We start from the raw sequence: 72,089 nt of genomic DNA, 5'->3' as shown, positions 1-72,089 counted from the left end.
GACGAATGGCCCCTCTGTTATCCCTGTCTAATTGCAGTGTTGATGATCTCTGAAGCCTTGATGTGCATGTCCAAGCATTGAAAGCTCCATGAGCAATGTGATCTTTATTGTGGCTTCTGATTTTATTTGTGAACTTTATGGTAGCAAGTTTCCGTTTGTTCTCGAGGGAAACAAGACGACTTTTGAATTCATCCTTGGTGTTATTAGCAGAGAACACTGCACCAATGATAATTTTGGGTGCTGTATATTGGACTGAGTACAAATTGTCTTTGGCAGATTCGGACTTATGTGCCCAAATAGGGGAGCAGTACTCAAGTACCGGCCTGATGACAGTGCAGTAGGTACTTATTAATGTTGATGATCTTGAGCACCAGTTTGTGCCAGAGTTAGCGGAGGATGTTCAATTTCTTTAGACCTTTATTTGCTGTGGTTTTCATATATTTTGTAAACCTCAGTTCTGGATCTAGAATCACTCCCAGTTATTTGGGATTTTCGACGCGCTTAATAATGGTGTTTTCAATTCTTAAAACAGGTTGGTAATTTGTTTTATTAAAATGCCTTTGGAAAACAAAATTCTCTCCCTTGTGGTTGGAAAAAGCAGACAGGAATGGATGGTAGATCAGCACATGGTGCCAGGCAGAAAGGATGAATTTAAAGCATTTTGTTCTGTTTGTACATATCTTTTCAATATTGATAATGATTTTCAAAAGTATTGTCTCATGCTGATGCAGCAAGACAAGAGGTTGACAAGTAGCTTGAAAAGTCTAGCTGTATTTTAAATTCCATGTTCTTCGTCTTTTACTGAAAACAAATTGGTTATGATGAAGCAATCCAAATCCAAAGCTTTTGCTCTGAAATTCACTCCAAGATAAAATTTCGAAAGCAGAGGTTTTCTTAGTTTTATTTGCCGTAAAAAATATTTATTCATTTCCATCTTTGAACGATTTATCTGTAATTTACAGGGATATTTTTTGATGATTCTGAGATAGCAAAAAGTATCAAATTATCCGATACTGTACATAATAAATTTTGGACTTGCACCCTACTTCAAATCCCTCCTTATTAAGGATATTTCTTCATCATTCTTTGTAATTCACTTTGATGAAACAACAACAAGGTAAATAAAGAAGCAATTGGACATACATTTATTCTACTAATGTGTGGTACATACTATTACTTCATAATGTGTTACTGTTTTAAAGAATAAAAGATTGAATGTATTCCAATGTAGTTTTCAAAATTGAATTTGAAACGTTTGATCAACCACTACAAAAATCAAGCTTATAAATTTTATTTAAGTTAAAAAAAAAACTTGATATTTTTGTCCTAAAATTTTATCAAAATTGTGTTCTAAATTTTTTGAAATCACCACTCCGACCCCTGCACTTGCATCTATTTAAATTATAGTTAAATCAATATTAGTGTATGTAAAAACTAGAAAAAGGATCGCTCATTATTGCAAATCGTGCAAACAGAATAATTGCAACAGATCAATCTAGGTTATCCCAAACACACAAAAGGAGAGAGGAAAGTAATTCTTTCAAGAATTTCAGAAAAAAGGAGGAAAAATCTGGAAATGTATCTTTGAAGTTTTGCTAATAAGTGCATAAATAGATGTTTCCTGAACGTGATTTTACCCCTGCCCCCTTTCCTGTTTTTTAATGTGAATAAATGCTGACGATTTTAACCATGTTTCTCTTAATAAATATTAAAAACAATGAGCTAGACTTATCCTCGTCATGGCAATCTGAAAAATCATAGAAACATTCTGGCATGCCAGGAAAAATAGGTTTAAAAAATCCATTTAAGTCAATTAATGAACATATGTTTAACTTTAAATGCAAGTTCTGTATATTTTTAATATTTTCAACAGCTTAATGTCATTAAAATATTATTAATTCCATTTTTATTATTCTGAAAAATTGATTAAAATGAAGCAGACAGTTGTAGTTCTAAAACTGACATATTTTAAGATTACATAAAGAATTTAATATAGAAACATAGATAGAAAAAAAAATACCCTTTTTAAAATTAATTTTTGAAATGTAATTGAATCACTCGAAAGTCTGTCCTAGTTCCTTCAAGAAATAAATACCATAATTTTATGTAAATAAAATGTATTTTGCTACAAACTCATTTTTCTATTATTTTAGGGTCCTAGTCAACCACCACCAGGTGACTCTGTACAGTAACAGAAGAATGCCTGCAATTATATATTTTTTCTTGAATGATATTGAAAATTAGATTATCTTTATGGAATTGTTTGTATTATATACATTCCAGCATTGTTGTAAAATGCACTAAATTCTTTTATGATTGTTTGTTTTAAATATGTTATTACAAATTTTGTGAAAAGCTGAACTGATTACATACTAACATTGTTATAAAATGCACAAAATTATTTCTATGCTTGTTTCTTTTAAAGTGTAATTTAACATTTATGTGAATATTTCCCTTTTTTAAATCTTGATCAGATACATTTTACCATTGTCCTAAGAAAGCACAAATGTGTTCACTAAATTCTTCTGAAAATAATTTCTTATCTAAATAGAAATTATGATTAAAATTTTTATAAAACACTAATTCAAAATACAAGTAAAATCGTAAAATTTCAAACTAACTTTTTTGCAAGATTTTTTTTTTTAATTTATAAGTGCAAAGCTTTTAGAACAAAATCAGAGTTTATACTTAATTTCTTCCCTATTAAAAATCAAAAAGAGAAAAAACTAGAACTTCTAACAGAAGTAAGCATTTACTTAACGATCTATTTTAGCATTTAATATGTTACTGCTATTTTTCTCAAAAAAATTGTACTGCAAATGAAAAGAGAGAAATTGTCTCCCTCCTTGATAAGAGATACTTCTTGTAAAGTTCTTCCTTGAAATATGTGTTTCTTTGAACATAATTTTCATGGAATCAACGTTTGGTTTTTAATACGTTATCAAAAAACGTGTAACAACAGTCCTAGTCCTAATTACTATCTTGAATATGTCCAATATCAATATGTAAATACTGCATTTTGAGATTTTGTGATATATATATACAATATCTTTTAAACTTTCTTTGTAATATTTATTATCCCAATAAAAAACAAAGTTTGATCTGAAATTCTCATATGTGAACCTAGTATAAAATATCACTATAATTTTAATGAACAATTTTCATTCACAGAACAGTAACCTACTACTGAAAATTATTCCATGAGTAACAGTTTCCAAAGAACTAAGTACCGCAAGATATTTTGAATTTTTGATATCTTAGTAGCAATTTTTTCTTTAAAAAATTTCTTCTCAACCTAGTCATGAAACAGCTTTCTGGATTACAGTATTGAACCTCATATTTGTAGAAAGTAGCAGTTAAATACATCTATTTTATTAGCAAATACAGTATAACTTCGATTTAATGATTTCTTCAATTTAATGATACATTTCACTGGTACAGATTTGACTGCATTGAATGACTATGCTCCTCGATTTCACTATAAATTTTTCCAGTCCCTTGACAATCATTAAATCAGGGTTATACTGTACAAAAATGAATAATTAAACATTGCGATATCTTTACATTAAAATAAAATATTGGCTGTTTGTGATAGGATGTCTAAAAAATACCCAGGTCTAAGTACAAACTAATTTTTTTCTTTTTTGCTTTTGTAGTTTCATATACTTAATATTTTCTTAGCAATCTTTAATTTTCTGTTATAGTGATATATTTTTCTCACTAAGATGTTGTAGACATAAAATTATTACTTAAATGTAAGAAAATGGATTTTACTATAATTCCAGTGATAAGAAAATTCATCATCAAGTAATTAAAACAAAATATATAAACTTACCTTGTCATTAACCTTTCATCATTGAAAAAAAAAAGAAAAGCGAAAATTTGTGCCTTTAATCATTAAAACTAAGCAATAAATTAGTGAAATATAAGATTTTAATCACCCCAGCAAGTTTCTCTTTTAATCATAAAACAAACTTTTTTATTGCCAACATCAGTAAATGTTTTGTAATTGGAGAAAACAGATTCTTAATTAAAAGAAATACTATTAAACTTCTATTCCAATTGGTTCAATTTGAAATAATGACGACCTTTGAAAGAAAGTATAGTTGAGCCAAAGGGTCCTGGTAGCATTGTGAAGGCTACGCAGATCCTAATCACAGCATTGCGACACTGCCAGGTTAGGTTTGCCCCAACTATAGTTAAATATAGGCATTTTAAACCATTGCAAAGTTAATATATTAGGATTTTCGAGAATTTAAAAAGCTTGATTTCCGATATAACAGTCTGGATGTTTTTTAACATGCTTTATCATTCCAGGGTTCGTACTCAATTTCAGAAATAAAATGAAGGAGTTTTGAAGGAGTTATGAAGGAGTAAAATGAGGTTTTGAAGGAGTACTAATGGGCTGTCATTAAATGATGTCGCAATTTTTTTCAACATATTTGACCCCCTTCTCCCTTTATCACAAAGTGTCACACTTCACCTAACTTGTCCTCTTGTTACATATCATATTTTTTAACATATAGTTACAATAAACTGTGTGATGTCACTTTTTGTCACATTCTCTCTTCCCCTTGTCTCAACTTCATGAGCCCGTCTCCACCTCAAGGCATGACATCACTTGTGGATGACCCTTTTTACAACATCTAACTGCAATTTACTAAACAATTGTTTTTTGCCACAATCACTTAATATTGTCCATCTACTTACGTAGTTTTAAATATTTAAATAATAATTAGACAACCTGACTCTAGCTGCTGAAAGTGTGGTGGAGAAAAAAAAACAATAATCATGAAACTTGAAAAAATAGCAAAGCACCAGTTAAGTATGTTTTATTTCACTTATGAAATGTTTTAGTCTTCTAATAAAATTTTCACCTTCAACTTTTATGACTTAACTATGATCAATTTGTAAATCACATCTTTATGAAAATAAAATAAAAGCACAAAATGACTACATTAAAATGGCTCTTGTGACGAAGTTAGTTGTCAATCAAAGTATTATAAGTTACTGTCATAGAAGAAGATTATGTAGTCTTGAACTAAAAAAGAAGGAGTTTTGAAGGAGTTACAACCAAAATGAAGGAGTTTGAAGGGCCCTTCAAGAAAATTTCCCAAATGAAGGAGTATTGGAGGAGTTTTGAAGGAGCGTACGAACCCTGCATTCGCCTTTGGTTCTCTAATCACTAAAATTAATAACATTTATTATTATAGTAAAACTTACATAAAATTCACTACCTTAATTTGTTAGCAATCGTGATACAGCTAATTTCTGATATTGAAACTTGTAGTAATGCCCCTTTTGAACAATGGTAATTTGTAAAAAATGACCGCTTTGAATGACTGATTTATAAAATGATGTTGTTTCTGACAAAAACCGAAAATTTCCCTTTCCAATCTTGCTTTATCTTAAAAAGCTTATTCTTTTGGTTAAAAAAAAAGCATAAAAATAAGTCAAACTCATATCGTAGGATTAAATTTTTTGTACATGCATTTTGCATTGTAACAAACCATAGCTGTTGACTTTTCTACACTGGAAACCCAATCTTTAGTTTTCCCCCTCTCGCTTTAGAATAAATTTTGAGTGGCTTCTAAAACCTACATGGTATTGATATCATAGCAAAAATAAGTTTATCTGTGACATCATGAGTTCTTCTTTCTTTGATTCAGTCACATAGGGTTTCATTTGGGAAAAGTCATGTATGTTTCTCTCTGTGTGCATTTTACTAGTTTTCAATCTAATATACAGTTTTTGGTGATATACAGTCGAATATCGATAACTCGAAGTTTATAACTTGAATATCCCTTTATCTCCTAGTTTTCATTGAGTTCCAAACTCTTCAGACTGTTGTGGAAACTTCCCTTAGCTCAAACGTTTTAGACGGTCCCTGGTATTTCGAGTTATCGAGAGTTGACTGTATTTATTCATTGAAAACTGCTGAGATTGTAAATAAATCGTAAGAGAGTTATTCTGAGGAATTTCAATACATAATTCTCATGTTTATATTAAAAAAAACTCTGAAGAATACTTTGCAATGGTTTTTAAAACTAAAAACTTTATTTTAAAACAATGTACTATGAAGAAACAGAAATAACTAAATTTACAAAGAAAATATTTTTTAAATGAACAATTAAAAAAGCACAGTAACTGTCAGCTGAATTTTGGCTTTGGAATCCAATTCATTTTCATGCCCCCCCCCCAAAAAAAAAATCAGTGAAATAATATAACCAATATTTACCAAGATACTCAAGGTTCAAAATTCTAAGGGACTGTACTGAACATGAGTTGAAAACATTGTCACCCAACCAAAAAAACACCGATTACAGTAGTTAATGAAGCAAAAAAACAATATACTCATTTTTTTTTCATTGCTATTAAAAAAAAAAGAAAGAAATGTTGTACTATGATGCATAAAAAACAACTATAAAAGTTCCTACAACTTGAGGTAAAAATAAATTACAGTTATCAGTCCGCTATATGGTACCTAAAATTCACAAGTAGTATCAAGTGGTTATTAGTCACAAAATGCTGCATTCATATCTGGGTGAATAGTAATCTGTGGGTCATAGTTGCACTGATGTCAAATTTTTTGTTTCAATTGTTTCTGGATGCTTGAGATTTCCCTAAACATGAATTAGAGGACATAGGGACCATATAAAAAGTTTTCATATTTTCTTCACTAAATTCTTTTTTGCTTCAAACTTTTCATACCTTTAACTCTGTATTTCTTTTCGACCATTTTTGCAATTTTAACAATTGTGAAAATAGAGGTTTTGCAAGTTGAATGGGGGCACGCGGTATTTGCTTTAATTTGTTTTAAGTGCCAACTTTTGTATAGGTTTATCAAATTCGTTTATTTTTACAGATTGATGGACTTAAACTAATTAAATTTTAAAAATGCTAAAGTGTTGCCGGAGAGAGAGAGACAGAGTAATTTTTTACTTACTTCATACTAATCCATCAAAATGATGAAACACAAGAAGAATGTATCTGAAACAAATAACTAACAGATATTAAAAATAACTTAATGATAACAAATAAATAAATACCTTGGTGCTAAAAAGTAAATAATAATAGGTGTTTAAAAATTTTTTTTTTTCCTTTTTCAACTTGTAACATATATTGTAACATACTTTTTACTTCACATGTAATGTTGAAAAGAATATACCTATGCTGGCGAGCTAACTTGCAAAAATTAGGAGGAGCATACATTGTAGTGGTTTGAAATCCTCCTTCCCCTTTAAGTGTGAAGGGGGATAATGGTAATTTTTGGATTTTTGCAGCTTGAAAATGCCATTTTACATATTTTCTGGAGTGTATAATTTATACAAACCTGCAATGTGTGACAAGGTGTTTTCAAGCTGAAAGAATCTAAAAATTGTCATACAAATTTTCTGGTTCAATTAGACTAAGTCACTTGTCTTAAGGCAGGGGTTCTCAAACTTTTCCAACTTGCGGCACCCTTTGAAGAATTAAAATTTTCCCACGGCAACCCAGTCCCTCTCGGATTTTTGAGAGTGCATGAGTGTGCCAAATTAGGCTATCCTAAAATTCAAAACCTAATATCTAGCCCCTTAAGGATTCAATTTTTCCGGTTTGTACATATCCATCGGATGACTCATAAAAATTAAGGAAAAAAATCAAACTAAATGAAAATTTAAAAGGTCAATTATGTTTTTCAGCAGTTTTAGCAAAGAAAAGCGATTTGGCATTATTAGGAACGTGGACCTTAATGAGGAAAACTCTGGGCAAAGTAACTTCACATAGAATTGAAGACAGAACACTCAAAAAGTACTTTGAAACAAACACAATTTGAAAAAGTCTTTATTTATTAAACCACATATAAAACATTTTTATACCACATTTGTGGCAGTGAGAAGCAAAGGAATGTAATTGAACTATTTAAAATTTCAAGGAAAACAAATCTGAAGTTCAGTTCAATTCATTGAAATATTTTTCTAAATCAGGATGTACAGCCAAACATACCAGGGTCACTATTACTATCCCTTGTACCAATGCAGAGGGGAGGTTCTTTTACCATTTGTACATGTTATCTCGAAAATTTTTAAATTTTGGCACTTACATCCACATCCCTTTGTTTTTCACTGCCTCCTTTGATAACCTCAAGAACATCACCAAAAATTTCATGGAAAGGAGAAATGTCAATCGTCATATTCGGGGCCACTGATAATTGGTTATTTTCTGTTTTTCTATTCGTGCAGCACATCATCATATTCTCAACCCGATAATCCTGTGTCATATTATAAGGACACAGAACTATTTAAAAGGCAAACAATGACTTTAACGGCCAACAATCTACTTTAGCAGGTTATCAAATCACAGGAAAAAAATTACTATACACAACAACATTTATCCTTGTTTCTTCAACTGCATAAAGTAGGCTACAAGAGCCATATAGAACTTTTTTTACACTAGCAACCTACAGTGAAGCACATTTACTTGTGCATAGTTATTTTTTTTAGTTCCAAAAAGTATCGACTTGGCCATAATTATTCGCCCCCCCCCCTTTTTTTCTTCAACTATTTGTGTATTGAGTTGAAAAAAGAACTTTGGACAGTGTTTCTTTCAGATATTAAATTCAATGCCTTTTTAAGGATTCCGTAATTTAGAATTTTTTCTAAACTCACAAGTTTTTGTTTTAGATTTTAAGGTGGAATATCCTCTGCAATATTATCCTTCAATTTATGAATATGATTTGTACCCTCCTGTTCCATGGCGCAACTAGAGAGGGAGGGGGGAGGTTCACAGGGCACACCTTTGGTTGCCCCATCCCTCCAGAATGCTGAATTGAATGTTCTTCAAAAATATTCTTTATTATTGAAGAGAAAAAAAAAAGACGCTCCTTTAGAAAAACATGTGATTTTAATAAGAAAAAAATAATAATGTTGGGGTAAAACTTCAATTTTATTAAAAAAGAAGTCTTTGAAACAAAAATTTTCAATAAGTACAGCTAATTAGTCAGCTACTCTTGTCCCCCTCCATCCTATTTCTTTTCTTTATTCTTTTTTCTAGTTCGTCTGAAAATAAGAAAGTCTTAAACTGCCACTCCTCTGAATCTTCCACTCTTCCTCTGCAAAAGCATTATGCATCTCAAATTTCGTATCCAGATCTTCAATTTTGCAAAATTTCCAGGGAAAATCCCCCCTTGGGGACCAGAGGAATCCCAGGGGGGGGTTCCCCAGAATACCAAACATCACTTGAAACCCATCGGGTGAAACCCCCAAAGTCTATTCCTTGTTCTAACGTCAAAATATAGGGTCTACAATCGTGTTTTGAGGTCTCAACTTCTACAAATTTCTGCAGAGCCCCTTGTACCTTTTTCTCCCATAACACCACCAAAGACTGTCTAAAATTGCGTTTTTAAAACAACAAGTTTCAAAATTTTCTGGGGAGAGCCTCTGGACCCCTCTTTTTAAAAGACTTTTTTTTTCTCAATGTGCTCCCTAAAACTATTTTCTAGTTGTACCACTGCTCCTGTTGTCATGTTTTGGCAAGCATAAAAGTTTTATTAATTGTATTTCACTTAAAGATTAGATACTCGTAGATATTCAAAGTGGCATTAGCTTTGATATTTAAATCATTTTCCTTCTCCAAAATGCATTATTGGCACATCAAAAAGGAGCTGCTGAACTCGAAATAATTTTGAGATGTTAAGTAAAAATGTACACCCTATTCCAAAATTAATATTCACTCATTTTTTTGCATAAATTAAATGCCAAACATTTTTTTTTTAAATATTTGTCTACAAAACCTCCCTCTAGGTGTTAACTATATTTTCCCAGAACGCGCTCACCCACAGAGGCGCTCACGAGACATTTGCACAATGGCGCCAATCAGGTTTGTCGCGGCCCTGACTCTGACCCATCTTAAATTAGTTTTCAACTATTTTTAGCAATGCACATGTTCACAGCTCTGCTATCTCAATAATTCCAATGAAAATTAACTAATACTGTTTTTCACCTTTCATTATCATAGCCCTATTCTTCATTAGTTAATTCGTCGACATTTAGCAGCTAACTAGTAATTTTCTTTAGAAAATAAACCTTCCAAAAGGCTCCAGTTTTGTAAATTTTTCTTTAAAGCATAGTGGAACAATCAGGTTAAGGAAATCAAAAGATGTTTCACAAACGTCCAGAGTCATGTATAGACAATTTGGGTCATCATAATTTCTGGTTGGTGCCATTTTTTTGTTGCCACTTTTTATGGTGATAACTCACCACATGTGTTTCCAGTCACAGTAGAGGATACAACAGTTGCCGTAAAACACATTAGCATGGCTTGGCGTCATAAAATTACCATCTCTGAACTCCCTAATCTTCCAAGTTAGTGATTAGAATAACAGGGAAAAGTGCAGTTAATCTTTCATGGTTGCAAAACAAAACATTTTCATACATGAGTATGAAAATTATACATGTCTAGGGATGTGGATCGGGTAAATACCCAACGGGTAGGTAAATATTTTTTGGGTGTTTACCCAAGGCCTGGGTAAATACCCAAAAACTGGGTATTTTACAAAAAAAAAAAGCAAAAAGTGAACGGGAAATTTTTTTAAAAAGCTAAATATGAAATAATTCGTAATACACAGTTTATAATATTTTTTATTGAAAGACTTGATGAAATTATGAAAGAAACATATCATGAACCAAAGAATCTTTCTTTTCAATGTCATAATTTGAGAAGTATATTCAATTCAATTATGAACTTCAGGATTTCAAAATAACAATCTAGGTTAGTCATATCCAAAATGAAAAAAAAAAAAAAAAAAAAAAAGGAAGCAAGAGGGTTGTTTGGAAGAACAAACTGAGAATTTATTAAGACTATGATGTTATTTATTTTATTGCTGTTTAAGTGATAACGTGGCAAATATAAAAAGTTTTCAAATAAACATTCTGCAAAAGATATAGGTAAATTAATAGTAATAATAAATTGAGCGACATTTCATTACATTTTGTCATACAGGGACATATTACTGGGTTATAAAAGACTAGGACCTTAAAAAATTGATGTTTCCTTTTTTTTTTTTTTGTTACCAGTTAAGCATTTTACTTTTTGTAGAAGGGCTTTTTATATCTGAAATTTGGCTATTAATATTGATTAGTCGTATCCAACACATTTAATGTGAAGATCATATTAAATTGCTAAGTTGTTTCACACAATAATTCTTTAAATATGTGATCAAAATACAAGTTTTGGGCAAAAATTTATTGTTTTGTATATGGTTGGTTATATTATACATAGTGGAATACATACAGAAAAGTACTTTAGTTGAATATAAATTTTTGAAATAAATACCCATGTAATTACCCATTTTGGGTACATACCCTGGGTATTTATCCCTAAAAATAATACCCGGGTATTTTACATCACTATACATGACCAACCTTTATTGAAACCTTTTAATTTTATTTTTCTTCTTTTTAAAACTTGCATTTTCAAAAGAAAACAAGCGGCAAAATTTGACAATTTTTTCTTTAAACTTCTTAAACTTTTACCTGCAGCAAAGAATTTTTATTATCACTTATAAAAGAAAAGAAACATGCCTCTTTTTAAAACATTTTTTTTTCAAACAAGTAACAAAAATATACATTAAAAATAGCAACCTCAATTTATTTTGGATCTTGCGGATTTCTGAAATCTTAATTTAGGATGCTATGAAAGGTTAATTTAAGAAATCTGTTATTATACAGTAGATTCTCTCTATTCTGAATACTTATACAGTAGATTCTCTCTATTCTGATGGGACTGAACAAAAGTGTTCAGATTATGGGACTGTTCATTATACAGGGAGACTGGATAATGCATATTGTACTCTCAGAGCAACAGTAAGATATCTAATCCAAGGAATAACATTAAGATATCCTACTGTTGCTCTATGGATTTGCCGGGATCATCAAAATGTGTTCAGAATATCGAAATGTTCACATTAGGTGTGTTTAGATAGAAAGAGTCCACTGTATTTCAAAAATCCCTCTTACAAACTTTTGACATTAAATATATTTATTAAAAGCCCCCCTAATTTAGGCATAAGTCTCTCTAATTTTCATCTTTAAATGCTGGCAGCTACGGTATTGTTTAGTAGACAGTTTTTTTTCCCTATAGAAAATCACTGGTTTCGAAAACTTCATGTTGATATTAGTTTTATAAAGTTTCCAAATTTAATAAAATGTATAAAAACAAAGCTGTGTTTCAAATTTGTTACTCTGCAGTGAAATTAAAAAAAAAAAGGTTTTTAAAGTAGATTTTTTTTTTCGACACAGCTGGTGGCAAACATAAAAAATGGTTTTAACAAGGGTCAGAGTTCAAATTTAAAAATTCCAGGACATAATATTAACAAAATTTCAGGACATTATTCATATATTTACAGACTGCTTTCGGAGCACTCGTGGAACCTACAATGCATAACCATTGAAATGCATGTTTAAAGAACAAAGAATTGGCTTAATAATAGTGTGCATTTTTTTCATGTATTTATTTCATAAAATAAAAATGAGGCTTTGAATTGGATAAAAGGAGTCTTAGGGCGAGCTTTCCGCATGATTTTTGAGGTTGTGTCCTGAATGTTTCAGAGAAAGTCCTTTAATTAACAATGATGCTGAAATTCAATTGCGCAATTTTTCAAAACAAGTCAGCTTCAGTAACGCTGCAAACGTACCCTCCCCCACACACTCTTTGATCACCCCCTTTTCTGTGCACCAATGTTTAGCACTCAAAACATTTGTTACAAATAACATTTCTTGTAAATGTTTAATGGATTTTTTTTTTAAATAATTGGAAAACCGGGATTAAAAAACAGAAAAGTTATCCCATACAATATTATTTATGAATAGTACAGAAATAACACTTGTCAAAAATTAAAATAAAATCAATTCTATTTTTTTTACATGTAGGATTTAAATCTTATACAAATTGGAAATTAAAATTACTGATACCAATTATTTCAATTAAATTTAACTATTTTGGAAGAGAAAAAACTTCTTTATTTTCATTGATTTATTCAACATAATTCTTTTTTTTTCTAATTTTTGGGGAAACTTTTTAATTTATATGGGTAACTAGCATTTAACAGATTAATTAATCATTGCCAATGTGATTTGTAATATTTCATTCAACCTCTAACTAAATAGAGATTAAATTCTTCTCATAAAATCTTTACATATGTTGTATCTTTACATTTGTTGTTAAAACTATCACTTAAAAGTTATGGGTAAATTATGGCAGTATCTTTATTTCATATCAACATTTTTCTATTATTTTGTAGGTTTCATGGTTTTCTTTTAAGATGAAACATAACTTGCAAAAGACATTACAGACAATTTGAATATGATTAAAAACAAGCAATATCTTGTGTATTTAGGGTTCTAAAATTAAAATTTGAATAGTTTAGTTCTTTTTTGGCGTTTGAAAACCCCCCTACGTTTTTTCTTGGGTGCCCAAGTACCTCCTTGTCAGATTTGGTCGAGATCCAACAAAAACTGGATTTGTATAGCGAACATATACATACACATATCTATATATCCACATATTCTTTGTTTTATTTAAATAGATTTTTGAAGCTATTTTATTTTCTAATAAGACAAAAATTCATAGAAACTACGAAACGAGTTACACATGGAATTTATGACATTGTGTGCTTAATATAAGCATAAACTATTACATGATCATGCTCATAGATAATTTTGATTAGTATTTTTCGCAATAAATAATGTAAATTCATTAAAATTCAGTTCATTAAAATTCTATTCATTCAATACGAGTAGTAGATTTGTACAATTTCAATATATACATAGAAAATTAATGATTAGTCAATTATCTAACTCGAATAAATAAATTTTAAAAATGAGCAAAAGGAGAAAAAGCTTGGATGTATTGCTTTGCTGATGGAAACCGAGGGAAAAAAATAATAAATTTGATTTCAATAATTGCTTTGGTGAATGATTCAACTATTCATACAAACAGACGTACATACACACACCTACACATATTGGCTTATTCAACAGTTAAAAACAAGAACTAATGCAGGTGTTAAACATATATGATTTTTATTTATTTACTTTTGGAGCTATTTTATTTTCTAATAAAATAAATATTTATAGGAAGTATGAAACGAGTTACACATAGCATGTAGGACACTGTGTACTTAACATAAGCATAAACTATATGATCATGCTCAGAGATATATTTATTAATATTTATAGCAATAAATAATAAAAATTCATTAAAATTCAATTCATTCAATATGATTTGTAAAGTGTTAGTAAATGTAATGTATAAATGTAAACCCACAATTAATTCCATCCAAATCTACTTAAAATAATGTTAAAAAAATAATGTGTAAAAACAAATGCATGCAAAATGGGGGGGGGGGGGGGAGAGTGAGAAGCTATTAGGGGGACTGGAAAATTATGTTTTTTTCAAACCCTAATTTTTTTAACAAGTCTTCATCTTTAATTGATGACATAATTATCCTTGTTATCAACAATGTACAAATTTTCTATATCGAATTGATAACAACCAATAACTATTTTTGGAACGAAATATCTAGCAATGGTATTTCAGATATCGGCCAAGTTTATGAGTTCTTTTGTCACATAGCGACAGGAATAAAGAAAATCATATAGTGCAATGTTGGGTTAAAGTATTTCAGTGATTGTCAACAGAAAAAGTTTGGTTCTGAAATATGATTGTACAAGAACACACTGCTCATAATGAACTTTAGAAAAAAGAAATTAATTAGAGCGGTTTTCCTCACCGAGTGCCTTTCCTCAATACTCACCGAGATTGCACCAATTCCTCTTTATTACAATCGCTAGGTGAGGAAAAAAAAAATTAAATAAGTTAAAATTAAATAATTAAAAAATAAAAATTAGCTGATATCTATGCCAAAATTCAGACTTAAAATGTTTCACATTAAATGCCAAAAAGTTGTTAATACAAAGAATATTTACATCATTGATTAAAAATGAAGACTTGCAAACAATTTATTTGTTTGGGAGGGGGGGGGGATGACGATGTTACTTTCCAGGACCCCTAATACAGTATGAATGAAGGTATACTTATAAAGATAGCTACTTAAAAATAGAAAGTCGTAACAATAGCTCTAACAGAAAGTTTTGCTTCAATAAAAACAATAAAATTAACTGAAAACAATCACATTAAACAAAACTCGTTAATGTTAAAAAGTTTTTTAAAAAACCATAAGTTAAAATTCATTTCTAACTTACTAGGGTGGTAAAATCTATGTACAACTGTGAATGCTAAAAATTTGATTGAAATGTTATGTACAACTGAGTATTTAAAATGTCGCTTCCTTTTTGCAAAATTGATAATGATGCAGTAAAGAAGTAATAAAAACAAAACCAGTCATATTTATAAAGCAAATAAATTAATCAACTTAGATTATAAACATAATCATCTACCATCAATCTCAAACAATTTTTTCTGCAAATTGCACAAAACACCTCGCATTTTTTCAAAAGTTCCGACTGCATCTGGAAGATTTTCATAAGGCAAATGCTCTGTTATTCCTTTTGCAAATTTATTTGCATCTGGTAGTTTCTCATAGGGATTACCTTGATTCAAAATTGGTGTACCAGGTGAAATGGATACAGATATACTATGCCTTATTTTGTCGGATGTTTTAGGGGTTTTTGGGGATCCACTGTTTCCAACATTTGAATTATGGTCGGGAGTTGAATCACACTTCAAATCTGAATATGAGACGTTAGCTTCTTGCACTCCTGATCGGAAAAAATATTTTATGGATATTTAGCTCGTTATCAAATATGAACATATGCTATTGTACAAAAAAGTTAAATTAATGTCTTACCGTTTTTGACCCTTTTAGTATCGTTATCAGGCAATGGTGTACATTTTCTCCTTTTATATAAATTAATACCATTCTAATTGAAAAAAAGTAAAGAATTTATCGCCTTGAAGTGGCATCATTTGAATCAAAATATGAAATACAAAGTAAAAGTGTGTAGGTAAAATTTTGTGTGAAAACAAGTGAAAAATAAGAGCAATATTTTCATTTATGTTTTGCATATTAATTAGAAAACATTTTTGAATACATGTGAGAAATAAATATAGAAACTTTTTTTTATTATGATTTTCAACTTACTGAAATAACTAAAGAAGAAATTTGTTCAATTACAAAGTTCAACTTAATAATTCATTCATGGAAGTAGTTTAACTATGACAGTCGAAAAATAATATATGCATCAATAAAAAATTATAAAACACTAGCCTCAGACACTATTAAAAATAATGCAAAACTAAAACACACATTTCAAAACATTTTGAAATTTAACAAAGGTGTTTATGAGAAATTTAGTTTGAATGAAAATATAACTGCTTGTATATTAATGTTGAATTTGATATAGTATGTTGTATTTAAAGAAATGGTCAGTTAAAAACTGAAAGTAGATATTGAAGCTTATCTAAAAAAATTACAACAACATGATTAATTATAATTATTTTTAAATGATTAATAAAGTAGCTTACAGACTCATTTTGAAATTTATCAACATATATTAAAATGCAAAAGATGTCAAACTTTTTAATTACTGCAGGGATATGATTAGTAAAAAAAGTAATTACTTACAACTGTGTTTGGAGACTTTAAAGCCTCAATTAACTGTTGATGAGGTTGAATTGGTGGCATTTTTAAAGCTTCCCATTCCTGTGAAAGGAAAAGAAATCTATGAATTATGAGTAACAGCTCTGTTTTTTTCCCACAAGTCAAGTAAACTGAAAGATTCTTTTAAATAAAAAATAAATAAATAAATAGATAAAAATAAAATAAATAAATAAATCATTACATCCTTGACACCAGAATTCATGTTAAATATTGCAATTGAAGAATTCATTTTTTTCTTCTGCTTAAAAATTTGAAGATATCTACAATTTTCGATAAAATATTTCCCCCCCTTTTTCTCTTGAGTGTTTTTTTTTTCTTTTCTTTTTGGGGGGGGGGGGGGGCGGTGAATAAGCAAATTTAATGTGATTTCTTCAGACTCAACAAATCCGGTCAGATTTATTAACATTTTCCAAATTATTTTTCCCTTTTTTCTCATGATATTCATTTATTCTAATTAGTTTTATACTGTCCTGGCAGTTAAACAGCACAATCTGTAAAAATTTTCTTCTTTTTGAATTTTTGTCATCTATTTTACTTTGGTGATATTGAGCAAACTTGCTCACAAAAAGGGGAAATGTCCACATTTACCCAGGAAGTAATCAGAATGCAGTTTAAGGCAGATTTTTTCTGGGGTAGAAAAGCTTCATGTGAATGGGGCTAATGGCATTTATAGTAGAGTTAGCAGTGTTAAAAGGGAACAAAATTTCAATGTTTCAATTTTAGATTCTATTCTTTGTTCTGGATGAATTGAGAGATATTATTTTTTCATTGTGTCTTAGACTACACTCTCCGAGAGAAGCTGAGTATGAAAAATTTGATTTTATGACTGCTTGATAGCGAATGAAATCATGATTCCTTTTGCAAGGGAGGATATAAGGGAGGGACGAACGCCCTTCCCCTGAGGGAATCTCCCGCAGCAATGTTTTAGAATAGAAGATCAAAATAAATAAATAAATAAATAAATAAATAAATAAATAATAAATAAATAAATAAATAAATAAAATAAATAAATAATAATAATAATAATAAAATAAAAACCTAATTGTAGGCCATCTTTGATGACGTTAGAAGAAAGAAAGGGGTTTGGAACTCTCTCCGGGAAAGTTTTTTAAACTGGAAGTTTTAAAAAGACAATTTTAGATGATTTTCAGTGATGTTAGAAGAAGGGGAGGTTTAGAAAAGTCTTTTTCTGGATATTCTTCAAAATGGAAGTCATGAACAGACGATTGTAGACCATCTCATTGTGTTAGGAGAAGGAATGGGAGTCAAGGACACTTCTCTTTATTCAGAATATTATTATTTCAATGATTTAATATTTTTTTTCAAAGAACAAATCAGTACCAATGATACGTGAATGCATACACATACATGCTGTTTTTGGAAGGGGGAAAAAAAGGAGAAAAACAGTACATTTTTCTATCAAAAAACAGCTAATTATAAACTTAAAATATTTTAAGACAACTTTTTCAGTTAAACTTCATTCAGCTCAACATTTAATTTAATGACACTTATAAACATTTGAACTAAACTTAATCCCAGAGTTTTATTTCAACATTTCTAAATTAAAAATTAAAAAAACACACCTTTTATTTACTAGTCTTTTAACAGATCTAAACAGTAATCAAAATGAAAAAAAAAAAAGTGAAAAAGAAAAAGAAAAAAAAAAGAAATGAATTCCCAAAACAAATTGCATTTTTCATCGCCTATGCAGAATCAAAACACAAAACACATCTTTTTAATAAATAAAATAATTTTTAGAACTATTTTGATACAACCATTGTGTAATCTTAATAATTACCAACATGCTTGCTGGAATTTATGGATAAACTAAAACATAATGAAAAGAAATATTTCTGATTTGGGTACTTTTTGGAAATTTTATCCTTTGTTGATGCGCTTCCCCTTTTCAGGATTTGTAGCAGTTTTTAAAAATAATTTGGCAAAATTATTTTAAAAAGCGGAAGAAAATAAAACTTAAGGGGGAAATTTGAAGACAGCCTAGGAAGGCACAAAGCTCCAGTGAGCATACAAACTTATTTAAGCAATTTTATAACAAATGTTAACTACATTAGAGAGATAGTTATTCAAGTAGAATAATAATACCAGATAAATTTCCTTACATCATTAATTCCTTGAGGAGTTGCAGTATTGAAACCTGGATAATTGATAAATTTTGTTCCATCATATATAGCTGAAAAAAATTTTAATGTTACAAAAATTAATGTTACAAAAAGCATAACTTATATTACAATGTGTTACAAAGATTTCATCAAACTGATTTAAATTTGATAAAACAGAAAAAAAAAATTATTGAGTGGAGTAGAAAGATATTTACACCAAAAAAGGAACATCAATGAAAATTAAGCACATAAATATTTTAGTTTGGAAATCACGGCCTTCATGGTTTGCAGCATTAAGTGTTGAAGTATACTGTGCGACATAAATGAATATTTTTACACCAAATTAAAAATATAATTGAAGAAGTACGTTGATTTAAATGAACATTTTCTAAATGTTTAATAAAAGGGAGCAAGGAGGATTTATACAGCATAGTTTTAGTTTCTCATTTATGTTTCTTTTGTCCCTAGATATTAAAAAAAGTAACGTCAAAAATATAGTGAAAGGAAGTCTGTGGCGGGCGTGCATCCTGGAGACCCCATAGCACCTACAGCCTTGAAATTTGGTACAAAATTACTTTGAGCCCCAGGGGGTTTGCACCTGGGGTTTTTTATTTTAAACTTCGAATTTTTTAAAGATTATTTAAGCTAAAATTTCACGTAAATAGCCTACTAAAGGTATGAAAGATTTCCCACACCCCTTAACATTCTATGTCGTTTGAAAGATTTTTTTTCTGCATCAAATAAAGCTTATTCCAACTTTCTCTATGAATTAGAATAGCATATATAAGGGTTTCTTTTTTTAATGTAAAACCCTAGACTCAACGCGATTCGAGCACTTAGCTATAGAGCAAAATAGATTACTGGAGACCACAAATTTGAAAGAGGCTTTTCAAACATACAAAACTGACGTTTTGCAGTGCTCAGGAGTCTCTTAGCACCTATAGCTCTGCAAGTTAGTAAAAGTTAGTTATGCAAATAGCAGAAACTTTAAGAATTCAGAGGAATTCTTTTTAAAACTTACTTTCTTTACTAAGTACTGCTGCTCCATCTTTTATATCTGAAAAATCAATATTCAAAAATGCTTACTTTATATAAATAAATACATTATTTTGAAAAATCAAATTAAAACTATAATATTGCAAATAATAAAGTTTTTAATGGGGTTTTTACCTTCCTTTTTTTTAATTGTGGAAGGGCGATTTGAATTAAATGTTGGTGGGATTCTTTTCTCAAACAACTGATGAAATGTGAATTAAAGAATTTCATCAAAAATCAAAATGATTAATTTGATGAAAATATCAAACACTTATAAAGATTAAAACAAATTGGAACACACAAACAGTTATGCTTTGAACACTAAAATGAGAGAATATATACTAAACTACGAAATATATGCAGTATTCGTCAATCTGGGCAGGGGGTTACCTTCGTAGGCTCGGAAGTTCTTGAGTTTAACATATGTTAAAATAAGTAAATTGCAGGCATATTTTTGCTTTCCTCAAAAAAAATTTCTGGCCCGAGAACAGCTGGCAAAAGATGACAACCGGGGCGCCATTTCTCACTTGGGATTTTGAAATTTTTTTTTTTTGTTATCTGCCTTTTTTCCAGAATGGTGTACGATATCTTATTGTGTTTTTTTTTTCTTTTTGTCCCCCATTTGAAAGATAATAATTTTCTCTTTAAGATGATATGTACCATTTAGAAATATGTGTTTAAGGCTTTTGCTACAGCATTTCGAAAAAAACATTTTAAATCATTTTTTGAATTTGTCAATGACTACCAATTTTAAAATTTTTGATTCTCTTATTGTTGATCAGTACCATTGAGTACTACATTCCCTGAAAAGAAAAGCTTTTACTTTAAAGTATAATAGTTTTTGCAGGCATTTGAAAAAATGAGGATTTTTTAGGGACTCAATATGTAAAGGTAGATTTGAAAAAAATAAATATTTTTTGAAGCAAGTGGCCAGAAAACAATTTTAATTTAGTTATGCAATCAGATTTTCATTTTTGGTTGCGACTTTGTCCAAGGTTTTTATTTTTAGTGACAAGAAGGCACTAAGCTGGCACTATGTTGAAAGTTTGCAAGTGGAGAAAAACTTTGGCTGGCAAATCGGTTCAAGACTGTTCTTGTTTTCATAAAAAATAAAATTCTTGGAAGAAGCATCAACTTAAAACAAAAAAGGGGGCTAAATAATAAAAAGGGGATTTATAAAAGTGTCTCCTGGTCACTTGCTACTAAATAAAGTTTTGAATTTTCAAATCTACCTTGACACAAATACAGTTCCTTAAAAACACACATTTTTTTAAATGCATCTAAAACCTGTTAAACACAAAAGTGGAAGCTCTCGTTTTAAGGGATATTTACACTCAAGCCTCAATAATACTGATCAGCAGTACAAAAATTAAATTTTTTTAAAATTGGCTCTTTTTTAAAAAAATTTAAAATTCTTTTTTCAAAGTCCGGTAGAAAGAAAAATTTAACGGCATGTCATCCCCCCCCCCAAAAAAAATACTATCTTTCAAATTAAAAAAAAAAATGCAAAAAAATATTGTTAATTGTAATAAATTTTCGTTGAAAATCACAAAAAGAAAATGGCGACCAGGTTGCCACCTTTTGAGGGCTATACTGTAGGTCAGAATTTTTTTTTGATTGGACAAGTGAAAAAAATTACAAAAAACAAAAATTTAACAAGAATATTTCAATTATTTTAGTAGCTAGAATATTAAGCAACCCACTTTTAATAAATAAAGCTGTTTGAATTATAAATAATAACAAAACAGAAAATATTTATTTCATTCAAGCTACTAACATACCTTTACCATCAACATCATATAAGGATATGCCTGACGTCTCCAACACAGCTTCATCCATCCAACCAGGAGGATACCCAAGAACTCGCATATGGTAAATAAAGGGAGGTAATTGGTCATTCCTTACTCCTAAAGCTTTTCTTAATTCAGGGCTGAAAGAACAGAAACAGAGCACTTACAAACCATGAAATTAAGCTGCAATATTATGAACACACTTACAAAGATATTTGGCAAAGAAAAAATTGAGCACTTTTTAGCAATCAAACTAAAAGTTTTAACTATAGTAGTCAAAAATTAAGATACTTTCTAAGGTTTCTAAAATTATCACCAAAACTAATTTTCTGTAGTTTTGAAACTTAAAAAAAAAATTAGTTAATCTAAAGGCCTATTTTAAAACCCTGCAACAACCTGCCCAGTGGTGGATCCAGCCGATTGTTTTGGGAGGGGCCATCCGAAAATTTTGAACAAACTCCGAACTCCTCAGAAATTTTATTAAAATGAAGTTTTAAAAACTCGATTTTCGGGGTATGGAGACATTAGGTGAGGGGGCGGATTTAGGAATCTCCCTCGAAAATATTTCAAAATTTAAATTTCCGAGTAATTTTTGAAAATTATGAAACTAAAAACGCATTTTGTCTATTTTTGATGATGTACGGAGAAAGGTCAGGTATCGGGCGTTGGCCCCAAAATACTAGCTTAGAAACCAAAATATTCTAAGTTAAGAAGTTAGAAGAGGAGGGATGCTCTTCTTGCTCTTCAGCTGTCCAGCCTAAAAATGCACCTTTAGGTAATGTTTGCTTGCATTAAAGGAAGTGTGAAGGTGCTTAGAATCCTTCCTTCCTGGAAATATTTTGCTTTTGAGGCTCTAAAAATTCCACTTTTAACTATATTTACATTTTAGAAAGGGGTGGAAGATTCGTGAGCTCCTCCAAAAACCTTCTTTTTAAGCTATCATCACGATATATACTAGGGAGGGAGAGGGTTCTATTAAAAATCGTTTGTAATTGAAGTCCCAAAAAAATTCATTTAAGTTGCTTTTAAGCAAGTTAAGTGATAAGGGCTGGATAAGCTAGTTTCCGTTGACATTTTTTTCAAATAAAAGACTTAAAATGCAATTTTTTGCTGCATTTGTGAAAGGGCATAGGAAAAGGGAGTTCTCCCCCTAGTTTCGAATTAAAGCCATAAAAACGAAAATTTAGGCTCTCTTTGTTCTTGTGAACAATAGGTATACTATGAGAACAGCAGCATTTATAGATCGTCCAAGTGTCTGTAGTTCGAATCGAGAACGATGTGAAAGATGGAGAAAAATTTTGGAAATAAAAGTTTTGTTTTGAGGATAGGGATATAATTTATCTCCCAATTAAGGCCTACACTTTTTTTTAAGTAAAACACATGTGCTAAATTTTGTTATCTACTCATAATACTTTTTTCTTTTTTTTTTCCTTAAAAAAATTCCTACAATCACAAGGCTTTGGGAGGGGCCATGCCCCCCATGGCCCCCCTCTAGATCCGCCCCTGTCCTACATAAACAATATCCTAATGACTGCATTTAAGTATTAAACTTGTAAAAACGCTTATCTATAAATAATTAATTACAATTAAGATTAAAAAAAAAAAAAAAAAGAACGCCATGTGCATTTACCAGAACTCCACATTCATCTTCTTGCTCTTAATTTTAATGCAAACACTTTATCCAGCTTAATCATAAGCAGTGGAGTGCTACTATACAGCACTTTGGTGCAACAAAAAATCAAGACACACTGCAGGTAATTTTGATTCTCCGTATTATAAGCTATTCTAAAACTCAACTTTCTTTAAATCACAAAAGCTAGCTTTGTGTGTCCAACATTTTGATAATACCCCTTTCTACATTTCCTATGCTGCTTTCAAATGGAAGACAAAGAAAAAAGAGTCTACAACCAAAGTCAAGGTCTGTATTTTAAGAAAACATTTCTTTGTAGAATATTCCCTTTCTCCTAAATTTGTCCCTCATTCTTGGAATTCCTCATCTATGAGTGGTGCACTGTGCCTTTCAATTAGTACTATACTTGCATCTGGGTTTTTCTAAGACAGGGCTTCCCAAATTGTGGTCAGCGGACCCTTTGGGGGTCCACTGCGCCTTAGTAGGGGGCCTTACCGACATCTCAAGATGCAATGCTGTAAAATCATGCAGCCACCACACTGCAATTTCCAGTAAACATTGGAAACATGTATCGAACACTTGAGTTTAGAAAAAGTGTTCCAATTGCCTGAACGTGAACTAAAATGTGTTCCGAAATAGCTCCCGTCAAAAAGAGTGTACTGACATATAATATAAATTTGTTCTGAATGTGTCCCGCTTGGAACATTTCTTAAACTTAAGATTGGGAACACATTTTAGAACAGATTGGGTACACTAGTGAAATCATTGCTTTCTTTCATACAATTAAAATTTCAACATCTTTCTTTAAATACCAACAGCAAAACTATTGGTACAATCAAAGGGATGTTTTCATAAGTGCTGTAAACAGGGCCGGATTAAGCTTTTGAACCACTCCGTGCTTGAGCAAAAAATTGCACTCCTGTTGAAATACTAAGGACACCCCCCCCCCTCGGAAGGAAAAGGAAATCTTATTCGAGCAGAAATAGAGGATTTCGAGATTCTCCCCCCCCCCAGACGTATTCAAAGTTTTTGATCTGAAGATGAATTTTTTATTGGGAGGTAGAGAAAGGGTTCCCCCGAAAATTTTTGAAATTGAAGCCCAAAAATGCAATTTGTGGACCATCTCTGATTATGATAGGAAAAGGAATAGGACTCGGAGACTTTCCTCAGGAAAATGTTTCGAAATGTAAATTCCAGAAACACAGTTTTTGATGATCTTTGATTATGTTCGCATGATGAAACTGGGGGAGTTTCCCTCAGAATTTTTTGAAATTGAAGTTCTGGAAATTTTTTTTTCAACGATCTTAAATGATGCTGCGTGGTTAGGTCATAAATCTTAGGTTAGGTGGCCTAAATCTGAAAATGTCGCAATTTTTAACGCTTTGCGCTTATAACAAGGGCCAAGGGGAATGGAGTTCTCCGATTCTCTACTTCCGCTTCCATAGTTTTGTCTTACTCCGCTCTTGATTAATTTATTTTAAATAAAAATGCTGTGGGAGAACCTCTTATTGATTTTTACTTATATATTTGTTTGTTTGAAATACAAATAGTTTGTAACCACAGTAAAAAATTCACCATTTTGGACTCGGGTATTTTGCAGTGGTACTTTAGGTTATATTTTCTGCTTTATTTTATTTTAACTATTATGCCTTCTGAATCTCTTGATGAAGTTTTGTTTTACTTTCGTTTTCTCCCTTCAAATATTTAAAAAACTTTTGATGTGACTTTTTATTACGATATTTTAAATCTCTCTCTATATAATGCCAGCTTCCTGTATGTCTCTCCACCTTGCTGTGATATGTTGATAGTTTGGTTATATTGATTAAAACAAACAATTATTCATATTTTGACTAAAGAAAACAACAAAAAATGTCGTCAACCAGTATGAAGCTATTGCATTTATCCTTTTTCTTCAAGTTGAGGGCGTGAAATGAATTTCTGTTACATTATAGTGTGCAGGATACTTTTAATTTTCATTAAAAATTTTTTGAAACATACATCTCTGCAGCTCTTAGGTTATCTCAGCATCACAGTCTTTCATATTTCCCTAGCATTTTCTTTTAAAATTTTACAAAAAAAAAAAAGGAAAAATTTTTCTGACATTTCTAATCATTGGTTTATTCTACTTCTTTCTCCCCCCTCTGTCCAACAGTCCTATTTTTTATCCGATTAAAACAAGATTCGGCGGTCCCTTCTCCAAAAAAATGAGGGTGCCCCCCCAACCTTATGCTCACCCTTGTCAAAATCCCTGCTGATAATTCTATCTTTCTTTTGAAATGTTTTTTAAGTCTTAGCCTTATATTTGGGTTGTTTTTGCTTTAGAAATTTGTTTATAAAAAATTTTCTTGCTTTCTTCTGCTCTTTTTCCTTTCTTGATTTTAATTTTTACAAAAACTCATTTGTGATATTTTTCTTACTCTTGGTAATTTTCCGCACACAAATTTTTTACTCTGTGTCAGGGCACAGACTGATGGAGCATTAGTCTGGCCCTGCTGTAAAAAGTGTCTCGAAGAGTGTTAAAAAATGTTTTAAAAGAAGAGACATGTGTCAGAGTGCAAAATATGTTCTCAACCGTGTTCCCAAAAGTGTAAAATGTGTGCTGAATTAAATAAGTGTTTTGAAAAGTGATCTCACAAATGTTTTGAAAGCTTCCAAAAAGTGAGTATCTGAGTTAAAAAAATATTCAAAAAGTGCTCAAAAGGTGTCGGAGGATTATTTTGCAAAAGTGAATAATGAAAATGTCTAGATTCTGAACCTGGTATTCGACTCTAGCACTCAAAAATTAAACCCAATATAGTAAGTAAAATTGTGCCAGTTAAACCAATCTTACTCTCAGTAGTGGCTCGTGCCTTAATTTAGCAGGTGGGCTCGCTGAATAAAGTTTTCACAATAATATTTATACAGATAAAATGGAACTAACCCCAGTTAGAAATTCTGAACAATTTAAGATAGTCCTTATTCTTAAGAAGAAGAATTCTTCCAGAATTCTTACATTTAAGGAATTGAAAAAGAAAAAAAAGATGTTGCATGAGACCTAAAATCTAGTTTTACGATAAAATAATGAAATAAATGAACAAAATAAAAGCTATAGTTATACGAAAACTGACAAGAATTAAATGCTCTAACCCCCCCCCCTCCCACCAAAAATATAAAAGCAGCCCCTCTTCTCAAAACAGTATTTATATAGGAAAAAAATGCTCAGAATTTGTTCGGAAGTCACTTCCCGTGCATTCAATTTCATCTTACATACAAACAAATGATAATAGTTACCTCAAAATTCCAGGCTTCATCGAGTTTTTCTGTTCTTCAACATGATATCGCCTACAGAAAAAAAAGAAAAGAAATTACACAAAAGTTCAGTACAACATTTAAAGAGAAGCAATACAAAATATTCTTTTGAGATTTTTAAAAAGGCATACATTGTATTTCCAAGTAAAATGTCTTTTTTATTGGCCGCAATTCTCAAACGATCAATTTCTTCAGGGCACTGTTTCATATGATGATTTCCAAGGCAATTGAAACATGTTACAACCTGAGCCCTAAGAGAAAAATAGAAAAAACGTAAATTTCGAGTTTTGATACACAGTTTAATATTATGGTATAAGCTATGTTAGATTTTTAATTTAAACTTTCACAAAAAGTGAAAGAATCACTTAATTTAAAAAAAAAAAAAAAAAAAATACGTTTTTGCATCATGCAGAATCAATCCCTTTTCGATGTAAACATTGCATCACGTTGTGACGTCATGTGTGCGATCGGTTGCAATGACTCAGTCAAGTGAATGAACTTTTGGGTGAACCGAGTCACCAGTTCATTGTATCTTATAACCGCGAGAATTTTTTTGTAGATTGAGTTACTTTTTGATTGGCAACATATCTTTAACTTTCTTGCATTGGCAACACATCTTGTATTTTGCATATTCTTAATTTGAAAGCCATGTGAAGACCTTTAAATACTTCGAGCGATCTTTTTCGCTCTCTCTCTCTCACCTCACATAGCCGCAAAATGTGTTGTACGTGATTTCGTGATGTCTGCCAGTGCTCTTTACTCCTGGCAGGGCGTAATACAACGTGATGTCAATTTTAAAGTCATAAAACGCCTTTAGGCCTATTTTTGTATGTTACGTTAATGCCATATATTCCTTGGAATCAGCATGTTCGTAAAACTGAATGTTTCGTTGTAAAATAGCGGCTAATCTTTGTCTATTTTTCTAAATGTTTTTAAATATCAATGAAGATGTTGTTCGTCAACTTTAGTAATCCTTTGAGGATAATAAATACAGATTTTCCATGAGGAAAAATGCTTCACGTGTTTTTCTTTTTCTCCAACTTCAGGCTATGGACATTTTCTTTGCAAGTTCACTTCTACTAGCGGTGTAGTAAGTCTAAATTTCACTACACATAATGCTCACAAGTGGTTATGGGCCCAGGTCACCTGGACTTTGCAATTCCTGGCCATAACCTGAAGAACTTGGAAAATTTGAATTTTTATGCTCTGAAGAATTTTTAAAACATCGTGAAATTTTGAAAGTATGGAAGTCCCTACAATACCTTTACTAAATGCCAATAATTGGAATACTTGGAAGAGAAACATACAAGTTGTCCTGCGTCATTCGGGCAGCTGGGAATTCATCGAAGCTGACGAAAAAGAAAAGAAACTTGAAGAAGAAAAATTGACGTTCCGAGATAAAGCGGAAATAAATCTTAGAAGAACTCGAGCTTATACTACTATTTATCAGTTCCTGTCAGAAGAATTCAAGCCTCTCATCGAATGCACTACTGAAGGAAAGATAGCTTGGGAAATCTTGTGCAAGTATTTTGAACCTGACACCCGTGCCAGATTAATATCCCTGTTGGATAAATTTTTTCAAGTCAAGTTTCAAGATGGCGAAACTGTTGGTCTTTTCATCTGCCGAGTGAAAGCAGCTGCGTCACAATTAAAAGAAGTTGGCCATGCGATGTCCGACCTTTACATAGGTTTCCAGTATATCCGGAGTTTACCCCCTGAGTTTGCATCCATTGTACAGCAAATCTACAGATGGTCTGACGTGGACTTTACCCCATTGAAAATAGAACAAGAACTGTTGCTCGAAGCAAATAGAATTTCTGAAATGAACGTTCCACTACAGACACCTGCTGTGTATGTGACCGTTCCGAATTCGCTACCTGCCGGTAAGATCCATCCTTGTAAAAGTAGTTGTAAACCTGTGTCAAATTTTAGTAAAAATAGATTTAAAGGGAAATGTAATTTTTGTGGGATTTTTGGGCATAAAAAGGTTGATTGTTTTAAATTTAAGGCAAAGTCAAATTCTAAAAATTTATCTCAAGGGTCTTCTAATTCTCAACATAATGTGAGTGAAATTAATGAGTCAGAAGCTTTGAATATTACTTCATCTGATTCAGATATAACGTGGATTGCCGATTCTGGAGCTACGTCACATGTCACTAAAAATAAAAATCTTTTCTCTGATTTTAGACCAGTTAATAATTTAAAAATGTCTATGGCTGTTGACGGTAAACAAAGCAATATTTTAGGGATTGGTACAATTCAATTGTTGGTCAAAATTAATGGTAGACATAGGAAAATTATCTTGAAAGATGTTCTGTACAATCCTGAAATCCGTCGTAATTTATTGTCATTATCTAAATTGGAACAGGAAGGTAACAAATTTGTTGGTCATAATACCATTCTTAAAGTTTATGACAAAAATTGGAATCAATTATTTTATGCAAAGCGTAGAAATGACATAAATTTATATTTCTTTAAGCCTAATAGATATTTGTATTTGAAAAATAGTGAACATTGTGATAATTCTGAGCCTGTTTGTAACATTTCTGAAAAAATTGGTAAAATTTCACCTGAAGATTTATGGCACAAGAGATATTGTCACATTAATTATGAATATATTTCTAGAACTAGCAAAAACAATAGTGTTAGAGGTCTTCCTGAATTGAATAAAAATGTTAACTATTGTGAAATTTGTAAATATACTAAAGCTAGGAGTATTTCTTTTAAATCGATTGGGGCCGTGAGATCTTCTAAACCTTTAGAGCTTATACACATGGATGTAGGTGAAGTCCCAAATTTAACTTTGAGGGGAGAGAAATATTATTTATCCATTATGGACGATTTTTCAAAACGCGTTGCTGTATACCCTATGAAATTGAAGTCTGATGTTTTCAATATTTTTGTAAGATTTTTAAATCGTAATGAAAGGCTTTTAGGGAGGAAAATTAAATCAATTCGTACAGATGGGGGGAAAGAATTTTGCAATCAAAATTTTGAAATTTTCTTGAATAACCATGGCATTAGGCATGAGAAAACTAATCCCTACACACCAATGATGAATGGCATAATTGAACGGTTTAACCAGACATTAATGGGGGGAGTTAGAGCACTTTTAAAAGAGAGTAACTTACCTTCGAAATTCTGGGGGGAAGCTGCATTTTGTTTTTCTTATGTTTGGAATAGGTCTTGTCATGGGAGCAATCATACCCCGTTTGAACTGTTTTTCAATAAAAAGCCTAACGTGAAACATCTCAGAACTTTTGGCTGTTTAACTTTTGTAAGTGTTCCAAGTCAGAAAAGAAAGAAATTGGACGATAAATCTAAACCAGGAATTTTGTTAGGTTACGCTCAAAATACTAGAGGTTATCGTGTCTGGCTGGAAGACGAACAAAGAATCATAGAAACATGTAATGTCAGTTTTGATGAGGGAACTAAAGGGGCAGATGTTGTACTAGGTTCTGGATCAAGTAGTCCAAAGTTATGAAATACTTACCTGACAATTTTGATTATGAATATCCTGTAACTTCAAATCAGGGAGTGGATGAGCTTTCCGGTGATAGTCCTAGTGAAGAATTAAAACCTTGTTCCGAAATTAATTGGTTGCGTCAAGCTGTTCCTAGACCATCAGGTGATAGAACTGATATTTACTATAGGATTGAAGGTTCAAATATTCGCTTGCGTTCTTTAAATGAAGTTATTAAATATTGTAATGATAACAAAATTGAATTTGATGAATCATATTTTGACTTTTCGGGCAAAAATTTAAAAGAGGGAAAGGTAATAGAAATTTTAGAGGGAAATCTTGCTGAAATTAAACTTCCATTAAATTTTAAAGAAGCCATTAATTCTAGGGAATCTAAACATTGGATTAACGCGATGGATCAGGAAATACAAACCATATATAATCGCGGTGTATGGGAGTTAGTGGATCCACCTGAACATAGTAAAATTTTGGGAAATCGGTGGGTATATACGGTAAAAGAAGATCAGCAAGGGAATATTGTGAAATACCGTGCTCGATTATGTGCTCAAGGTTATCTTCAGGAAGCTGGAGAATCATTCCAAGAAGTTTTTAGCCCAGTCATTGATTTTTCTATAATCAGATTGTTTTTCTGTATTTTTGTATGTCTTTTTAAATGGTGTCATCTGCATGTAGACATAAATAACGCTTATTTGTATGCTAATTTGGATACTAATGTATATATGAAACAACCTAGTGGATATGTACTAGAGCCTGGTAAAGTTTGTTTGTTAAAGAAAGCTTTGTACGGTTTACACCAAAGTGGTAGAATGTGGTACTATCAACTCCATGAAACACTTTTGAAAATGAACTTTTCTAGTTTAGATTGGTGTAATTGTTGTTACATATATAAAAATAAGGTTATTCTTCTTTTTTATGTTGATGATATCATACTTTTTGGCAAACTAAAATCTGATTTGAATGAAATTGTAAATTTTTTAAGAAATCATTTTGAATTAAAAATTTTGGGTGAAATAAGAAAACTTCTGGGTGTTGAATTTCAAAACATTGATGGTAATTGGTATATTCATCAGACAATATATATTAATAAAATTGTCGAGTTGTATTCTAGTTATAATATTCCAATTAGTAATGTTCCTATTTCGGTTGGGGTGGTTTATTCAAAAATTGATTCACCTACTAGTAAGTTAGAAATAGATAAATGTAATTCTTTACCATATCGAAATTTAATTGGCTGTTTATCCTTTTTGGCTAGTAGAACTCGTCCCGACATAACATATGCTCTGAATATATTTTCCCAATTTCAATCTAATTATGGTGAAAAACATTGGCATGGTTTACTTCGTCTTCTTGGTTATGTTTTGTATACGAAAAATCTTAAATTGAAGTTATCAAATATTTCAAATTTAAATATTAAATGTTATTCTGATTCAGATTGGGCAGCTAGTAGAGATGATAGGGTTTCAATGGGAGGTTACATCATTTTGCTAGATAATGCACCTATCATGTGGAAAACCTTTAAGCATAAATGTATTGCTCTTTCCACTATGGAAGCCGAATATGTCACTTTGACAGAGGCTGCTAAAGAATTTGTCTGGATCATGAGAATTTTAAAAAATGAAAATTTGAATTTAATTTTGCAAAATTGTGAAATATTTTGTGACAACATTGCTGCAATAGATTTTTCCAAAAGTCCTATACAAAATCAAAGAAGTAAACATATTGATATCAAGTATCATTTTTTGAGAAATCTAGTAAATGAAAAATTGTTTAAATTAATGTATGTGAGTTCTAAATTAAATTTAGCTGATGCTTTGACAAAACCTTATACCAAATCTCAACTTGGACATTTTTGTGACATTATTTTTGGGGGGGAAAAATATATAAACTAAATTTGAACTTCTTGGGTGTGTAAAATTTTTGTGAAATTCAATGGTGACTTTGTCAATTTGAATTTATTGTGAATTTTTCTGATTGTTGTGCATGTTGCAAAAATGGGGCCGCTTGTTAGATTTTTAATTTAAACTTTCACAAAAAGTGAAAGAATCACTTAATTTAAAAAAAAAAAAAAAAAAAAAAAAATACGTTTTTGCATCATGCAGAATCAATCCCTTTTCGATGTAAACATTGCATCACGTTGTGACGTCATGTGTGTGATCGGTTGCAATGACTCAGTCAAGTGAATGAACTTTTGGGTGAACCGAGTCACCAGTTCATTGTATCTTATAACCGCGAGAATTTTTTTGTAGATTGAGTTACTTTTTGATTGGCAACATATCTTTAACTTTCTTGCATTGGCAACACATCTTGTATTTTGCATATTCTTAATTTGAAAGCCATGTGAAGACCTTTAAATACTTCGAGCGATCTTTTTCGCTCTCTCTCTCTCACCTCACATAGCCGCAAAATGTGTTGTACGTGATTTCGTGATGTCTGCCAGTGCTCTTTACTCCTGGCAGGGCGTAATACAACGTGATGTCAATTTTAAAGTCATAAAACGCCTTTAGGCCTATTTTTGTATGTTACGTTAATGCCATATATTCCTTGGAATGTTCGTAAAACTGAATGTTTCGTTGTAAAATAGCGGCTAATCTTTGTCTATTTTTCTAAATGTTTTTAAATATCAATGAAGATGTTGTTCGTCAACTTTAGTAATCCTTTGAGGATAATAAATACAGATTTTCCATGAGGAAAAATGCTTCACGTGTTTTTCTTTTTCTCCAACTTCAGGCTATGGACATTTTCTTTGCAAGTTCACTTCTACTAGCGGTGTAGTAAGTCTAAATTTCACTACACATAATGCTCACAAGCTACTATTTTCAATTAGAGCTAAAACTTTACATTTGTTCTCAACACACACACTAGTGCTGGGCGATATTGCAGATTTTAACATCGCGATACATCGCCAGTAAACATCGCGATATTCCGATACATCGCGATATTTCGATGTATTTTCTTTTCATTAAATCAAGGGTGTCCATGAAGGGGGAGGGGGTGGGGTAAGGCGCAAGGCCTGCAAAAGCATGAGCCACATAAAAACACAGAAGATTCATTTTAATTTCATATTTCGGAAGACATTCCCCATATCAAACAATGACCCTAGTCCACTGTGCATTTTTTGTGCGGGGGGGGGGGGGAGTCAGAGAAGGGGTCTGACTGAAAGTAGCAATTCAAGGTGAAGGGGAAACCTTTTGATTAGAGGATTCAGAGTCTTGGTTATTTCATTTCTTTTTTCTTTTGAGTGGAGAAGGAAAAACTAAAAAAAGGGAAGGACTAAAAAGTTTGTGTCCTAGAATTTCGGGGGGTATTTGTTCCAACGGTCCCCACCCTGTCTACGGCCCTGCCTTCGACATAATATCACGATGCTTCGCCATTGGCTGCAAGAAGCGATGCTTCGACTTCAGTCGCCGAGTCATCATAAGCCGCGATGTATTCTCAAAGGCAGTTCTTCCGACGTATCGTGACGCATCGCGGTGTATCAGCGAGCCGGGGAGAATCGCGAAGGCCCCGAGCGAGAGCAATCTCGGCAAATCATTATGAGACCATTCTTCCTTCCGACGCATAGACTAATAATATGAGTAGACCGAGCTATGGCAACCCTTTTGCTGCTCATAAACCAAACCATGTGACTAGTGGATTTCCTAGCAACAGCGGGCGTTGATCGCAGCAGACGATCAACAATAAATAAAATAAATTGAATTGATGGAACACGGAAGAATGATCTTTAATGGAGTCCGATTTGTCAATTTGTTATTCTAAGTAGTAAAAATTTTGTCAATATAGTGAGTTTTTCGTTTAGATAGTACTGTGCATTTTCTTTAGTCAATTTCAATAACTCTCTAAGCAATTAAAGATGCAATCGCCCAAAAAAGAATCGGAAAACGGTAAGATTTTTACCTACAATTTCAATTTAAGATACCGATTAGTACATTTTTGCGTTAACGTAAAACGTTTACGCCATTACGTTTACGCCAACGCTGACGTAGCAGTTCCGAATGAAATAAAAGTTACTGAAAACTGTGATCAAAAACTAATTACTAATGTCAAAATAATGCATAACTAAAAGAAAAGCAGTTCAATCTCTGCACCTGGAATAAAACTATAATAAAAATACATTACGTCTTAAAATACATGTCGAGTGCCAAACTATAGATAATGCTGCCATCTAGCAACCATGCTGCCAAAGTCTTCGCCAAGCCCTTCCACCAGTCACATGATACATCTATGAACCAATTTTCTTCATCAGCAAGAATGAGAAAGCTCGGTCTACTCTTATTATTAGTCTATGTTCCGACGCATCGCGGTGTTTCAACGAACACGGTCTTTCGCAAGCATCGTGGTTCGCTCAGACGTTCTGATGCCGTTGGAAACATCGCGGCGCATCACGATGTATCGTGATACATCGCGTTTCACCGGGAATCACGGTGTATCGGAAGAACAGTAAATATAAACACTGGCGTGGCGATGATTGCTTGACATTGGTGTTTTGCAATGTATCGATGTATCGCCCAGCCCTAACACACACACACACACAAAAAAAGAAACAATCTTATGGACAAAACCATTCAGTCCTAGGATATTCACTTGTCAACATTACCTCAGGATTTTTTAAATTACTTTATGGAGCATGCTTGGAGCCTAGACATAATTATGTTGTGCACATTTTAATTAATGAAACAGAATCTTTTTATTTTGAAGTGGGTAGGGAAATTTACATCAGCTTTAAGATCTTTTCATTCAACTTTATAGCATGAGTAGAACTGTGTGGGTACGGCTAGTTATATCATAAAAGTAAAAAGACCTTTTCTGAAAAGAATTAAGCTAGAGAAACTTAATTCCTGATAATACAGGGTTGCCACTCAATTCTGTAGAAAAAACTCCCTGTGTTTTTCCTGCATGAATGTGCAGCAATAAAAACGAGCGAACAGATATTTGAAAAAGAAAATTAATATCCTGATAGTATCAATACGAGGAAAAATAAATAATAGGAAAAATAAATAATAGGAAATTCAGAAGAATTCATTCTAACTGAAATAATAGCATGGTGATTGATTTTATTTAACACTCATTAAAAAAGACTTCTCTTAACAACTCTTGGTGCTTAAAAGATAAAAAATGAAGAAGTTAAGCAGAACAATAAATATTGATCACTAGTTTCATGCTCTTAAACTAAATTAGCATAAATTCAAGATACATGACTACTAAAACAATTTTTGCTTTTATGATAGACACCATTTTGATATTTTACTGAAAAAAAAAAAGCAAAATTGGCATTTTTCATTTTATTTTATTTATGGTGTTTTTTTTTTCTTTTGTGGTTTATATATTTGAGCCTTGATTTTGGCAACTTCAATTTGAAGAAAAATAATTATAAAATAAACTCCCCTCCACTTTCCAGGTTTTTAAAGAAATTTTCAAAATTCCCTGTTTTTTGGTTGTTTTTTGAATTTTCTGTATTTTCCCTCCTTTTTCAGGTTTCCCTGTGGTGTGGTAAGCCACACCACAGGGATGTAATAGATGTCTTTAAAGCAGAGTGTGCAAGGTTTTGGACCCTTCGTTAAAAACCACGGGTGTACCATGGTAGTTTCTCAAAACTACATTTTAGAGAAACAGTATTTTGTGAAAAAACAAAACAGGGCAAAATGTGTCAAAGTTATGTTTTATGTAGAATATTTATTCAATGTGAACATTCCAACATATATATATACGTGCAACTTAGTTATACAGCTGATTCTAATCTAGTTACATAAAAGTTGAATTCTTCATTAAAAATTTTATTTTGTATTTTTTTTTTCATAATAGTAACCACATTTTTTTGTCATTTATGCATGTGTGCAAATGCAAGTGTTCAAACTACAGTGCAATAATTATCTTTCATGCAATTAGTGACAATTTTCGAACTGAAGGGAAAAAATATATATTTGTGAGTCTCTTACAGTTTTGTGGAGATTTTCTTTTCTTGACTATGGTGCCATTTCATGATCTAAAACCAAATTAACACCTAACTACTTTCGGAAAATGCCAATAATTAGTTTCTGAAAATTGTCAAGCTACTATAGTTTTTGTTCATTGTAGTTACAGAATGTATTGTATTAAAAATATGAATTAAAGAAAGAAATTGCACAACTTTTAAAATATAAGTCATCATCAATTTATTGTTCTTCAACCTATGATTAAAAGAAGAATGTACGTTAAAATATCATGTAAAACTTGTATGCAAAAACCATTTAAAAAATTAGTTTTTTTTTGCTGCATCTAAATATTGCACATTTTATAACATTCTTCTGAGTCATAAATGGAACTGAAATTAATTGGCTTGGCAATATTGTGAATTTCCCTTCATGACTCTACCAATTGTTACATGAGGAAGTTTTTATGTAACACAGTTATTGGCAAATTTTTTAGGTAAAATATATTTTGAATGCACATTTTGGAGGAAAATATTATTGAATACTCATTAATTAAAGCTTAATTATATGTATATTTCTGTATTACAAATATTTCAGTAATATGAATTGATTAGATTACACTCCTTTAGCGTTAGCATACTTTTGGAGAGTTTAAGACACTTTCCGACACTTTTGGACAGTCCAAAACCCAAACCTGCTTTAAAGAATTTCAGAAAGCTTTCAAACTGAACAATCATCAGTAATAGTAAAAGTACTAAACAACATAGATAAAGCACAAATAAGCAATTGAATTGCAGACATGTGTTTCGAGGTTACAAGGCTTTTTCAATGCAATGAAACGGGAGCAGGTTGTTCTACGCAGGCAGGAGCGTGCACAGAAATTTTGTGGCCCGTCACAAATGTCTTTCTCACCCATTCCTCCATATTGTTTACCCCCTACTTCCCTTCATATATTTCACCCCTCATTTTAAAAATCTCGGGCCCCCTTCAGGCTTGTGTAAATTTATGCAACTTTTTAAAACTCTACAGTTTAAGATAATCTATTACACATAGAATAAATAAAATTTTTAATTTAATTTTAACCAATTTTAAAAATTCAAGTTTAAATATAATTTTGAAATATAGTCCCAATGAAAAAATGAAAAGGATTTATAAAAAAACTTACTTTGTTTCTTTTTCTTCATCACGTTTTTCTTCTGTCTGCAAATCATTACAGTGTAACACATCTTCAAAAGCTGAAGAATAACTAATTTATTAAGGAAATACATCCTCATATTAAATGAAAACATTGTCTCACATAGTTACACAGTTAAGTATTTCTGAGTTATGAATTAAAAACCTTGTGAAGCTCTTAAATTTGATTTCTACAGACTTCAACAAAAGCTTCAAGATAAAATACATGTGCCATAAGTTTTATCAGTAACAACACTCAGCAACTTAAAATTGGAAAAAAGCATAATTTAACTTACTGACTTAAACAGACTACTGATTTTAACCTTAGTCAATAAAAAATAGTCAATTAAACTTTCAATGTGTTTTCCTTTTTACATCCAGAAGGACTAATAAGAGTATCTTTCAGTTTTAATGCCCTCTGATAATGATTTAAACCAGAGGTAGGAAACATGTAGCCTCAAGGCCGGATTGGACTCCTTGAGTTTCTTTCATGACTTTTATAAATGTTAACTTTTGTATTAATTCATATTTAGCAATGTAAATTGCGGCAATTTGAAAGTTTTGCATGGAAAATAATTTTGATGCTCAAAACTAGACACATCTCATGTTATACTAATATGAGTTGTTAACTTCAAGATCGGATATTCAATATACTAAAATTCAATTACTTTTAAGTAAGAAACAAAAGCAAACACTCCAATCAATTTTGCATCGTATTTACACGTTATTGCTTTATGTCAGTCTTTTATATTTTCGTATTATTTTCCAACATAGTAACGCTAAGAAAAAAAAAAAACAATTTTACTAGCAAATTTGAATTTAACACTAGAAATTTGCTGCATAACTATGCCTTTTGTGATCATTTGTGCAAAAACAATCATTTACAATAAAATGCAAAATTAAAATTTTTCTTTCAGGTTATGGGCAGGGTCTGTGTTAAGCAAAAATAAGTAATATAAGGCCAGACCATGCCCTAAAATAAAAATGCAGTTTGAGCAGAGATTGCAGATCAAACCACTCACTAATGTATACATAATACATTCTACAGAGATATCCTCCCCACCAAGAGCAAGAGCGCATACCCCCCTCCCTAAATATTGCGAAGACCGGTAAGAGCCCAAAGAGGTAAAAAATACCCCTCAAAACAAACCCCTCTAAAAAAATTATTACGCCATTAGATTACGCCATGCCCCCCCCCCTTCCCCTAGGTGGGCAGAACTGCATTCTACATTAAATTCTGAAGTCAAATTCAATTTTAATTATAACATAACCTAAATTAAGATATTTTGTATTAATCATAAAGGATACTGAGGAATGCCTTCTGAATGTGGTTTTTCATTCAGTGAAGTATTTGTTTTATCAATGTGAAATGATTCTGAAACTTCATTGCATTCCTAAAAATATAAACAAAAAATATCATAAAATATATTATCATAATACAAAGACACTGTTTTTGAGGAGTGATTTTGAAAATCAAGATCATTTAGCTAAGAAGCAAAACATACATTTATTACAAAAAAAAAAAAAAATAAATAAATAAATAAATAAAATAAAATAAAAATAAATAAATAAATAAATAAATCATAGTTTGTAATAAAAGGAAATAGAACAGCTTACACAAGACATTAAAAAATATTAAAATATTATTTCAAATCCTTTTTTAACAAAGAATTAGTCCTCTGTCTTTTGTTTCAATTAAGTGTGGTCTTGAATGAAGCACCAGGGCTGCGGAGTCAGAGTTAGGCTGATTTTGGGGTTAAGGAATCAGATTCGGAGATTTAAGTTTCCAAGAGTTCGAGTTATTCATTTTCCTTCTAAGTCCCCAAATCTGGCAACGCTTGCACAGTCAGAGTCTGGTTAATTATAGGGTAAAGGAGGAAGTTCTGAAATTGTTGGCGTTGGAGTTGGTTATTTTCACTTTGATTCGGCAGTGCTGTCAAGCACAATCCCTCAAACACTTTGTCATAAATAAGTCAAAAAAAAAAAAAAAAAATTACTCTAATTTGAATTCTGAAACTTTGAATTCAAATTATGTTTTTCGCAATCACGAGTTGCGACAAGACTACTGGTTAGAGTTATTGTTTCTAGAAATGGCTCCCCTGCCCAAGAATGTCCCTCCTCCTGGGTGCTTACGTGTATATAGTTGTGTGTGTGTAGGCTTACGTGTGTGCACGTAGGCGTGTGTATGTGTGTAAAGGCGTGCGCGCGTAGGTGACTGTGTATGAGCATGCGTGTGTAGGACATGGACGCCACCGCCCTGCAAAAGTGGATTCCGGGGGACAGTGCTCAGGACCAGCCGCGCCGCTGCCGGTGGATGGTGGTGCTGCAGGCCTGGTCCAAGCTGAAAAAGGAACCGGAACATCAAGGACTGTCAAGTGAGAACAATAAGCAATCGTGATTGCTCAAAAAATCAAAATTGAATTCTGAAATTTTGAATTCAAATTATGATTTTCACAATCACAAGTTGCGACAGGACCCTACTCATTGGTTACTATCCCACTCGCTTGTTTCTAGAAACGGTTCCTGTCTCTCCTCTTGGGCGGTTACGTGTGTATAGTTGCGTATGTGTAGGCTTGTGTGTGTGTGTAGACCTGTGTGTATGCATGCTGGCATGTGTGTGAGTGTGTATGAGCGTGCGTGTGTAGGACATGGACACCACCGATCAGGAGCAGCGGCTACCAAGAGGAGTCGTGGCTGCAGAGGCCGGTGGGGTTGAAAAAGGAACGGGACATCAAGGACTGTCAAATGAAAACAATTAGCAATTGTGATTGCTCAAAAAAAAAAAAAAATAATTTGAATTCTGAAATTTTGAATTCAAATTATGTTTTTCGCAATCACGAACTGAGACAGGACCCTACTCATTGGAGTTATTGTTTCTAAAAACAGCTCCTGTCCACCCACCCCCCCCCAAAGCCTGCCTCTCCTCTGTTGGCATAAAATATTATTTTATTTTTTTTCTCGGTCCACAGCTGATAATTTAAAGAAAATAATTTAAAGTTAAATGTACCTACTTTAAGCCCAGTCTGGTAAAAGTAGAACTTGTCAACTAGTTGGTGCTAACACTTCAATCGACAATTCCCCCACGCCATAATTAATGGCGACTGTTAACTGAAAACCATTGAAGATTGCATGTCTCGATGTGTCGATTCAGAAAAAGTTGAGTTGTCACCTAATTGATTCGAATTAATTCCACTTGTTGACCGCACGTGCTATGGAGAGGAGTACGAATATTCGCGGCAGTGGAATAAACAAATGAGTGATGGTTGAAGTAGAAGTTAGTGTGGTGACGTCATCGAGGCATGGAATCTTATTGGCTGATAAAACATATATATTGTGGCGAGTGGCAGCACTCGGGGCAGTCTCTCTTCTCTCAACGATCCCCAGTTGTTGTTTTTGATCGTGAAGCCTAGTACGACTCACGTGTGGGGGGGGGGGGGGGGTTTCCCCGCGATGCTAGCGGGTTTTTTTTGTGGTGTGTAAATCTAAATCTTCCAAGTCCTGGAATTAGTATGAGTCCAGGTGAAGAAACACTTGTGTTGTGTCCGGCCAATTAATATTGCCGGGGAAGTGAGTTCCTATGTGTCTACCCGAGATGTTCACCGATCTACGAACTGTCTAATGTTGCCTTTCCATTACGGACGTTCCTGAAGTGTGATCCGGGGGACCTTTTGTGTTTCTTCATGTTGATCCTTCGGACTGGCCAGCGACTACATCGACAGATTGGTGACATTTTTCCTTTATTTACTGGAACCACTTTTGTTATGATATTTTGGGGGTGTTATTTTATGGGGATGTTATAAAACAATTCCAGTCATATTTAATAAATGTATTTTTCTGAAACATGTTTTTTGCTTGTCTCCAACTTGACATTACACGGCCAGTTAATGTTGGCTTAGTTTAAATATCTTAACCTTTGGATTTTAAACTTAACTTTAATTATGCCAACATCCTCCTGGGCGGTTACATGTGCATAGTTGTGTGTGTAAGTGTTGTGTGCGTAGACCTGTGTGTATGCACATAGGCGTATGTGTGTGTGTTAGGGTGCGTGTGTGTAGGACATGGACGCCTCTGATCAGGGGAAGCGGATAGCTCAGGACCGGAGCAGCCGCGGCGCGCCGCCTGCAGGCCTGCTTCTGGTCCAAGCTGAAAAAGGCACGGAACATCAAAAACAGTCAAATGAGAACAATAAGCAATCGTGATTGCTCAAAAAAAAAGCAAATATTTGGCATAATTTTAATTACCTTCTTGTTATCATAATTTAAAACAACTACTTATGTGAACATTGTTCACAGATTCAAAGATAATTCAAAAATGCGATTTCCCCCCTAACCTGCAAAACTTCACTCAACGCACTCCTGCTTACACCAGGATTGCCAGGTGAAAAGCTATGAGAATAGTCAAAAATAGCCTTCCTATGTGATAATAAAGTCATCATCCAGAAGTTTTGATGCTTTAAAATGTAAGCAGCAAATATTTATACTACTTCCTCCTGCTTTTATAAGCAAAAGAGCTTTTATAAGATAATGTTCCCACCAAAGAAATTGTTTTGAAAGAAATTTTAGAGAAGGGACAAAAACTGATGTGGGGCAGTTTTGTTGTCATGGAATTTACAACTTCTAAGTCAAAATCAAGAAATATTGTGCAGGTGTTAAATCTGTACCTCAGTGTCAGAAGGACATAACTCAAATTATGGCAATTTTGCAGGAGAGAGGAAAAAGATTTCTGCCGTATTGAAAGAATGGGATGCATGTTTTTTTAACTCTGGTAAAAAATTAAAAAGGATTTTTTAAAAAGAATTACATTCACATGGCTCGATGTGAAATGGGTTTCTACACACAATGCATTAATAAATGAAGAATTGCAATTTTTGGACTTACGTCAGTTGGGTTGCAAATCCATTATGTTAGTCACATTGACTAAAATGCTCTCTAAATCTCAAACACAAGTTTAATAATATTATCTTTTGTATTTACTTGAAAAACACATCTGTGCAAAGAACAATAACAACCTGTTTTTGGTATTATGACAAAAATAAAGCTAGTACCCAGCAAATCATATTAAAAAAACGTTCTGAATATTATGTTAGTCACCATGGAATTACATAATCAAGTAAATGCTAAAAATATCTCTCATTTATATACGGTGGTGCATCTGTAATTGGTAGAGAAAATATCAAATGAACTAATGTTGAAAAGCCTGGAAAATACACTGGCCTCAGATAGTTAAGGTACAACATGTTTTTTGAAGCTCACTGTTAAAAAAATGGCAGTAACAATAAAATGTATAGTTTTCATGAATGATAATAACAAACTTTAAAACCATTTATGAAAAAAAGGATAACTGCCACTTTTATTTTATAGGAATAAACGTATCTTTATGAGTGAGAAAAAAATATGCAAAAATCAAGTTTTCGTACTTTTGTGTGTAAGTTGTGTCGATTTTTAACTGTTGCTGGCAGTTTCAATAACAGTAGTCAATAAGAGTTTAGAAAATGTCTCAGAGACGTCGTTTACCGGATTCGTTAAGGTGGCGGGCAGTTGGATGGATGGAAATGGGATTGTTTCAGGCTAATGCTGCTAGAAGTCTCAATGTTTCTCGTAGTGTTGTGCAGCCACTTTGGGATCAAAACCAATCAGATGATTCTGTGTCTAGAAGACTTGTTCCGGGTCGACCACGAGCTACAACACCTGTAGAAGACCGTTTTCTAGTTCATTCGGTCGAATGAGAAAAACCACTACCGTGCTTCAGCTTGTTGCAGACCACTTTGTAGCATCCGGAAGAAGAATCTCTGCTACTACGGTGTGAAATCGTCTTCACAATTCAGGTCTGTATGCAAGACGACCGGTTGTGTGTGTTACGCTCAATGGACCACAGCGAAGGATTCGCTTATGCTGGACAAGAGAACTCAGCAGCAATTGGCTTCTGTGCTGTTCAAAGACAAGTCCAGATTTACATTGGAGAGTGATTCAGGATGGGATTCAGGACGTCTACTGATTTGGAGAGAACAGCACAGTAGATACCATCAATCCAACACTGTTGAAAGGGACAGTTATAGAGATGGTGGAATCATGGTTTGTGGGCAGGGATCTCGCTCGGTGGTCACACTGACCTGCATTTGTTCCATGGAGGAACTCTGACTGGTCTGAGATATCGGGATGAGATCCTTGATCCATATGTCCGCCTATGTGCTTATGCTATTGGTAATGCCTTCATTCTGATGGATTGTAATGCACGACCTCACTGAGTTCGGATTGTTGAGGAGTATCTTGAGGACCATGGTTTGGAACGAACGGAATGGTCAGCTCAAACTTTTAGATCTGAATCTGATAGAACTTCTTTGGGACTATCTTGGCAGACAGGTTGCTGCTTCAAATCTTCCTCCAAGGTCGTTACATGAGCTAGAACAAGGCTTACGTTCTGTCTGGTCTTCGCTTCCTATTACTGTGTCCGACAACTTAATAAACAGCACGGAAAAAGGACGCCGCCAATGCATTCAAGTTAGTGGGGCACACATTCCTTATTAGAACCCATTTTTGTATTGTTTCTATGACATTTTACGACATAACACTGTGATATTTTCTTCAAAAATGGACTTTTCTGCAAAGATTGCTTTTTTTTGTTACAAATAGTTTTTGCTATACACTTATGGAAATTTCTATAATGCATTCAATAAAAAACTATTTAATGCACATATCCTCCAAATTTTTTGTTTCTACATTCATTGATTTGCAAAATTGACTCAAAAAAACGGTTGTACCTTAACTTCTTGAGGCCAGTGTACTTGCAAAATTTACTTGATTTATAACTAAGTTGGCATTGACTTTCAAAGAACTTCAAGCCCTTACCTGTTCCACGTTATCTTGGATTTGACAATTTACAATGAAATCTTCCCCATTTTCTAATGTATCTTTTAGAAAAGTTTCAACTTTAGTTCGGTATTTTCTGTTAAAAGAAAACATAACATACATATATTAAAATATGTATAGGGAAAGCAGGTGCAGGAATGATAAATAGTTTGCAATTCAAGAATAAGATAATTGGGTTGATATTTTTACTAAATTATTCAATTCTTTTTATGCAACTGTCGATGAATTTTCTGATCTTACATAGCTTAATAGGCCTGTGATGAAAAAAATACAAGAGAAGTAATGAATGAATTTTATGTACTTTTTGGTGCTTGCTTCTGGAAAAATGATGAAAATATTCTGTTACGTTCAGGATTTTTTGAAAAGTTGATTTTATTTTTGCTGAAATCTTCCATCAAAAAGTTTAAAATAATTCATCAGGCAAAAGTGGAATTTTTTATTATTTTAATGAATAGAAAACATTCTATTCTTGGTGATATATTTTGATTCTTCAGCAAAGAATTACTTTTCATTGGTCTAAATGGAAGAAAATGGATAAAAAATGCCAAATGTTTCTCATCCGCGGAGCAAAAAATTACTATATCTGAGAAATAAAACTTTTTCAAGGAAAATAAAAAACTGTTTGGGAGTACAGAACATTGATGCAGATTGCCTACTAAATTTCATTAAGTGAAAAATGGAACGACAAGAAAATTTCAGAAAATTTGTTGATTTTACATGGAATGAACCTGTAGCCAGATTGCACAAACATCCTCCGTGAGAGAGAAAAACGCAAAGTTCTCTTGAGTGTAAACTTTTTGCCTCGAAATATGTTAATAGAAACCTTTTTTGTTTTACTTTTTGCTATTTGAAATTTGTTTCAGCAATCTGATCATTTCATAAAAAAATCAACTAATTTTCCAACATTTTCGTGCCATATCATTTTTGATCTTGATGAAATTTAGTAGGCAATCTGCATCATTAGGCAATGTTCTGTACTTGTACTGTGTTTAGTAGGCAATGTTCTGTACTCCCAAACAATTTTCTTTCTTGAAAATGTTTTATTTTTGAGATAATAGCTGTTTTTTGCTCGCAGAAGAGAACAAATTGGCATTCTTGATCCTTTTTCTGCTGCTTAGACCAATAAAAAGTAATTTGTTGCTAAACAATCAATATGTATCACCAAGAATAGGATTTTTTTTATACATCCAAATGAAAAAAAAAAAAAAAACACTTTCGTCAGATAAATTTTTTGAGAAAATACATTTTAATGGAACATTTTGGTAAAAAATAAAATCAATTTTACAAAACATTCTGATGCGATAGAGAAAAATGGAGGTCATTTTTGAAATCAGCACATCAAACAATATGAAGATCAGTAAAAACTTATATTGTATTTTTCAAAAAGTTTAATTTTGCAGGGTTGTGTTTGAATTGATGAGTCCATAAACCTTTAATCTCCCACGTCAAAACCCAGGAGATGACTGGTTTTCGAACCCATCAAATCATTTATTTTTTCAATAAGATTGTCTTAGGAAAATAAAACAAATATGTTGTAAGAATATCATCAATAATAATTTTTAATCCCAGAATAACACTAAAATGTAGTTAAAACCTGCAAGTTTTATTAACTGGGTTCCTGGCCGCAGAAACAGGAAGACACAACGGCGACTGTCGGAGATACTTGAGACAGTCTGCAGAATATTTAAAACTTGGGCAGCAGACTATTTCTGAACTGGATAGTATGTTGCTTTTTATTACTATGCATTATACTTCATAGCAATTGAGTGAATAAAAAAATATAACTTGCACTTCAAAGTTGTATAATATTTTTACTCAGCATGCTTTGTATTGAGCACTAAGCGGAAAAGAAAAAGAACTATCATAGAACGAGAAGATGTTAAAAGATTGCTGCACAGATACAGCAAATGTTATTATTATGGCTATCATTCAAGCGGTACAAATGTAAGCCGAAAGTACATTTTCAATGTGTAATAGTCAAATATGAATGATTTTGATCATGTAACACTTCAAAAAAAAAAACCTTTAACATGGAAAATTTGAGCAATACCAAGTACAGTATACTCTCGATATCACAAATTCAATGGGACAGTAAAAAAAAAAAAATTGAGATACAGAGTTTTTAAGATAACAAGGTCATAATTATAATAAAATAATATTCTAAAAATTAGTCACAACAGTTACAAATAAGTGGAAAAACATAAAGAAAATTTAAAAAAGGTAATACAATAACAAAAGTTTTAATATTTAAAATGAGCCAAAAATAATAGAAAAAAAAAAAGAATAAAATAGAACGCTCTAGTGAAGTAACAAAATTTAGTGATTTAGCATGATTAAACTTATCAAAGCTTTGGATTCTCAAGTTGTAGAACATTTCAAATGAGTTTCAAGCGCCCCGGAACAAAAGAAGTTGGACAAAAGATTGCACCATTCCCTGTGTCTCTAAAGGAGTTTTCTGTTCATCTCCCCCTTTTACGGAGGTGGAAACAGGTTCAAAAGGTCCAACGAAATGGCATGAGAAGAGGGCAAAAAGTTTTAGGTAGGTTTTTTGGGTATCTCGGGACTTACATTTTTCGACAACCTCGGGCTCTAGAATGAAAGTGACAGTAGATAAGCTTCTCCGAATCATTCCTAGCCCCTGAGAGAAATAATGGAGGGTGAGAGAAATTTTAGGAAACATTCCGTGAGTTGCTTCGAGACAATAAACTGCATCTTTTCTGGAAAAATGATATTCGACTTCAAAAATGTTCGATATAACAAGGTTTGGATTAAAAACTCTTTGACGTAAGAATGGAAAATAACATTAGTTAAATACGGAAAATCAAGGGGGAAAATATTTTTTTGTCAAATCAAATTTTTCGAGACATTGAGAGTTGTAAAAGGGCATACGTTGACAAAGTTCTCCTCCTCTATTTGGTGGTTCTGAAATTATCATTAATACTTAAAAATGAATTTTAAATTTAACAAATAAACAACTAATGATTTTTTAATCCAATTTAACTAAATATACACTATGGACTGTGAACACATTTGCTCCTGTATTTAGAACTCAAACAGATTATACAACACATCAATTAAATAAATTAATTAAATATATTTACCACGCAATCTCTAAACATATAAATATTGAAAAAGTAACTTCAAAGATAAGATCTTACCGAGCAATCATTTCATTTTTGAATATAATCTTTACAACAGAAGTGTCCCACAGCACTTCATTTGCCCGTTCCATTCTTGAAATTTTTGTCTTCAAGTTTTCAAGTATCAACATTAAGGATTTTTTTTTGTTCAATTTTCATATATTTGTTGAAAAATGAATAAATAATAAGTAATATAGGGTAACAGCACCAGTATCAGACAGTCGTAAGTTTGGATTAAAATAATAAGAATTTTAGGCGGGTAAAACTAATGCTGCTGCAACCCATGAATATGGTGCAACCATCTAGTGTTACCAGAGTGAATTTATTGAGCCAGTTGGTATTTACAAGGCAGTGGTGGAAGATTATGAACAGCCACCACAAGGTCTGCCAGTGTTTCATGTTCATTTGAATTCAATAAGGTTTTAGATATAAAAATAAACTTATTCACATTTTGAAGAGAAAAGGGGAATTCTGTCCATTAGTCATCTTTTCTTCATCCTATCTGTTACTGGGTATCATCATAATTGTCGGTGTCTGTTACTGGGGGTCTGACCTTTTTACAAAATCAATTAAGCAAATAAAAATAGAATCAACTAATTCAGAGGATGCAGAAGCAACCAAATGTTAGATGAAATGTAGTTGCATTGAGGGAAAAATAGTTTGAAAAGTCTAAAGGCTCAGAAAATTGAGTTAACCTGAGAGCAATGTCTTAAGCATGCCTTTATTTGGGGGGGGGGGGGGTGCCATTACCCTAATACCAATAAGAATTCAATAACAAGTGCCAATTAAGTACATTTTGTGAAAGTTTTATTCACTGACATCAAATTTACCATAGGCTAAATTTCTACTTTCAAATCCAATCTTTTGTGAGCTTCACATTCAGTAGGATGCCAATTATCCAAACTCCAATAAATCAGACTGTTTGAATATCCAAATATACTATTCTTCTCAATTACAAATCAAGACACTAAGTTTAGCATGTACACAGTAAATATGAATCAGAGGAATACATATGGATGCTAATGAAGCAACATTTTGCATTGCAACAATGAGATAAAGTTGAGCTTTATTTGCATAACTTATGCAAATACTCTACAAAATTTAAAGAGGCAGGTGCCAGCAGATATTCTTCCAAAACTTTTTTTTTTATACACACAAGTATCTCGTTTTCAAGCAGTCTTGAACTATTTTTTTGTCAAGTCATGAAAGAAAGTGCGAATCAAGTGACCTAAAGGCCTTTCAATGATTATTTTCTATAATTATTTATAACAAACTATGGGAATATAGGACAATTGCAAAAATATAGGACACTTTTGATGTTTTTTTTTTTTTTGAAACTATAGGATATATATAATGTGACCAGACGTCCTGCTTTTTGTCTCACTGTCCCGCTGCGGGAATGTCCCGCCAAAGTGTCCCGCTTTGTCGAAAAAGTCCCGCTTTTTTTTGTTTAAATTCCGTCACACAAGAAATATAACATACAATCTAGATTTTTCAAACGCTTTTTTGATTTTTTGCTGTTGGTAAACGTAAGAATGCCATGTAAAATGTTATCCTTTAATGTTTAATACGCTAAACTACCTCCACCATCATTTGGATTGAAGAGGAGGAGCTGTTCTTTATTGGTACATTTGAGTGATTTCTTGGCATTTTTCTGTTACGTAAAATATTAAGCCTGTGGAAAAAAAAACTACTCTACCCCCCCCCCCCCCCCCCGTCATGTGCCTTATTTTTAGCTTGAAAAATCTGGTCACATTAGATATATAGGACTACTTCTACCCCTGCATAAGCATAGGAACTCACAAAAGCTCATTTTTTGGTAGAAATTAAGCTCTGGCTCTAATAAAATGCTATTAATAAGCAGCCTGAATCTAAAAATTTATCAACTTTTTTATTTGCAGCAGAGTCTTAGAGATTAACAATAAATGTGAAATCCCTCTATTTATAGCTGATAAAATGAAGTCTCTAATTCAGATTTCTAAGCACCAAGATCCAAGTTTATCGAATACCTTTCTTTCTCATTATTAGGAAAAGTTTTGATGAACTTTTAAAGTGCAATTTCTAACACAAAATTTACACATAAAAGCCATTTAGGCGTTTCGAAATTTTCATTCTTAACAATTGTGAATTTAAGCATTTTTTTAAATATTTTTTGAAGCCTTTCTGCTACACTATTATTTAATTTTCTCCCTTAAAAAAGATAATCAAGTTCTCAACAGCTTTTTTCCATTTGCTTCTATCTTAAAGTCATAATGTTTAATTAGTAGAGTAATTTGATTAAAATACAGTCAATTTGCGATAACTCAAATTTAAAGGGACCGACGAAAAACTTCGCCTCATCGAAAGTTCGACTTACTGCTAGTTTCGGTTTTCGATATTTTTAAAGACAAACCATGAAATATTTTAATTAATATGTACATATAACAGACAAAAGAACCCAACTTAAAAGTTTTTAAGCACAATATGCACAGTTCAATCAAAAATACTCAGAGAAAAAAAATCAAAAGCATGTTTGTGATTTCAATACTGATGGAATCACTTGAATAGAGCTGATTCTACTTCAGGAAAGGCGCACATCTTCATTCGTTTCAAATTCGGATTCATGGATTCTACCGCTTTAGAAGTTTCTTTTTATTTTAATATCACTGTCAGAGGACTTGCTTACACACCTTTAATAGTAAAGAAAACCCACTCTGTCTCTCAGGAACTTATCAGCAAATGATCAAACTAAAGAATGATGGAAAACGTGTCTTAACTTAAATCAGCTTTTGAACAAAGGTACAATCAGTGGACTTCACAACTTGGCAGCTTAAAAGCAAACTCATAGTCTAGCAAAATGTCAAAGTGTAAACAGTACAGTTCAACAAAACAAAAAAGCTAACCCATTTCCGCATGTGTAACTCTTTTATAGCACATTGGCTCAAAAGGAGCTCTTCTTGCGTTTAGAGGTCTTTTGTGCAGGAACTGCAAGTGAAGGTGAATTAATTTTTCTCTCATAGTCACTTGTTTCTTTCGCTTTCTTTTCTTTCTTTCCAACTAAATTTTGCGTCATCTTTGAAAAAACTTCAAGTTAAAGGAAGTTAACTTCGAGATATTGAGAATAATTAGCTTGGAATTAAAGACAAAGGGGTCGAGACTTTGAGTATAGTAATATTCGAGTTACCAGACTTTGAGTTATCGCAAATTGACAATATGTTGCATTTTATTTTGTTACATACATACATTTGCATTTAATTTAAAACAGATTTTTACCTGAATTACTCAAATCATACAATAAAATCAAAAATTTTCATAAGAAAAAAAATATCTCATAAAATTTTTTTAAATTACACATTTTATCAGTGTATCAAAGGTCACTCATACTTTTATTCTTCCTAAAATTACACTGAAAAATCAAGTCTGGAAAAAATACATTTAAGAATGATCTATAGCAATGACATTGAAAATTTTTATTCAAGGCAATATTTTTAATCTGAAATCGAGGAATTCCAAAAAGCTGAAAAAGAAAAAAAAAACAGAAATTTAAACATGCATAGTCTTTTTTTTTATTAGTCCATAAATATTCCCAACCTATCTAGATAGTTTTTCTAAATACTTTTATCATGTTTGACCAGTAGCACTGCAATTTGATGGTCATGATCATGATTCATATATTTGTTAAATGTTAATTTAAATTTGCTGCATTAAAATCTACAGTTCATGCTTGCACCATTCATAATGAATTAATTTTTCAAAACTTTAAACAGTTTCACGGCATTGCATGAAGCCTGACACCACCAATCCTCCTGGTTGCCACCTATGCTAATTTGCTCTTCCCAAAATTTTTCAAATCCTCTCTTTGAGAATAATTCAGACAGAAAACTCCCTCCAGCAGAAGATGCTTGAGTAGGGAAAAAATTGAAATACAAATAAATTTAATGATTCATTAGTAAACATAACAATAAACATAATACACAAAGGATATTTTCTTTAGCCATTGTTTCAAGCCGAGAATCCTTCATCCCAAATGAATGGTTTGAGTTTTTATCAAAATTTGCACATGAATCTTTATTCTTCATTCTAAAGCATGAAAAAAGAGGACACTATTTAAAGAAAAACCAAACATTTGTTTCAGATTTAAGGAATATAGAATTAATTGCAATATTAAAAATGTCACCCTCTAGGAGTTACAGCAGTACCTGAACTTACTTGTTGTTCACCTAAGATTGAATGTGGAAACAAACCAAGAATGCTACTCTAGGGTGGTCATAAGGTACTGGGGAAAAAAGTTTCATCTTATCTTTTGCGGCACCCTCCTAAAATTTGACAGAAAATTTTATTTGCAAAGTTGTAGCTCAATCGGATAATATTAACACGTGCCACAAAGAGGGTAAAATTAAGAAAAGCAGCGATTTTTAGCAAAAAATTATTTTCAACAATAATATTAAAACTATTTGCCCTAAAGTCCCAGTTCTTGTCTTTTGGAATTTTTGAAGTCAGGATCCTAAAAATCGCATAAAAAGAATAAACTATCAAAATATACATTTTATTACTACTTTCAGTATATTCATTTCAATCTATGTATAATGTAAAGTTTTCACAGAAAAAACAGCAATAATATCAGGAGTATACCTACAGATATGTTTTAAAACTCAGTTAAAAGAAAAACATTTTGTAAAACTCCTGAAATTAGCTGTACAAACCATAAATATGGAACATTGCTTCCCTCCTTGGAGGTAACACTGAACAATAGCTTAAAAATCTCCTTCTTGAAAGGGCTTTCGACCCCCTAGGGAAGAAGAATACGGTTCCCAAGAAAGTGTACTATTCGCTAAGAAAAGGAGCCATAAAATGACCACAGTGTCCTATAATCTAGTAAGGGGTTCTTGTAATCAGATTCAGAAGTGAAAATGGAGAATTTGTGTGGTCTTTAATTGTTACTCCATAACGAAATACCCAATCATCATATACTTCATGGGAGGGCATAAAATCCATTGAGAGGTTGAGACACCTCAAACCATTAGCTAAATGTTGTATTTGTAGTTACTTTTTTGCTTTGCAAGTCTTTAAGCTTCAAATTTTGTAAGTTACTTTTCTCTCGAGATTTAATGGAGAATGGCTCTATCTTTGAGTTCCAAAGCAACAACAAGCATGAATTTGAGGGAAAAAGAGGAAATGTTTTAATCCGTCACAAGGTTCCAAGTTCCTTCGAATATCCAAGTATTGCACAGCTTATTTTATAACTTGCATCAAGTAAATCTGAGCATCAGAGATGCTTCAAGTCTCACAATAAAGGAAGTTCTTATTTTTTGGGAAAAAGCCAAGATACCAACCAAACAATTGAAAAACTGTGTTACAAAGTTAGAAAAACTGTATGATGAGTGGAGAAAACCTGCAAAAAAGTGCTGCGAGATCTGAAAACGCCATTCATATTCAAAAAGTTAAAGCTTTTGAGTCAACATTTGATGACCTATTTGACGTTGCTCATCAGGATGCACTAAATAACATTGCTGAAAATGACAGGCAGTTTTTGATGCTCCAAAGAGAGAAAGGACATCCTGGTTGCATGGGAGGCGTTGACATGAAATTTGTAAAATTAGAACAACGAAAAAAAGCAGGATGAGAAGCTGAGATGGCAAATTAGAGAAATCAAGAGAAAATGCTGGTGAGTTTGTGATTTTCATTGTTATCAAAAATTTTTAAAGGATTTTTTTTTACTTATGAAGAAACTTTTATTCTGACCAAAATTTGGTAACTAAAATTTATATTTCACTCCTTGAAGGTGAAGAAGGAGAAATACAATCTACACCAAGCACTAAGAGTAGATCAGATGAAGAGGAGCTGATGCAGGAGGAGATAGCACAGGAAGTAAATAAGAGGTACAGTAGAGGTAAAGAAGAGATCATGACAGAAAAATTGTCAGTATTGTTAGACAGGTGTAGTATTTCAGATAGATATGCAGGATGAATAACAGCAGCTGCAGCAGAGGCATTATACCACGACCCTCAAAATTTAATTTTAAGTAGAAATGGTATACGACTTCGTAGACAGCAATTTCGCCAGCAAAGATCCAATCTTATCAAAAAAGATTTAGGAACACAGATTTAGAAGGAGCTGTTGTGCACTGGGATGGGAAACTGCTTCCTGATGTACTTAGTAAAGAAAATATAGAGAGGCTAGCTATTGTCATACATGTGGCGGTGAAGAGCAATGGATAGTGTTCCATCCTTGAAAACAACACAGGTCTGATTCAAGCAAAAGCTGTATTTTCAGCAGTAGAAGATTGGGGAGCAGTTGAAAAAGTTCAGGTAATGTGTTTTGACACTACTTCTGTACATACTGTACACCTTAAGGGAACATGCATTCTGTTAGAATAGTTATTTCAGAAAAATCTTTTGTATTTAGCATGTCTCCACCACATTTTAGAAATTATTTTAAAAGCTGTTTTCATTTGCAAAATAGGTTCATCAACTGGTCCTCAACCACATATTTTTAAAATTTTTCAGGTTGAATGGTCACGAATTGATAAGACGCAGTTCAAAGCAACTTAAGAAGATACAGATATCAGAAATAAAATGAGCAACCCAGACAAAATTTCAGGCTTTCTTTTAGAACAATTAAAATAGCGACAGCCTAGGGATGACTATACATAATAAATTCAGCTTTATTTAATTTGTTTAGGGAGCCTTCATCCAAACAATGCTACTTTTCGAGTACCTGGCGCTATTCATAAAGCCAGATGTATGGCAAAGGCAATATTCTCCTTAAAAATATTTCTTTTCAGGGATCAGTTTTCCATAACTGATTTAGAGAAAAAAGTCACTGAAGATATCTGTTTATTCATAGTTAATATTTACGTAAAAGCATGGTTTAATGCACACGATCCATCTTTGGTCCCCAATCAAGACCTACAATTATTAAAGTCTTATGTTAAATGCAAGAGTATTGATGAAAATGTTGCAAACATGGCACTGCGTAAAATAACTAAATATCTGTGGTATCCTAACTCGGAGCAAGTTGCATTTTCCTTTTTTGACGATAGTTTAGAAAAAAGGATCAAAACAAACATGGTTGCAACATTAAGATCTGAAGCAGGAGATGATGAAGATGATTGCGATGATAGGGATAGTAAAGCACTGATCAATCTAAATGAAGTTAGTAGTTTATTGGAGAAGGAAGTAGACTATTTCGTTTCTCCTATAACTTTAAATTTTTTTAAAGAGATTCGCAATTGATACAGATTTTTTAAATGCTGATCCCGATGAATGGTGTGAAAACCAAAATTATATTAAAGCAAAAAATATTGTGCATAGTTTTAGGGTTGTCAATGACCCAGCTGAAAGAGGTGTAAAATTGATCCAAGACTTTAATTCCTCTTTAACAAAAGACGAAGAGCAACAACAGTTCTTGTTGCAAGTAGTATCTGAATGCAGGCACATTTTTCCAAATTCATTGAAGGCTACAATGTACAAGCCATTACCATCTTAACTTTTATTTCAAGAGTAAATAACATAATGATATCTAATATAACTGTGTTGTGAAAAGAATAAAATACATTCGAACTTCTATTGTCATTTTACCTTTTTGCTTTCTCTTATAACTTAACTGACCCCCCTTAGCGCCTTTTATTTAAATCAGAAATTTGTTACATTTAATTATTAATATGCATTCAATTAAAGCCTTCTCAAAGAAAAAACATAAAAACAACAAAGAGCAAACATGTAATTGGAAAATGTAATGCTTTTTGGTCTTTGCATGAAATCTTTGCATTGATGATGATAACCTCTACGACCTGACATGAACAATATCAAATACTACTCTGTAAATTTTCGTTAAAAAAAAGGGATGAGATAGCATATCTCAAGAATAAAATTTCCTATATAATAGAACCGGAGCAAAGTTCCTAGGACGAATATTTAAGGCTTAAAAGCGGAAAAACTACGATATTTTGCTAAAAATCGCTGACTTTTGTAACTTTAGCCTCTTTGCGGCATGTGTTAATATTACTGGATTGAGCTGAAACTTTGCAGATTTTTTTTTCTGGTCCATTAGCCATTTAGGGGGGTGCCGCAAAAGAAATTCGAAAGTTGATTTTTTGTGACCACCAATATTCCAATAAGAATCAAATTTCACACCATCTTGACAACACATATTACGACCGGGATCACTCAAAAAAATTGAACTGGTAAAGCTATTTTGAATTTATAATTTGCAAATAAATTTTTTAAAAATTTCTTCCGTGGGTAACAATATCATGAAGCATCAACCTCATCATTTTTTCTAACATTTTCAAAATTATTAATTGACTGATTCAAATAATTTACACTGTTGTAAATAATTAAGAGAATTTTCAGATACGGTTAATTATCTCCAGAACTACTGGGCCGATTTTAATGAAATTTAGTATGTACATACATTGAAACAATGCAAAACAAATAACCGTCCAAGATTTAAAATACACATGAATGATCATAAATATAACACTCGTTAGAGTTAGATGGTATGAAACAGCGGTTGCAAAATTGAACAACAAAATGGGTTAATGGGGGTATGGCCCCCTTTAACAAACCTATAAACCTTGCAGTGTGACTCCATCAACCATTATGGATGAGGAGGTTTGACGGTCTGGGCAGGCATCATGTTGGATGGCTGCATGCCCCTCCATGTCTTTGAGAGAGGCTCTGTTACAGTTGTGAGGTATAGGGACATGGTTTTAAAGCCTTTACGCGCACCTCTTGAGGGGCGCTGTTAGCCCCGAGTTAATTTTAACGGATGTTTACACAAAACCACATTGAGTTCTTCGGGTCGACGAATTTCTTAAATGGGAGGATATTCACAGGATAGATTGGTCAAGCAGATCTCTAGACTCCAATCCTATAGACCATGTCTGAGACGCTCTTGGGAGGGCAATGGCAACTCGCAATTTTCCTCCGGGGACCTCCTTTTACAGCCTGAGTATAGCGTTGTTGAACGAGTGGAAAAAAATTGCCCCAGAATCCCATAAACTGCTTCATTTCAAGTAAGGAGTCACATTGCGAAGCCTATATGTTTGTTACAGGAGATCATATCCTCTACTAACCCATTTTTTTTCTGTTCAATTTTGCAACAACTGTTTTATACCATCCGACTATAATGAGTGTTTTTTATGACCATAAGTGTGTATTTTAAATTTTAGATGGCTATTTGGTTTATATTGTTTCAATGTATGTACACACCAAATTTCATTGAAATCGGTCCAGTAGTTCTGGAAATAATTGACCAAATCTGAAAATTCTCTTAATTTCTTACACCAGTGTGCTTGATTAATATACTTGATTCACAAACATTTAGAAAATTTGAAGACACTTGCTCAAAATTTACTACTTCTAGCTTCGCCACTCTTTGCATAAACAAACTGCTCCTTGTGCTAACCTGACTTAAACATACGGTATTTGCGGGAATAAGCTCCGCAGCGCATACAAGAAAAAAGATTACTGGTGCGGCGCTTATAACGAGTGTGTCTGATACAGTGTGGTTTTTTTTATTTTCAAGTTTAAAAAAAAAAGTTGAAAATGCTGCTAATAGATGGCACTACATCATCTCCTTCCATTTTGCAAAATTCTTTGACCTTGGGCGACAAGTAAAGCAAAGAGGAGGGAGGGAAGGTGAGTCAGCGATTGCACGTCTTTCACTGAGGAGAGAAACACTGATCCAGGTGGGAGAGCAAGCCTTATCATGTCCGAGTGAAGGGGTCAAGGAGAGGAGGCAGAAAAAGTACTAGTAAGGGATGGATGCCCAGTTTTGTAAAAGGAATTTATCACCCTCCTCACAAAAGTGGGTTGCTCTGTCAAGCAACCTAATTGGAAACTTTTCTCTTAGCTCTAATTTTATTATTCACTCACATCGTCGCATTGCATCTTTTGTTGTCGTTCATGCGTTCTTGGCTTATCTTTTTTAAGGAATTTTTCCAGAGTTGCTTTTGAAATGGCTACTAAGCAGCTGAAAAGTTATACTGCAGCCTTTAAGTTTAAGATAATAAAGGCAGAAGCAATTGAAAATCATCTTGCTGCCAGAGAGTTTGGCATTGACGAGAGATGGGTTTGCCGTTGAAAATCGGATAAATTAACCATCAAAAGTGATGGCCAATTGTGCAATGCCGAAAGCAAGAAGTGTAAAGTGGGGATTTTTAAAAAATGTTTCATTATTGTTAATTAAAAATAATAATGAGAAATAAAAAAATAATTTCTATTTACATTTAATCCAGCTTTCTTCACTAGTGAATGTGCTTTTAAGTTGTTTAATGTTGGGTGCACACTTATGGAAGGTGCGGCACTTACACCGGGTGGGGCGCATACTTCAATTTTTTTTTTTTTGCGAATATATTACAATGCAGCACTTATTATCGAAAATACAGTAATCTCAAAAATGTACCTTTCCCTGGTTGATTTTTGAAAACAAATTTGCCTATTGATTGCATTAATTATAAATTTGTAATGGAAAATTAAAATTTAAAAAAATTGTAAGGCACATGATTTTTTTCCTGGTCAACAATGAAATTTTTTTAAAGTATCCGGATCCCACTTCAAATTATTTGCCGATCGCTGAAGAAGGTACCAAAATTTTTGATTTAAAAAAAAAACATTTAAAACTTTGGTACTTTTTTCTACAGAACAGCCATTCTTCTAAGTCTGTTTCCTTCAAATAATTCTTCTTTTTGCACGTAATGTGTATGCTCAATTTGGTTCTTTCAATATCTTGGTTTTTCATTTTAACCTTCGATGCCAAGTTTGGTCGAAGCTTTATTAGATGCTCTTCATTCTTTTTAATGGACTTCTTAACAAAACAAACTATTGAAATGAAAAATAACCCAAGTAATATGCAAATTAATTTGATAAAATTGTAATAAATGATTTTCATTGAGGTAGAAAATATACAAGTTGCCAAGCCACCTGTAATGGAAATTTTTTTAATTTTTATTGAATTAAGCATGCTTCTTAGTGTCAAGAGGGAAAAAAAGGATACATGGATAGAAAATTTTGAATTTATTTTCCCCTTTATTGCAAACTGTACAATGTACCTTATGATGGTATTTCCAAGGCTGAAATAAATATATCGGCACCTCAGAGCAACAATAAGATAACTTAGTGTTATTTCTGGGATTAGATATCTTGTTGTTGCTCTGAGGCTACAACAATATACTGCAAAAGTAAAAATTAAATTTGGTTTATAAAATAATAGTTAGAGAGGATACAGTTGCATGCCAATCTTTGGCATTGTTAAACAATTCAAGAAACTGAAGCGAATTCTGAATCGCCAAGCGGGACCCCATTCCATCGCCAACGAGAACTTGCGGGACCTGTATGGAACCGTATCCGTTAGAGAAGCGGGATTGTGTTTTTGAAAACTGAGACATTTTCCATCAAACTGATTACATAAGCATATATTTTGTTTGATGTTGTTCAGCTGTAATTCCAGCGTTGCAAAATTTCTTCTCCCCCTCCCCTCCTTATTTGAAAAAAGAATATTCAACGGTTAGATTACGAAAACAATGGGATTTTTATTTAAAAAAAAGGCGTTTTTGCACTTAATCACGCATATGAGGTAACTTCAAATTAAGGGAAAATGTTTCCCTCATTCGAAGTCAAAAAAGAAAAGGGGGATATTTCGATAATTGGGAATCTGGCGATCTTTATTGGCGTCAATTTTTGGCTTCAGCGCCTGCGCGAGATTTTGAGGTATTTTTCCTCGCAAATCTAAACAAAGAGAACGGAAATATCTATTCACATAGGGTTACTATAAATCAGCAGGGTCACCAAAATAAAATTATTTACACCAAAAATAAGGCGACCGAGCCAGATTCCCAATTATCGAAATATCCTCGCGTTTGTGTAGAACTGTCATGAACACTTAATGGTAGAAAGGAGAAACAACAATTTAAAAATAATTATGTCTGTAAGCAAATGCATACATGCATCTTGTAGCTGAAAAAGAAAGTACCGATAGATCAAAAATTTGATATAATTACTGTAAGAAAATAAAGGGCAGCACAAACATGCAGCAAATCAACTCATGTAATAAGGGTTTCGTAAAATGCTAAAAAAATACAATACAATCGAAAGAAAGAAAAAAACAGCTTTAAAATTTGTTTTGGAAGGGAAAAATTAATAATACCGAAAAAACACTTACTTGAACAGTATAATTTGTACTGAAAATTTGTACTTAAGGTTTTTTTTTTTTTTTCAAGAAAAGGTTATTGACAAAACCGTAGCCTACGAGAATCTGTGCTGTTGCTTAAAGAGCCTGTTATTTTCGCCTCGAAAGCGAGGGACAGGGGCAGAGAATTTCGCTCCTAGATGGCGCCTATAGCGAGGCCAACAAAGCGCTCTGACAGGTAAACACAATGTGTTTTGGACTGTCAAACTTATTAGATATCTTGCTATAATATGCATACTTTTTCAAATTTTCAACTTTCAAGCATCTAAGGCAACCCAGGTTAATCTCCCTTAACACCTGGAAATGAAAAATATTATTCTTTGAGTCACAAAAGCGCGAGGAAAACAAGCCTCGAAAATGAGATAAGTTCCGGTCAGAGAATTAAAGTTATAATTTTAAACACAAAGAATGTCCTTGTTTTTCGTAAATTTTCGTTAAAAACTTCTTTTACTCTTCTCGGTGCATTTACCAGATGGCATTTTGTTTTTGCCAAATGTATTTTTATACTCTTTATAGGATTTTTTTTTTTTCATTGGATGCTAAAACCTAACTTTCAGAAATCATTTCAGTTTTTTTTAAACGTATGAAATCCAGGGGTGTCCCCCCGCCCCCCAAGTTCGATAACGCAAATCCCCCCTCCCAAAATATATATTCCCGAACTTTTTTCCTTTTGTATTTTTAGCTTCTTTTCTTAAATAAATTTATTTTTTAAAAATATTTTATGTTTATTTATTTGAAATTATTATTATCATTTTATCAGAAAAGTTTTGTGTTAAGCAAATGAAATACACAGACACACAAACTAAATAAATAAAAAATCGAAATTGTTTTAAAAAAAATAATTTAAATGCAAAATAAATAATTTTAAACAAAAAAACTTAAAAAATTTTTGACCCCCCCCCCCTCAATTTAGATGGTTTTTTTTACAGTTATGGGATTCAACAAAATGAGATCAGAAGCCTTTTTACCCCCCCCCTAGAAATTGTTGATGGTACAAACTACGTTATGACCCCTCACCCCTGACATATATAGCAATCGGAAGAAGCATAATTGTAAGACTTTGATAAAAAATATGTATGACCTTGAGAGAATTAATTTCAATGTGAAAAGAAACAGGCGGCGGGGGGGGGGAGTCCTGGTGCAGACAACGCTGAAATTTTTAGGAGGTAGTTTAAGAATTTTATTTGATCTCACGGCACATGATTTAATCTCATTGACTGTATTCACCCGGATTCCCCCCCCCCGTCCCGCTTTTAGTTTCGCTTTCTGCTTTCTTCCACACTGAAATGAATTCTCTCAAGGTTATACATCTTTTTAGCATAGCCATAAAATACAAGCACTAGCTTATGATTTTTTAGATAGTTATGTATGGATGCTAATGAGGAGAGGGTTAGGTGTAGCACCGAGAACATTGAAAATTTCAGGGGGGGGAGCAATTGAAGAAGGTTTTCGATCTCGTTTCATGCAGTCCCCTTTTAGGGGGTGGAGGGAGCTCCGTGCAATGGTAAGGGTGCGTCATCGTTCTTACGTGGATGTGCAACGTATCGCCCCTTCGAACGCTAAGGAGCTCCCTCCAATGACAAGACTCCTCAAAATGAAATTTTAAAAAAATCTCTAAAATTACCCCCTATCAATTTTTGTGAAAAAGACTACCCTTGTACCCTCGTGCGCACCCAAATGAGAAATATCATCCCCCCAGGATGAAGGCACACACCCTAAAATGCAAGAAGCACGCCCCGTTAATGAGACCCCCCCCCAAATGAGATTTTAAAAGCTCCTAAACTCCCCCTCCCCCTCTGTATATTTCGCAATGTCTGTCAGGCGTCCCCGTTCCCCAGTATTCTTATTTTCATTCCACACAGAAATGAACTATCTCAAGGTCATACGTCTTTTTATCAGAGCCATAGAATACAAGCTATACCTATGTATTTCTGTTAGCACAGAAATATATAGGTATAGCACAGATCTACCATTTTAAATTTCAAGGGGGGGGGGGGTGAATCATTGTTTTTGATTTCCTTTCGTGTAGTCTCATTTGGGGGAGGGGGGTGTAACACCCCCCCTCCTCATGAGCAACGTATCGCCCTTCGAATGCCATGTAGTGGCAATTCAGGTTAATCTCCCTTAACACCTGGAAATCAAAAATATTATGCTTTGAGTCACATTACTGGGAGTAGAACAAACCACCTTCTCCTAAGTGAAATAAGTTCCCGTCAGATAATCTATAAATAAAACAAAGAATATATATATATGTGTGTGTATATGAATGTTTCCTATACAAATCCAGTTTACGTCAGATCTCGTCCAAATTTGGCAGGGAGGTTCTTGGGCACCCGAGAAGGAACGGGGGGGGGGGGGGGAAGGGGGGAAGGTTCGAACTCTAAAGAAGTACCTAACTCTTCGAATTTTTATTTTAGAACCCGAAAATGGCATTAAATGGCTCTTTTTACCGAAATAATTATCCGATTTCTTTGATTCAGATCCCGTTCGAAAGCCCGCGAAAAACACCCATGAGGTTCCTTTAGTTTCTTCGAATTTCAAAAACATTAAAAAAAAGGGGGGGACTGTAAAATCACCGGAAAAATTTAAAAAGCATTACTAAGCCCAATGGAACAGAAATTTTAAATCGAAAAATTATCATTTGCGCGATTTCATTTTAAATTAGCGTTTGGAAGGTTGCCACTTTTTTTTTTCTAGGCTGTGACTAAATAAAATTTTGTTCTTGCTTAGTAGTATTTATGGCGTATTGTGTTTAATTTATTCGGGAATTTTTGATTTGCCGTTTTGTATCTTTAAGAATGACTATTTTGACGGGAAATTTTACAGTATTTTGTTTCTCTCTAATTGAAGCCTGATTGTTTAACATGCGTCACGTGACAAAACGTTTATTTTTGAGGAAGACCGTGCAAAGCCGGACAATGCAACTAGTCACAGAAATAATTTGAAACAAAACAATTAAGAATGTCTTCTCGTTTTTCGTAAATTTTCGTTTAAAACTTCTGTTATCTTTTCGGTGCATTTACCAAATGGCATTTGTTTTTGCTAAATGTATTTTTTAAGTTGTTAACATGACTGGTTTTTAACTCATTGGATGCTAAAGCTTAACTTTCTGAAATTTTCATTTGAGTTACGGTTTTGTTTTGGTATGAACTTAAGAAAGCATTTCAACGTTTCTGTTATATTTTCACGTACAAAATCTGTTCTGTAAAAAGTCCACTTTGTTTTTCGTTGCTTGTGTTGTATTGTGTGTGTTTGTTTGTTTGTTTATTTATTTTTTTATTTGACTAACTTTGCTTAAACTTTTAATTTTTTTTTTTTTTTTTTGGAAAATAGAGTGCAAAAACAAAACTTAACCGCAAAGATCTAGACCTTTTTGGTTTTTATAAACACCAAAAGAAGCATTATTTCATAATCATAGCAAAACAAATACTAGGGTATAATTTACATTTTCCTATTTTTGACATTGTTCAAGTTTGTGTTTTCTCTCCCTCCCCTACATACAGAATAATGATAAGCTCATTATCAGTATCATTTTTTTTTCACTAGGAAGTCATTTAAAGTAATGAATTAGAGTTTAAATAATAATAATGATAACAGTTGTGCTTTAAAGTTTTAAGATACACATTGTGTATATTAATTATAGTCTTCAAACTACAGGACACAATACAATATTGTTATGAGCAGACACTCATTATTATTTTATTTTTTAACTGTGCGAAAGAGAAAGGATTATATAATTCTTTCAAATATGGTACAAAGACACATTATATTTTGTATACGTCCAAAGGCATTCATTATGCATGAAGCTTTATGGCAGAGGATCAGAGTTTGGAAACACCCAGCATACTTAGGTTTTTGATAAAAAACATATTACGTTTCAAGAAACATTTTGATTTCAACCTTTATTTAAATATTGCACCAAACCATCGTTTGACTATTTTTACAATTTATTGAGCAATATAATTTACATATAAACATTCATTCAATATTGCCTCTAAGGTTTACTCAAATATAATGCAAAATGAAAGAGCAAATCAAATGTGGAATGTAAAGCAAATAGATATGAAATAGTATCATTTTCCTCCTTCTAAAATATGATCTTATAAAAAGGTAAACATTTACCTCTATACAGGATCAAATTGTTTGAAGAACATTTTGAAAAAAAGTGCTTGTTGCAATCTTGAAATACATTGTGTACGATATATTTTTTTTACAATTTTTCCTTCACAATAGTTATTTCATAATTGATGGATAAATTTTAAAACATAGCCAGTACAAAGCCATAAGCATGAATAATTCCAAGTACTTCAAACTTTGTTGAATCAGGAAGTTGGAAATAAAAATCAAAAGTAGCATTAAACCATTTAACTAATAAATCACATAACATCTTGTGCATAAAACTACAAAGATATGTATGATATACCAAAAAATTTAAATGGGATGGGACACTCTTCTTTTTAAAGGAAAAATTTTTTCAGGGAAAGTATTTATTCTTTATATATCATTTTTTAAAAATGATGAATGGAATATGGTTTAGAATTGAAAACAATTTCTTTGAAAATTATTGAATTTAAATGCTGCTGAGATAATTAGTAAGTTTCGAACAGTATAATTATTACAATACGCGTGAAACAAATATTTCGGCAAAGGTTACATAAAGATATGGAATATTTACAACATGGTCAAATGTATTTCTCAAGCATGAACCTTTTTGTAAAAAGATCAGATTTGTAAAAGTCCAGTTTACTTAAGTTTATAATGAAAAATGTGATTACTCACAAAACATTTTGTTTCAACTTCTGTATTTAAATGATATGCCATGTCATTGTTTGACGATTTTTACATTTTATAGAGCTACTAGCAGTACCCACACGGCGATGCCCGTGCTAAGAATTTAAAGCAAGTCCGTTGAATAAAAAATGTTATCCCCCCCCCCTCCTTCTGATATGGAATGAACATTTTTCTTCATCTAAAACGAGACACACCTTTTCAAAAAACGCATTTAAGTCTCCTTGGAATTTAAAACTATTCTTCAAAACACATAAGATTAACAGCAGCTGTAAAACTGAAAATAATCCTTCAACTGTATAGTTCATCGCTTAACGCGCCAAGTAACCATGCCACCGTAACACTGCCTTTTAGCGAGTGCAGCGGGGTTTTTTCTGCAATTTAAAATGTTTCGCCAAATAAACAATACTATAATAAAAACGTTATGAAGAACAATCATAATTGAATAATACGACAAATCAAATTATTTACTTCGATGAGAAAATATCTTCAACTATAAGAACAAAAACAAACGTTGAAAAAACAAGGAAAACAAAACCCAATAAAAAAAACTCTGCAAAATCAAATTATGTACTTGAATACCGAAAAAAATTTTAAAAAAAACTCATTCAAAAATCACTTTGCTGAACACATGAGTCCTACAATAGCCTAGTCGACCACGTGTCTGAACCGCGCGGCATGGTTCCTCGCAGCTAGCGAGGCTGTCGCCCAGCGCCCTCTCGATGATTACTCCGCCGTCTATTAGGAATTCATTAAACCTAACAATAAATTAAACGTTTAATTCGGATTACAAATATTTCGAAATATTTCGGTCAATCTGATTTAAAAAAGAAAAAGGAACAGCCTCTAGCCCAGCGGTAACCTAAACAAACTAACGCTCTACTTGCCAAGTTCGTTGAACATTAAGATCGACTTGAAAGTGGGGAAGCGAATGAATTTAATTGAATAGTTGCTTTGAACTACTTGCAAAATATTCCGTGAACATTTAAGGCACATTAAAATAATTTCGGACACTAATGGATATTTATTTTAGTTTTTTTTTTCCTTTCAAGACATTCACGTATCAAGATTTATCTGTAAATTCATTTCTTTTTTTCAAGAACAAAAGATATAAAGATTTTTTTTTTTTTTAAATTTTAAATTGTGGTCCTTGCGGTGATTATAAAAAGCTTTGAAAACTTTTCAAATAGCGTTTGATTTAGAAATTGAATCTAATTTTTCCCCACAAAACAATGTTATTTAATAGTACTCATTAAAAAAGAAATGAGGTCAAACTGTTGCTGCGATCGACTGAAATTGGACTCGAGATCGACGGGTTGCCGACCGTTGCTCTATCCTTTTTCAATAAATGGATTAATCAACACTAAAAGGTTTTTCTCTAAAAAGCTCCCTCGTGATTTGTCTCATGTCAGACTCGAACCTACGCCTATTGGATCGTGAAGCCCGCATCTTCAGGTCGAGCCACCGTGTCTACGCTTTCTGCGCTCTAAGCATTTCATATTATAATATAAATTTTCCCATTTTCATAACATTTTGTATCGCTGTTCCACTCCTTTTAGCCATAGCGTTAGGTTATTCAGCTTTCCTCAAAGAATGGACTATTCAACACAAAAAGAATTTTTCAATTCGAACCAATAGTTCCTGAGATTAGCGCGTTCAAACAAACTCTTTAGCTTCATATTATTAGTAGATATAATAATTTGCACACATGTACCATTCCAGATATAATTATTACAAAATGCATGCACACAAATACTTGACAAAAGGTTCATAACAACAACAAAAAATTGAAACATGTTCAAAGTATTGCTTATGGTTAGGTTATGCATGACGCTTTTTAACAAAGCATCATCAGCTTTAAAAAATCCCTGTGCACCTGAGTTTTAATTGAAAACTTGACTTCTTTCAAAAAACATTTAAGTTTCAACTTCTGTTTAAATATTGCATCCAATCACTGATTAGCCATTTTTACATTTCATAGAGCAATATAACAATTTACATATAATATTCTGGGTTTTTGATGCAAATGTAATATTTTTCAAGAAACATTTTGGTTTTAATTTCTATTTAAATACTGCACTACATCATTGCTTGGCTACTTTCACATTTTATAGATTTATTAACTTACATATAGTACTGTATAGTATAATTATTGCAAAATACATGAACACAAACACTTGACCAAGGGTACATCAGGAGAAAATATTTGCAACATATTCAAAGGCATTTCTTACGTATGAAGTATCTGTCAAAAGATCAGGGTTTTTAAAAGACCAGTCTACCTGAGTTTTTGATGCCGGCCGACGTGCCGGCCTTGGATCATAGCCCCCCCCCCCTACATGCAAAAGTCTGACTCCGCCCATGGTATGTAGAAAATACATAATGTTTCCAAATGGTTCACAAATTATACAATAAATACATAAACTTTTGCCAAAGAGAAAGAGTATAGAAAGGTGCAAAAAAGTTACTGTTTGTTGAAATATATATATATATTACAGGTTTTGAAGGAATATTATAAAGTAACATTTTAAACTTTGGTTACAGTTTTAAAACCTTCCTTTCCAATGGCTTTGTTTGGAAGTTTATTCCTTTGGGAGCTTTTTTACTCGTTAGAGATTTTGCGATGTTGTCAAGCATTAAATTTAAAAATTTTTCTGTTATAATTTTTACAACACCGCTATTATCGCATGAACATTCAAGTTTTTCCTGAAAAAAATTAAGCACTATGGTCATGAGACTCTCTCTAACTCTGTGTCTAGCACAATATCTTACTGCACTGTTTATAAATCTTTCTACAGTATCAATAAGATTTAAAAAGTTTTCGCTTGGATACTTAAGTCCACCCCTGTCTTGCGAACGTATTAGTTGCAAATGGACAGCAGATCTCTTTGGTGAAGAGAGTGATATCATACACTCCACACATGTTAAATCTTTTTCATAGACTATCCTCACTAAATATCCTGCTATCACGGCTAAAGTAGCTCTTCGCATGGTGACAGGTGAGTCTAAAATGATGCAAGGAACAATAATGAGAAATCTTTGAACACAAAATTTAACTTTCATGAAATATATATTTTGAGAAAATTACACAATTGAAAATATGCACTGCATATTATGAATGTTAATGTTATTATTGCAATTAAAAGTGCTGTTAAGACAATACTAATTCACTGACTTTTTTCACAATAATATTCAGAGAGAGAGAGTGCAGTAAGATTAATAAAGAATGTATATAGTTCCTTGTTTCAGATATTATTCTTTACACTTCGTTTGTAGCTAACTAACTTTAATGCTGCTTTTAAAAAGTATAAAATTTTTATTTGTCACTGAATATTCTCTTCATGGGTTTAAAATAATTTATGTCATGCAAGTATGGGTCATTCTCCAGAAAATGAAACTTTTGAATGCAATTATTTTTAAATTTCGAAATCTTTTGTTGAGCAATCACGATTGCTTATTGTTCGCATTTGACTATTTTGATGTCCTTTGATTTTATTTTCCCACCGCCACCCTCCGGCACCATCACCGTTGACCGGGTCCTCACGATGCTGCTCCTATAGCGAAAGCCGTCTCCAGGTTGCATCCATGTCCTACACACACGCGCATACATACACAACTGCACACACACACACACGCACACACACACACACACAAACACATACACGTACACACACATACACAAACACATACACGCAACTACCCACACATTCATGCCTGCACACAGACACAAACACATATGCCTACACATACATACACATACCCCCCCACACACACATTCATATACACAACTACCCACACACTTATGCCAGCACACAGACACAAACACACATGCCTACACACACATACACATACGCCCTACACACACGCACAAACACACACGCCTACATACACACACTCGTGATTGCGAAAAACATAATTTGAATTCAAGATGTCAAAATTCAAATTAATTTTTCTTTTTTTTTCTTTCTTTTCATTCTTACATCAAAGTGTTGCCTACTAGATACAACCATAAACAATGGCCCAGCTAAGTTCCTATTTTTTTATTCATAAATAAAAAAAAATTAAAAAATGCTCTGTTCACGGAAATAAAAAAAAAAGAAAGAAAAACCCTTTTATGTAAAAAATCGAAGCCAATTTAATATCGCAGTCGTATTTATGTTAATTGTGCAAACAATGAGCTAATTTAATGAATGGTGGGAATCTAATATTAAGCACTCTTAATTAAAATACGGCTTAGTTAGTAGTTATCCTTTTAGATCAAATGTGTGTTAAAAATAGTATTTAGTAAGTTGGGAGTACAGTCGACTTCCGCTACAACGCGATCACGATCCGACTAACGCGAAATTTCTATAAAGCGATTTTCCTCCCAGTAAACAATTTTAGATCTAGCGCGAATTCCTCGCCCGCAACACGAAAATTTTCGGAAGCGAATTGTGGTGTGTAAGTATCGGCTTTGTTACTTTCTAGTGTTTCTTTTTTTTTTTCGTGAATGGACCTTCATCCCTTTAGCATCACTGAGAGCAGACGTTCCCATATCGTACTAGAGTCTGAACATTGCTTATACAAATACTCCTCATTTTCCATTTATTTTTTTCATTCTAAATGTGAATTTTGGTGAAATATTTTGATTTGGCACAATATTTTAGCTATAAGCAATCAGAATGGAAACACTTTATTTTAAACAAAAACACAAATAACAGTATAGTACTTAGAAAGAAAACATAGTTAACATCATATTAAAAATATTGGACTCATTTTGATTAGACGCCATACTTATGGTTCATGTAATCTTTGCTAAAATTGTTTTATTTTAAACAGGAGCACAAAAATTGAGTAAATTTCAATTTAAAAAAAAGTTATCAACGTATTAAGAATTTAGGATACGTTTTGACTTGCCACGATCTTTTTTAATGCAAGCAACCTGTGTTGTAATGTGTAGTTAAATTTAAACACGTAGAGAAATAGTAGTCAGAATCGAAAAGAAAACTTTCGTTATTTTCCTAACTAAGAAGGGAATTTCGAAATTAAAAATAAATACACCAAAATTACTAAAAACAATTTTTAGAAACAATTTTTCATCAAAGTTCAAGCAAGTACTAGCTAAATAAGAAACATTCAAATAATAAATTATTGCAGTAATAATAACAACAACAACAATAATAATCCAATTCCGAACTGCTAGAAGTGGTATCAAAGTGGATACCCTATAGTTGAAGTATAGAAATAGAGAAAGGTAAATAATATTATTTCGTTATTTTCCCTTTCAAAAAAAATATTGAGGATGGTTTCTGAGTGAAAAAGAAAGGGTTTGTTGTTGATCACAATGTTAGTTATTTAAAGGGAATATTTTTGCTTTTCTTACTTGAAATTAATGCAAAATATTTCCGTCGCATTAATAAGTTTTTCAAACTGCAAAGAAAAGAACTTTCGTAAAAGTTACTTAAAATTTTAAAAATTATTCATGCTGTTTTTTTAAGTTTAAAACTTAATAATATTTAAACAAAATTCAACTTACCTTGTTAAAACCTTTGTATGCAGGTGAAAATGGTAGTTTTTAATTCTTCTTCAAGCATACTGCATTTGAAATTCGGAGCTTCTCTAAACTGCAACAGGAAAAAACTTTAGTAAAATTTTCCTTAAAAAAAAAAAAAAAACATCCTGTTTTTTTTTAATGAGTTTTAAAAGTGAATAATAATTCAAAAAGTCAACTTACCTAGTAAAAGTAAATAGCAGTTTTCATTCCGAGTTGAAGGGTTCGAGCTTGTTCAAAGTCAGAGCTTCGAATGGTAACGAAAGCACGGATTTAAGCGAAAACCTTTATAACTGGAGAAAAAAGGAAAGAGAAACACACACACACACACACACACACACACACACACTTTCTTTTTCTTGGAAGAGGAAGTACAATAAAGGTTCTAAAACACGTAACATAACAGTCATTTCCCACGGAAGACCCCTGTTGAAAACAATATTGTCTCCGACCTACCGGGCTCGTCTAGGGGTCATCAGGAGAAAACAGAAGGTCCGATTAGAAATCGGCAAGATCACTGCAAGCCCAGAAGGAATAAGTCCCCACACTCCTTTATACTCTTAATGACGGCAATTAGTTGTATGAGAACGTTCGGTTGGTTGAATAGTTCCTAACAATGCTCTGAAGAAAAAAGGTTAACGGACAAATCTCTTGTGTCAGTGATCGGCTGGCTTCGCACCCCGATGTTTCTTGAGTGAAAAAATTTGAGAATATTTGGATCCACTTTTCATGGAAAAAATGCTACGAAGTATATTTTTTGGAAAATGTTTTTTGACACCGGCCTCACACATTTTTTATTTCACGCGCAAAGGGGCGCGCACACACACACACACACAAAATTAAATAAACAAAAAACAATAAAAGCTACACTGGACATTGATGCATAGGCGTCACCGCACCCTAATTATTGGTGGAAGGGGGGAGGGACAACCTTCGAAGCCCTGACATTTTGTATAAAATGCTACGGCATATTGCAGAACACCCCCCCACCCCCCGTATAGCACTTCAGTATTAATCTCTCTCCTCACAGCCGTCGTGATATCAAACGCAGTTGGGGGGGGGGGGGGGCACGAGTTAGGTGGTCTCTCAGTTCTTTCTTAAATGTATATAGAGAAAGAAATAGAGTAGATCCAACTTCTAATGTCGAACGAGGACGTTATTACTTAAATAGTTACGTGTGAGCAGACCCATCATTTGGGCAAATAGGGAACTGTTCTATTCCTTCCCCCTTTTCCCTCCAAGTTTTTGGCAGCACTGTTATTTTTAATTCTAAAAGGATACCGGTATTTCCCCTAATAAACACCAATTACTTTCCCTCTTCAATGCGCTCTCAAAGAGAATGTATTCATCTTCTATCTAACTCATTGATAAATTAGAAATTGAAGCAACCGTTCAATTAAAGTTTTTTTTGCTTTGTTTCAATGCTACAATGGAGTAAGAAAATCATTTTTTTTTTAATTTTGAAAATGTAGCTCTGAAATTTTTATGAGTTTTAGACCTTTATGAGAGGAAGTAATATGTAAAGTTTTGTTGAAAAATTCTGAAAAGAGTTATTGAAATACAGAGGATATTGTATTTTTTAATCTTATATATTTGAACCACAAAAGTCCCTCCATGGGAAACATTTTTTTAAACTTAATTTTCTCTATTTTTCTAGATGCATATTTGTTTTCGAATTATTCCAACACTACTGGACCGATTTTAGTTTTTTTTTTTTTTTTGTTTTGTTTGGAAGGGTATACTTCCCAGATGGTCCCATTGTAATTTGGTCTGGATCTGATAAGGGGTCTCGGAGAAATCCACGAAACTTTAAATTTCATACGTCATGGTCACGTGGTGTTGCTGTGATCGGTGTATTTTCACACCTAAGGTTTTCACTTTCTCTTAAACGATATTTGATTCTCGCGGCACACGGTTGATTAATTTTCTCAACGCTGCGCCGCATGGTAATTTTTTATTATAGGTGTTATTAATGTATTTATTACTGCGTAGCAAATCAGTAAATTGAATATATTTTGCTATTTTAATAGTTGAATCAATTACTTTAATATTTTATTTACTAATAAATAACTTTATTTCGGCACTAAAATATAAAGTTTTTTATTTATTATTCCAATTTTTAAATATATTTAGTGTTCAATTGAGGGGGAATTGAATACAGAACACCCCTCCCCCACGATTTAATTTGCATTCTGTAATAATATAAATTACAACTGTGTATGATTTCTGATGTTTGACCAATATTCTGGATTTACTATTTCATGATGCCGCCAGTTCAGTTTGAAATTAGGGTTATATTAATTAGAGGCTTCAAAAAAAGGAGGAGGTTCTGAACTCGTTGGATTTGTTTTTTCTTTGTACAATGTTCCATAAATACTCGAAGACACTTGTACCCAGGGGCGTGCACAGGGAGGGGGAGGGACACCTGTTCGCCCGAGCCTGGAGGGGCCCTATATTTTTGTAACTAACGGTGAAATATAGGGGTAAACAATATGGAGAGGGGCCCGG

The 72,089-nt window shown here is 32.6% G+C and overlaps 2 protein-coding genes across 2 annotated transcripts in view; one reads left to right on the top strand and one right to left on the bottom strand.

Annotated features, from left to right (window-relative positions):
- LOC129221149 (small integral membrane protein 14-like) overlaps window positions 1–3,100 on the top strand; it is a 16,715-nt gene extending 13,615 nt beyond the window's left edge. The window contains exon 5 of the mRNA XM_054855594.1: window positions 2,154–3,100. Coding sequence (XP_054711569.1) covers window positions 2,154–2,192 — 39 coding nt within the window. The 3' untranslated portion in view covers window positions 2,193–3,100. The remainder of the gene's footprint in view (window positions 1–2,153) is intronic.
- A 13,452-nt stretch (window positions 3,101–16,552) lies between these two features.
- On the bottom strand, window positions 16,553–47,207 carry LOC129221526 (zinc finger CCHC domain-containing protein 8-like). The gene is made up of 10 exons (XM_054856017.1): window positions 47,111–47,207; window positions 43,932–44,028; window positions 38,395–38,480; window positions 37,079–37,159; window positions 26,655–26,774; window positions 26,506–26,556; window positions 21,597–21,745; window positions 19,802–19,837; window positions 18,781–18,851; window positions 16,553–16,702 (listed from the first exon to the last, which is right to left on the bottom strand). The coding sequence occupies exons 1-10, from the start codon at window positions 47,182–47,184 to the stop codon at window positions 16,601–16,603; spliced, it is 867 nt and encodes a 288-aa protein (XP_054711992.1). The 5' UTR covers window positions 47,185–47,207; the 3' UTR covers window positions 16,553–16,600.
- Window positions 47,208–72,089: the final 24,882 nt, after the last annotated feature.

The sequence above is a fragment of the Uloborus diversus genome, chromosome 4 (genome assembly GCF_026930045.1).
Source record: "Uloborus diversus isolate 005 chromosome 4, Udiv.v.3.1, whole genome shotgun sequence".
Taxonomy (NCBI): Eukaryota; Metazoa; Arthropoda; class Arachnida; order Araneae; family Uloboridae; genus Uloborus; species Uloborus diversus.
This window is presented reverse-complemented; position numbering and strand designations above follow the sequence as displayed.

Bases quoted from the DNA above. Each gene is read 5' to 3' on its own strand.
- LOC129221526 (XM_054856017.1), bottom strand. From the start codon at position 47,184: ATGGAACGGGCAAATGAAGTGCTGTGGGACACTTCTGTTGTAAAGATT. The intron at 38,481-43,931 runs GTAAGGGCTTGA...TTATATTTTTAG, and splicing joins TCCAAGATAACGTGGAACAG to GAATGCAATGAAGTTTCAGA. The intron at 21,746-26,505 runs GTAACTATTATC...CTGTTCTTTCAG, and splicing joins ATGAAGCCTGGAATTTTGAG to CCCTGAATTAAGAAAAGCTT.